The following is a 72089-nucleotide window of genomic DNA, read 5'->3' as shown; positions in this document are numbered from 1 at the left end:
CAACATTGCTTTCTGTAAAACTGCTTGGCTGCTTTGCACCTGGGGGAGAGGGGACTTGGAAAGTGAACAGGGCATAACTTCTCTCTAAACCAAGTGTGACAGGATTCGGGTGTACTTACTGTTCCTGAAATGTATTGTCTCAGTAAAGCACCCTGCAGATTTGGGTAAAGGATAACTCAGGATGCGGGTGGTTGGGGGAAATTGCCCTTTCCTGGAGTGTATTGTCTCACTATAGCACCCTGCAGACTTGGGTAACTCAAAACGAGGATGGTCAAGGGAGATTACCTAAGGCTTAATGATTCCGGCTATAACCTTGCTTGTGCTGACAATCGAGGTACGTAAATGCTGATCTTTGAATCTATAGGCTAAGGAGTGAGGTACTTTTAAATGGATTGGTTAAGAAAGCATATGTTGTTACAAATCTATTGGCTATGAAATGTGTGGGCCTTGCTGTAACGGCCAGTGACGGCCTATATAAGATCCCCTTTGAAGAAGCTCGGGGCTCTCAGCCACTGCCCACTTTGGGGTATGCTGCGGAGCCCCAGCATGCTGGTCTAAATAAACCCCATTTTTACTCCTGCAGGAATTGTGTCTATCTGGTCTCTCCGCGCCTCCCAGGGCTAGGGAACTCCCGATCCCAACAGACTTTTAAGTCCATTGTGGTGCTAAGTCTCCTTTATATCATTTTATATACTGATACTGATTGTACTTGTCACCCTGATGTCAGTGGGCCCCACAGGTGACTTATGTGAAGCAGCGAGGAGAAAGACGGTCACTTTCTCCCCATCTGTCTCTACCACCCAGGACCCAGGGTTACTGGGTTCTTGTCTCGCCTCACAAAAAAGAATTTCAGGAGTAGAGGAACAGTGAAGTAAAACAGATTTTATTTGGAGGTTTTGAAGGGAAGGAGGAAGAGAAAGTGGGAGACAGTGGAGAGTAACATGCTCAAGTGAGAACCCAGGCTTCTCCGAGGGCGGAGAGAGCCCCTACACACATATCAGCATTAGACAGGAAAGCACGCATCTCAAGAGAGGAAATAAAGGCAACACATGTGCTCAGGTACCACCTCAGGTACCACATGTGCTGGGTCACATGGGCTCAACAGGACATGGACTCGGGCAGCATATGCATGCCCTTCCTTTCTTCAAGGTGGCTCTTCCAGGGTTTCTCCAACCTGCCCCTTCTACCTAGGTAAAAGTCCGTTGCTAGGGAGGTTACCAAGAGGGTTGGGAGTGGTGGTGGTCTTCTTTGAAATTCCTTTCCTGGCCTTTTGTTTCTGCTAGGGCTTCTCCCGGTCTATTGGTAGCACCAGGTGAGGGTCTTATCAGGACTTAGTTTCTGTTTTTTCCAGTTTTCTCTTGAAGATCTTATCAGGCTTTTGCAACTTCCCAGGAAATTTTCTGCCACTGCGTTGGGAGGGGGCCTTCCCTATCTGCCTGCCTGCCTATATCAATCCAGTTTATCTTCTGTCCTGATCTCCTTCAGCTGGTGACATTTTTTCATTTTTTTTCCTGAGTTTTTACGTTAAAGCATTTTAATTTTGCTTGTCAAACTTCAAAGTACTTTCCCACATAAAGCAAAAATAAACAGTACCAAATAAACAGAATCCGCTGACTAAATGCTCCACTATATTACTCTAAATGGTCACATAGCAGCCAGGAAGTGAATAAGTTCCAAAGCTAACTGTTTGATAGAGAAAATTGAGCTTTTAAAACATTTTCTGTAATTGTTTTCTTAAAAGAGAGCATATATGTGTATATTTTAAAATAGAGTCATCACATTTTACGAATTTGTTAATAATGGGGATTCAGGCATATAATGTTCCAAAACCAATCCCACCACCAGAGTGACCTTCCTTCCACCAAAGTACCCAGCTTCCCTCTCACACCTCAGCCTGACTAAGTGGAAAGCACATTTATAAATTTAGTTATTGTTATTTGGGTCTCCTGAATACAGTGTTTTTGACTGTACTATATATATATATATATATATCTGTACTATATATATATATATATCTCCTTTGGGTAGAGGTATATGTAAATAGAAATATACACACAATCACAGAGACAGCTTCATTTTTTAATAGGGAGAGTTCCTTCATTCTGAGAGACAGTTCCATAGAGGCCTTGAGAGGAGATAAGTTCAGCTTAAGTCCTCATCCCCCTTTGTTTTCCTGGTCTTATAGCAAGTTTAGTCAGGAATTACAACATGACATTTGGGTCCTTAAGTCAACCTGTGCCACAGAAGTGCCTACCTCTAGCCTAGGAACGCAGCAGACTTTTCCATCTGGGTTTGTGTGAGTGCATTGTATTCACACTAAGACAACACAGCACTGTCAAGCGTGTTTCAGAACGCATCCCTGTTGCTAAGCAATCATGGCTTAGATGGGCTCTGGATTTCCTGGGCAAGGTCCACAAGAGCAGTATCTTTGTTTCATTTGTATGGCACACCCTGACCTGAGATTGGCATCAGGTATATATTCAGTATATATTCAACTATTTGCTGTCGAGTGGATGAATAAACAAATGTTAAAAAAAAAAAAAAAAGAAAGGATTGTTCCGATTTTACTGAATCTACTTGGTGTTTGTGTTGGTTTGGTGTTTCTTTTTCCCAGTGTTTGGTATCTATTTAATGGGTATGTTGGCTGTTCTGTATGTACACTGGCTTTATATTTCCCTCCTGATATCTTACATCAATATGCTTGATTGCAGGGGCTCAGGGTTCCACTTTAGCCAGGAGTTTTCAGCACCTGTTCTTTTCAAAACAACTTTATGTAAGTTCCCTCTTTCTGGGCCTAAGACTAGAATGCACTAGGAAACAAAGGAAAACATGTCCTGTGCCCCCACGGTAGTTTGATGGAATAAATCTGAGGATAATAGGACAGATGGACCAAGTCTAACTTTTCTTGGGGTCTACAAATACAGGCTGGTCCAGGGAACCTTCAGCAATAAGTGCAGAAAGTAAAAACAGTGTGGGCTGGAGACAGTAAAGAGGTTAGAGTCCCTGCCTTGCCTTCAGCCTTCTCCAGTTTAATCTCTGGCAACACATATGGTACCTGAAGTCCTATTAGGAGTGAGCACAGAGCCAGGAGTAAGCCCTAAGCACAGCAGGGTGTGACTTCCCCAACTACCACAAAAACTGAAAGTAAAAAAGCATTTAGAAGCCTTCCAATGTATTTGACATTGCCACCGTATGCAAACACCTGGTTGAGATTTTCATCAAAGCAAGAAAAATACATGCAGGAAATAAAAGGCATTGACCCATACCTCTCCCCTGCTCTCACCCCCCAAATTGCTGGAGAAGCCTCCCTTGAGCTTTCAGCTGAATCAAAGGCAGAGGTTCAGTTTGGCTACCAAACAGGCTGAGTGTGCAGACTGTCCATGTCATGTGACTTTCTAGAAAAACCATAAACCTGAGGTAATGATTCCTGATGGGTGGAAGTCACAAGCCCATGTAGGTGTTTAAATAGAAACAAATGCTGTTTGTAGAATAATAGGCATTACCCTGAAGTTATCCAGCACGGTGCACTTTCAAAACCAATTTATCTTTCGTCTTTGCAGAACACGAATGTACTGCACTATGAGGAAAACCTCATTCACATATGTATATTTATATATATGTATATAAAACCAGCTGTACCCAAGGAAGGAAGGATGAGGCAGCTTGTACCCCGTCAGGACACACCTCATTGACACTAAAGCTGATTGATGAGCCAGGGGCCTTCCGAGTCCAGAGAAGAGCAAAATGGAAATGAGAGAGACAAATGGGATGGACGGGAAACTGAGGGTGTGACACAGGTGTGTGTTTCCTACGCCAGAGAAGATTAGGGTCTTTCAAGGCTGACAGTTGTTGTCAGAGCAGTTGACATAAATTTTGCTAATGTTAATGGAAATGTACCAGCGCGATTTACCAAAGCCATTTACAGCTGTTAAGTCAGAATGAAATAGAAAGCAATTGTAGGAAGAAGAACCCAAGAGGTTTCATAGTGGGGTGTGTGGAAGAATGTGTATTTTAAAACAGCCATCTATATACTGTTACCCTCCCTGGTGTGGCAATTTTTGTTTTCTTTAAAATTGTTTTTTCTTATATTAAAAAAAAAGTAAATTCTGTGGCTCCAGAAAACTTTCCTCCTACTTTCTCTGTTTTGAGACTGTGCTGTTTGTGTTAATAGGATTTTGTTTCCTACAGATCCATTTGCTATTTTAGAAACTCAATGTTCTTTCCTTCTTCCTCACGGTGCTGAAATTGGACGTTCTGTTGTATGGGGAGTCACTGGAATCACAAAATAGCCTGGAACGCCAGATATCACTCTATCATAAAGTAGTGGTTTCTAGGACAAGTTTCCATAGGCCCAGTGAAGAGAAATTCCAAGCCAACCTTTTGGACACAGGCTTTGGACACCTGTGTTGCTGCAGCCAATGTTTGTCAGGCAAGTCACGGGGTGTGATGGCAAAGAAGATGTCCAAGCTGAACTATTTCCTGATGTGGGAGAAGCAACTAAGAGTCTTTCACCTCGAACACCCCCCCACCCCAAATACACACATACACACACACACACACACACACACACACACACACACACACACACATAGTTCCCACTGCCAAGCAGAGCAACACAGGAAACCGTTGGAGTTCGCATGTGGCAGGAGGGACAAACTAAAATTAAAGTCTGGAACACTCAAAAAGATGCTGAAAAAGGAAAAGCAGGGAGGGATTTGGGGCAAGGATAGAACTTGAGCAAAGAATTCTAAGGACCACTTCGAAGGATATCAGCAAGTTGAATTTTATATAAAAAGAAGTATAAAATCCTCAGCTGGCATCTTGCACCCTTGACTTTTTGGGGGGATTTCAAAATAATAATAATAATAGTAGCACTGTAGCACTGTCCTCCTGTTGTTCATCGAGTTGCTTGAGCAGGCCTAGTAACATCTCCATTGGAGACTTTGTTGTTACTGTGTTTGGCATATCGAATACATCATAGGTAGCTTGCCAGGCTTTTCCTTGTGGGCAAGATACTCTCAGTAGCTTGCCGGGCTCTCGGAGGGGGGCGGAAGAATCGAACCCAGCTAGGCTGGGCCGGCTGCATGCAAGGCAAATACCCTACCGCTGTGCTATCGCTCCAGCCAATAGAACCTCCAAACAATAATAATAATAATAATAATAATAATAATAATAAATAACTACAGAAAGATGGCCTGGAAATAAGTCTCCTACCTGGAGTATTCATAGTTGCTTCTCCTGGGGAGGAGTCAGGAGCTGGGTGACTGAGATGCTTTGGAACAAGATCTCCCAGAATACAGGCCACTTTGGATATTGCAGTTTCCACACTTTAACTTAACACCGAGCATTGACTTTCTCTTGGCTTTTCAACACCATTGCCAATACTGGGCATGGGAGAACTGGGCCGGGACAGGGTGCTATGGAGTAAAGTCTTGTATGAAGCCGAGCTTCCATGCCTGCGAAGACGTTTCCTGACCACTCACAGTTCCCCAAACATCAAGTTTGTTTGATAGTCAAACTTGACACAAGTCCTATGTAGATCAGCTACTGGGGTTCTTTGTCCCACCAGAGCCCTCTTTTCTTTCTGGGCCCCAGCCAGTCTATTCAGTTAAGGGAATAAAAATCTCTAAAGTCCTCTGCCAACTTTCTTTGCCAAGTCCTCTGCCAACTTTCTTTGAACATCAGCAGCCTATTTGGAGGTCATTGTAGCAAGCCTGCCTTCCTCATTCTTCCTCTGAAACACTATATGTCATTCCATGTTAGAGGTCAGCCTAGGATCTGATATTTATTCTCTTATATAAAAATCAACTAATACACATCATTCACAGTAGGTAGGGCATTTGCCTTGCATGCAGCTGACCCGGGTTCAATTCCTCTGTCCCTCTCGGAGAGCCCGGCAAGTTACAGAGAGTATCTTGCCTGCATGACAGAGCCTGACAAACTCCATGTGGTGTATTCAATATGCCAAAAACAGTAACAACAAGTCTCACAATGGAGAGGTTACTGGTGTCCGCTCAAGCAAATCCATAACCAAGGGAGGACACAGTGCTACAGCGCTACACATCATTCAAAGAGCTCTCTGGACAGCTTTCCTACTCTACCTTCTATCCCTGCCCTAATTCCCCACTTTCTTTTCCCAGTTGGACACCCTAAATGTCTCTATTCTTTGGTGAAAGCATGAGATTGCTTCCTGAGAAGCTCAAGTCATCCCTTACTAAAAAGCATTCCTACTCACTTCTTCTCCAAGTTAGTTCACAAACATTTTCTATGTACAGAATTCTGCCTCCGCTTCTTCCTCCTTTTTCTTTTCCCCATTAGGCCTTTGAGGGGCCTTGATAACAGAGTCAGATCCTTCAGAGCTCCTGACCCTTTTTTTAACAGACAGTGAGAAAATGTCTTTCCACATGCACCTACTTCCAAGGAGAACCAGCAAGACAGTTTACAGCCTGGAGCTGGGTCGCCCCATTCAACAATCTGCTCCTGAAAGTGGAGCAGGAGCACTGGGCATTCTCTCAGAAGAAAGTAGAATTCTTTTTTATCTTGCAGCAGAGTCCAATTTTATCAGCAGAATGAAAACTAAATGGAAGCAGGTCAAACCTTGGTCAATAACCAAATCTCCCTTCCCAGGGTTACATGCTCAGAGTGAATGATATATTTTTTTTATAATCAAAGATCCACTCTGATATCCTTGCTGCTCAAGTTTATGTTTTATGGAGCCTGAGATTCCTCATGGTTTTGTTTTGTGTTGTTTAGCTTTGAGGTTACATCCAGCTGTGTTTAGCACTTACACCAGTCTCTGTTCTCAGGGATTACTTCTGGTGATGTTTGGGGGGACTGTGGATGGTGCCGGAGATTGAAATCTAGTTGGCATGAGCAAGGCAAGCCCTACCTACTGTACTATCTTTCTGGCCCCTGAAATTCCTTGTCAAAATTGGGTCTCTGCGTTCGGATTCCCAAACACTTTCTATTTATGAATACTGTTATGATGGGGTGAAATAAATACCTCCGCCAGTGAAAGCCAACATCTCAGTTTCTATCCCAGTTTGACTATCCAATTGTTCCTTCCAATGCAAATACCTCCTGGGTGCTCAGTGTGTGCAGATTTCAGATCTAAGTCATACCTAGTTCACTTGCTCATGCCTTCCTCCTCTGCTCTTCTGCTCTTCTTCTGGTTGCCTCTTCTACTTCTTCACTCCTGAGTAGGTCCTTCCAGCTCCCTCCAAGAATGCATTTCCTGCCTACTGTTTACCAATTATTCCTACATCATGGCAACCCTGGTGTAGTGATCACCTTAGTCTTGGAAACACATATCCTTAGACAAAATTTTTCCAGCCAGTCTTTCCCAATCTTGGTTTAGTTTCTGTGTTAGGGCAAAACAGGAAAGATGTAGAATGAACCAACAGTGATGATTCAGTCACTCTCAAAAAAATAACCATGAGGAAGAGGAGTGAAAACAATGTTTATAGCTTCCAAGCTCACTGGCCAAGTTCTCAGAGTTTGAGTAGCTAAGTGACATCCTAAGAAAAATAGAGGGAGCAAGAGCTCATAGAATTAAACTACCAACTGAGAGTTGGTAGTTCATGGGATTAAAAGTCTATGGACACATCTAGTTTAAATGGATGTATCTAAGAGCTCAACTAGTGTCAGGGAAATAGAAGTGAACTCTCTTGGTCTTGTTTTACTTCTGTGTTGTTTTCATTCACTGTATTTTTGTTCTGATTTTAATATTTTTTACTTAAATGTTTTTTAATATTAGGCATCATGATTTATAATAATATTCATGATAAGATCGTATGTATACAACATTCAAGCACCACACCCCCAATCAGAGTAATCACTTCCCGCTCCATGCTAACAAGTGTTTTAGGTCCTTAAGGTAGATGCCCAGAGGTAGAATTACTGGATCAATTCTTAGTTTTTTGAATGGCCTTCATATTGTTTTCCAGAAAGGTTGAACCAGTTGACATTCCAAAAGCAGTGGATGAGGGTTCCTTTTTCTCCACATTCATACTAACACCGGTTGTTTTTTGTGATGTGTGCCAGTCTCACTAGTACTAACTGATGCATCATTTGAGTTTGATTTGCATCTGCTCTTCAATTTTAGTTATCCCAGTATTAAGAATTCCTGTTTCTCAGATGGTCACGGCTCTCCTGTTATTCATCGATTTGCTTGAGCGGGCCCAGTAAAGTCTCCATCATGAGACTTGTTGTTAGTGTGTTTGGCATATTGACTACATCACAGTTACTTTGCCAGGCTTTGCCGGTCCGGCGAGATACTCTCGGTAGCTTGCCGGGCTCTACGAGAGGGGCTGAGGAATTGAACCCGACTCGGCCGGGCCGGCTGCACGCAAGGCAAATGCCCTACCCGTGTTATTCCAGAAAAAAATTGTGGGCTCTCTTTCTTATAGTTCAGGATGGTACATATGCCCAAACCAGTCACTACACAAAGCCAGGGTTTGAACAACTTCCGTTGATTCCCATGAAACTGAAGTTGGGAAGAAAAGTTCCCTACAGGAATAGTGAAGTGCTACTGAAAGACCAAGGTCAGTGAGCCCATGTAGCCTAGAACCACAGGTGTCTCCAACATGATTCACAAGCATGTGAAGGAAAAGGACGTGATTCTGAGCACATGTGCAGAGCACTCTGCTAGAGAGAAGAGCTATTATTCACGTGTGCCTATGGTCTGCCCACTCTCAGCAGTGAAGAACTTCCCAGACACGCGCCAAAGGACAACAAATGCAAGGTTTCCTTGTCTCTTTGCGCTAATAATTCCATTTTCGAAAAGGTAGTGAAAGTTGTGTCTCTTAGAATTGCATCTCAGCAAAGTGTAAGCCCTACCTGACATTTATTGTCAAAGAGATAAAAACCTTGAAAAAAAGTGGCCAGATCATCAAAGTTTTAAATTTATTGAAAGACCTGCATGCCAAAAGTGCACTTCTAAGAATGCAGATGCGGCATTTCAAAATTTCCTGTGGACAGATAAGATTTATCTGGAAAGCTATGAATAACAAAGGGCAGTAAATGAAGAACCAGATACCAGGTATTAAAACATTCAACAGCACAAACAACTAAACAATCTGATACTGCCTCAGAATTGTTAGAGAAATCAATGGAATGAAACAGACTCTCTAAAAATAAACTCAAAAACCACTATCCCAGATAAATAAGAAGACAGCAAATAATTTGATCGATGTTGTTGCATCAACACAGAAGCTGTTTTTAAAAATTAAAGTAGGTACCATATCTCATATCTTTTTATCTGAATAAATTCCAAATTTAAAAAAAGTCATAAAGGAATTATCTAGTAACTTTAAATTGGGAGACATCAACTATTAAATAAAATTCAGAAACCATAAAAAGCTAATGAAATTCTAACTATGGAAAAATAAAATTAAAAATCTCCGTGCAATAAATCACTTATCACTTAAGTCACTTAACTTCCCGTTAGTCGTCGATTTGCTCGAGTGGGCGCCAGTAACGTCTCCATTTGTCCCTGTCGCGTGCTAGTGTAGCCCAATGGCATCTCTTCGCTCCGGGAACATGGAGGGCCTCAAACCGATCGTTCATGACCTTGACAAAGAAGTCTGACCATCTGGTAGGTGGGCGGCCACGCGGTCTCTTGACATCCCGTGGAATCCAATCAGTAACAGCTCTAGTCCAACGGTCGTCTTTAAATCTCATTACGTGACCAGCCCATCTGATTTTCGACACCTTGGCAAATGAGACAGCGTCCCTGATCCTTGATCGTCGACGGATGTCAGAACTCCGGATTCGTTCTCTCATTTGAGTGAAACGTGATATTCCAAGCATAGCTCTTTCTATTCTTCTTTGGGAGACCTGAATGGCGTTCTCATCTTGTTTGCGTAGGGCCCAGGTCTCTGAGGCATATGTTAATGCAGGAAGAACAGTGGAATCAAAGAGATGTGCCCGGAGCCGGAGGTTCTTCGTCCTCTTAGCTATTTCTTCGACGTTCTTGAAGGCGTTCCAAGCCGCTCTCTTCCTCCTGCGCAGCTCGGGTGCCAGGTCATTTGTCATGTTGGCCTCTCGACCTAGGTACACATAGCTGTTGCATTCGGAGATGGTCGTTCCATTGAGAGCGAATGGGGCGTCAGGAACAAGGCTGTTTCTCATAAACATTGTCTTCGTAAGATTCAGCTGTAGTCCTACCTTTCCACACTCACGGTCAAAGTCGGCCAGCATTTGTGCCGCTTGGCTGATGTTTGGTGTTATTAAAACAATGTCATCAGCAAAGCGGAGGTGGTGTAGTTGCCGACCATCTATCTTCACTCCCATTCCTTCCCATTCCAGTCGTCGCATGATGTTCTCGAGGGTGGCACTGAAGAGTTTTGGTGAAATGGTATCACCCTGCCGCACCCCTCTCTTGACATCAACGATCACTTCTTTGTAGAATGGTGAGATCCTGGTAGTTACCATTCATGGTAACTCACAGTTCCAGAAGGCAGAATCTAAACGATGGACATGGGAGTCTCCCGGTGGACGATTCCACAACGAAATAGACCACATCATATTCAATCGACGGTTTTGCCTGACTGATGTCGCTGTTGTCCCAAAATTTCGAACGGGATCGGACCACCGTCTCCTTCGTGCAAAATTCTACTTCACAGAGCGGGGAGAAAGGGCTGCAAAGTTCAAAAAGAGAACTCCCAGAACGACCACCAACTGGGAACTCTTTGGTACTATTGCGGCAACATGGGAAGATGCCATTGTTGACAACATTGACGAGGAATACGATCGACTGGTTCAGCACCTCCATGAATGTGCGAGGAACGCCAAGAGAGAGATAGCCACAAAAAGTCGCCTATCTTCGAAAACTCTTGAGCTAATTCGCCAGCGTGGTTTGGCGCATGCCTCAGGCAACCGCAAGCTAACGTCCGAGCTTGCAAAGCAGTGCAGAGATGCGATCAAGGAAGACCTCAAAGAGAGAAGAGCAGAAGTACTGGTAGATGCGGCAGAAGCCGGGAAAAGTATTCGTAACGCCCGCCTGTCCTTCGCCAACTATAAGACCAAGATGACTGCCCTCCGACGTCCTGATGGATCCATCACATCCTCCAGAACGGCAATGGAGAAGATTATCCATGACTTCTACTCAAATCTCTTCGATAGCCATGTCCACTTGCTGACATACCAAATTCCACAGGATGGGTATGTCGTTCCCAACGTTCTCCCTTCCGAAATCCGACACGCCATTTCGTCAGTAAAGAAGCAAACAGCACCCGGCCCAGACAAGGTCAGACCTGAACACCTGAAGAACCTGCCGTCAGTGCAATAAATATTTCAGGTAAAGTCAAAGATATAAACAACAAATTGGGTTGCAGGGGGAGGGGCGTGAGGGAAGATAGATTTACTTTTTCTCTAAAGCTACTTTCCCTAATAGTTATGCTATTACTAATTTTTTAAAATTCTAATTTGAATTACGAACTAAAAATTAGAGGTACTTAGTTCCTGTGATGCCAAAGGGCTGTGGGTTTACACCTAGCAATGCTGGAGGCAAGTATATGGTGTCAGGGATCAAAAAAGGGTCTTGTTCATGCGAAGTTTAGGTCCCTGACTTTTTTACTATCTCCCCAGTCTCTGGGCTTTTATCATTTTGGGAGGAAGGGGGCCCTCCTGGTAGTTATCGACCACACAGGCCAGTGTGGTTCAATGCAAGGAGAAGAGAGTGAAGTGGAGCTCCAACCCTGCTGTGTGGGGGTCCCCTGAGCAAGCCCTGGGTTGTCCTGATAATTCTGGGGGCCACTGAATGACACTAGGAATGCTCAAAGGTTGATGTGCAGTCGGCTGAACCAGGTCAACAGCATGCAAGGCATGTTCCTCATTCCTGGACTATCTCTCCAGCCCCAAGACTCTTGATGTGATAGATCTTTTGATGTGAACAATGGAAAAGGATTTGAAGATAGCTTTCAAATCCATAGCAAGTTGTCCTTTTCCTAGATTTTTAATCTATGGGCATCTACCACTTACTCAAATATTAAGATAATCTTTCTTTAAAAGGGAATAAATGACACAGCAACAAAGAAGAAAACCAGCTGGAGGGCCCCACAGCTCCCGGAGAATGCTCCAGGCCCCAAACAGAGCCAATATCACCGGGAGATCCCAGATGGGGTAGGTGCTGCCGTCCCACCTTCTCCACATGGAATCCCAGTGACCATGAGCTTCTACATGCATGGCTCTGGCATGCGGGTACCAGGACATTTCCTTATATGCAAAGTGATCAATGGAAAGTAAATGACCCTGCCACAGAGACAGGGAGGGACAGGGAGATGGGAGTGGGAGGGATACTGGGACCCGTGGTGGTGGAAAATGGGCACTGGTGGTGGGATGGGTGTTTTATCATTGTACAATTGAAACACAAGCACAAAAATTTGTAAATATACAACTGTACCTCATGGTGTTTCACGAACAAAAAATTTAAAAAAAATGTAAATGCTGGAGAATAGGCACTGGTGGAGGGATGGGTATTGGATCATTGTATAACTGAAACCCAAGCACAAAAATTTGTAAGTCTACAACTGTACCTCACGCTGTTTCACTAATAAAAATTAAAAAATAAATAAATAAAAATAAATAAAAGCTAAATCCTACCTCTTCAAAAAAAAGGGAATAAATATCTCATATTTTTTCTAGGTTATTGCAGTCGGCTTTGTTAAAAGAAAGGGGGAACACAAAACGGCAAGGTAGTTCAGGGGTCTAGAGCATGCTTGAGACCCTATGTTCTATACCTTGTATTTGTGGAACCACACCCCCCCACACATCTCCCCAGGACTTCTGAAGAGTTACTCAAACATCTCAGACCTAAACACCTTATCATCTGGCCTTCAATGCTAGGGTGGTCCTGGGTCCCTAAGCACCACTGAGGAGTCACCTGTTCCCTCAAAAAAAGAAAAGGAGAAGCAGGAGAGATAGTGGAAAGGGTTGAGAAAATGTGGCACATGTGAAGGGTTCCGGTTCAAACCCCAGCACTGCATGGTCCCCTGAGCAAGCCCTGAGCACAGAGCTAAGAGTAATTCTAAGTTACTAAGTCCTCCTCTAACCTCCCTCACAAATGAATTATTCAACTGTCTTCAGAAATTTTTCATAAGTTGGGCTTGATTCTAGTCAAAGATTCTGGAGATTCTATGAGAGGTCTTCTTGGTTTCTGCTAGGAATTCTGGTCAAACCAGAAAGAGATAAAAAGAGAGACAGATTGAAACAAAAAAAAAAAACACCATGCGAAGAATATTCACAATAGCTAGAATCTGGAAATAACCCGAGTGCTCAAGAACAGAGGACTGGTTAAAGAAACTATGGTATATCTACACAATGGAATACTATGTAGCTGCCAGGAAAAAAATGAAGCCATAAAGTTCGCTTAGAAGAAACGTCCTTTCCATAGAGGAAGGCTGGGGGTGGGGCATGGAGGGTGATGAGAGGGAAACGGGGGACACTGGTGCTGGGAAATGTACACTGGTGGAGGGATGGGACTGTATGACTAAAACCTAATCATGAACAGCTTTGTAAGAGTCTATCTGATAGTGATTCAGTAAAAAAAATAATAATAATTCTTAAAAAAAATGGATGGACATGGAGGTATCACCTTGAGTTAAATGAGTCAGAAGGAGAAGGACAGACATAGAATGATTGCACACATTTGTGGTATATTAAAAAATATATGAGGCTAATACCCAAGGACAGTAGAAACAAGGGTCAGTAGAAACATCGGTCCATGGTTGGTTTGAAGTCTGCCTCAAGTGTTGGAGGAGAAGGTAGTTGGGATGGGGAAGGGACCACCATCACAAAGGTAGTTGGAAATGATCACTCTGGATAAGAACTGCACACTGAAAGCAGGTAAAGGAACAAACATGATAATCTCTCAGTATCTGTACTGCAAACTATAAAGCCCTAAAGGAGAGAGAGTGAGGGGAAAAAGGTGCCTGCCATGGAGGCAGGGTGCTAGCGGTGATGGTGGAAGGGAAACTGGGACATTGGTTGTGGGACATGTACTCTGGTAGAGAAAGGGAACATTGTATGACTGAAACCCAATCATGAACAGCTTCGTAACTGTATCTCATGGTGATTCAATTTAAAAAGTTTTTTTAAAAAAAACATGCTTAGTGTGTGATAGGGTGCGGTAATTCTCATGACGCTATATTCCTTTGTAACATTGAATATTTAATAAGAATGAAGAAATTATTTTTGCACCCCAAGCATATTATTTTAAGGTGTCTATCTTTAGAATAAGAGAGAGAGAGAGAGAGAGAGAGAGAGAGAGAGAGAATACAGGGTTTAAGGCGCATGTCATGCATGCAACAGATCCCAGACCACATATAGCGTCCTGAGCACTGCCAGGGGACACTTCTATGTACAAAATCAGGAGTAGCCCCTACAAATCACTGGATATGATAAAAAAGACAAAAAAACAAAAGTCTATCTATGATTATTTTGTAGGAGGCACAGCCATCTTTATCCCGAAATGGGATCAAACCAGATATTAACTCCAACCCTCTGAACTATCTCCCTGGCTAATATCCTTATTCTTTAGAAAATTCTAACATTACTTAAGATTGCATATGATTTCGGATTCACCCTGTCTTTGGTGAATATGTATCTTTAGAAAGTGTTGAATTTTCTGACATAGGCAGAATTTTTTTTTGATTATATAATGAACACTAGGATGGGTGAGTAGAATTCTGAGAGGAGGCCCAGGCAAAATGACATAATTGGAGAGGTGACAGGTAAGTATCCCTGGGTCACAAAAGAATCATGTCAGATTCATAACTATTACTTTCTAGAGTCTCCTCATATTTGACCATGAGATGAGTGATTCTTCTTAATTATTTTTATGAAAGCATCAGTCATTTTGCATGTAGATGCAAGGTTTTGGTTTTGCTTCGTTTTGTTTTTTCGGACCTTTAAGAGGAACAGAGGACCCTACAAATTGCTGCTAATTAGAGAAGAGCATCCTCAGCAGAGTCTTGGGTCAGGAAACCAGATTAGCTGAAACAGATGTATGAGAAGTTCAGACCGCTGGAGCAGGAAGTAACAGGCAGGGAGAAGCCAGAGAAGGTGTAAGAGTTCCCTCTTACCCTTCCGGTAAGCAGGTGACATCAGGGACAGGTAGATGATGCCTGTTAGGACCTGTGGGCTTTTGATCCACAGCTGTGAGGACAGTATTTTGAGCTGGAGTATTTTTGATTTGTTGCTTAGACTAATCATGAGACAGAAAGGGAGTGGCCAAGATTGGAAACAGAAAGACAGATTTAGAGTTTTATTTTGCAACAAACTTCCTCTAGGTGATGGATGAGGATGGCAGAATAAGGACTGTAGTGATAGAGCAAAAGAAATATGCAGGCACAGGAAGAGTTGAGGACCAGAGCAATAAGCGTAGGGACTGACTTAATCGGGCCTGGTGAGAGAAGGATGTCAGATAGGCTTCTCAGGATGGATACTGTTGACAAAAAAACAAAGACAACACCATTTAAAAAGAAATCGTACGCCTTGCTTTGACTTGGTTATCTGGTTTCTCTTTTGTTGTAAGAAAGCTATAGTGTTTTCCTGTGAACTTGTTCCATTTGCAATATTTATAGACCCACCGAGTAGAGATGTTCAGGTTGTTGAATACCCAGGCCTATGTTTTCGGAAGCACTGTGTGCTAGCAGCATAGAAGTTGTCAGTTATGAGCAAGTAAGTGAGAGAGAAGGGCTGGGTTCACTCCGTAGTGAAGCATGTGAGGTCAAACACGAAGCCCTCAGAGAGTGCAGGTCTAAAGAGAGGGGTTCAACCTAGGCTATCTGGCTTGCGACTTGGTGGAAGATGAACTAATGGTTTAAACCAGACATTCTTAGTGTCAGAAGAGAATAGACACTCAGTTTATCTCAAAAGAAGTAGGGTTGTGGGGGCCGCAGTGATAGTATAGCATTTAGGGCATTTGCTTTGCACGTGGCCAACCCAGGTTCAATCCCCAGCATCCCATATGGTCCCCAAGCACCACCAGTAGTAATTCCTGAGTGCAGAACCAGGAGTAACCCCTGTGTATTGCCGGATGTGACACAAAAAGCAAAAAAAAGAAAAAGAAAGGAAGGAGGGAGGGAGGAAAGGAGGGAGGGAGGAAGGGAGGAAGGAAAGGAGGGAGGGGAGGGAGGGAAGGAAGGAAGGAAGGAAGGAAGGAAGGAAGGAAGGAAGGAAGGAAGGAAGGAAGGAAGAATCAGGGTCTCCATCTCTCTCAAACTGTGGTTCACTCTGCACATCCTCTTGATTGTCTCTTGGTACAGATTTATTACCTCTTTTCTAAGATGAACTAGGTGGAGATTTCAAAAGTCCATAAACACCCTGAATTCAGAGCACACATCTCTGGAATTCATTGCTCCCTCGAGAGTCGCTGAGTGATCTAAATGCAAAGGAAGCTCTCGAACAGCACCTCATGTCTCCCGTCAGAGACAGGCAGCCCTCAGCCCCAACCCCACCTCAAGATATTCCTTCTCCAACAAATTCTTTCCTTTTCCTTAGTTCAGATTTTAAAATTAGAGAAAATGGTTGGGGGTGTCTTTTTGGCATCAGGTAAAAATTGACCAGATTCTACTCCTGAGTCAGGATGACATAGCAAGGGGGAGGAAAACAGGATATACTGCAAACTAAGCAACAAGTTGGCCTAAGTAGGAGCACAGGTAAAGGATTTTCTCTTAGAAGGAATATGTGGTAGATAAGATGGAATATATAACTTTGGCCAGGCAGCACAATGATTGTCATTAAGGAGGAAAATGTTCTGCATTGGGCTTAGTGGTTTAGATTATAGCTGACTGGGACTAAGAATATCTCCCCAAAATGAAATGATCCATCCCCACGGGATAGTACAGGGGTTATGTTTTTGCTTTGCATGCAGCTGTTTCTGGTTTAATCACTAACCAAAGCCCCAAACATTCTCAGGAGTAAAACTCCTGAACCCTGCCAGATGTAATTCCCCCACAGACCAAAAAGTGGATTGGTAGATTGATGTTACGCTGAAAACAGATCTCCAGTAGAATCCTGCAGAAATGATTTTTGTTTCTTATCCTTTTAATACTTTTGTGAAGAAGTGCATAGTGAACATGGATATCAAACTTGCAGCAAACAGAAAACTGAAGATAACTTACCACGTACTGAAAGCCAGACCCCCAGTTACAAAAAATTCTTGGAAAATTAGCATAAGACCCAATTCAACAAAGACTAAATTTGAGAATGGAGATGGAGGAAAACAAAACAACACTGTATTTAGAACTATTAACATCGATCACACAACCTCAACACCAGAAAAAAAAAAAAAGTGGTCTTGCTTCATTCATGTATAGGAGATTATCTGAAGCTCAAATTCTTTGGTGATACCAAGAATAAGAGTACTACTAAAAGGAATAAGAAAAAAAATAAAAAGAAAAACCTAATATTCCAAAAACTAGAAATTCTTGAGTCCCTGCAGTGACCTGTTCTCCAAGAACCAGGAAGTATCTATGCCAGATGCTCACTAGCTAGGGGCACCTTTGTTTTCTTTTAAGACATTGATTATTTATTTCTTAATTTATTATTTGGGGGTGGGAGGGTCATACCTAGCTGTGCTCAGGGGGTGTTCCAGGGACCATTTGCAGTTCCCTTGAATCACAACACCTGCTGCAAGGCAAGTGCTGTCCCACTAAACTATATCTCTGGCCCTGGACCTTGCATTTTTAGAAATTTTCATCTCTCAGAAAAACTACAAAGAAGTTACAGATATCTTTCCAGAAACTGCTACCCCTACACATTCAGAGTTCCCCATTAGTCACAGTTACCCCGGGTCCATCTGTTATGACTGACAGAGACATCAGAACCCCTAGGGTGAAGTGCACAGCTAAGGGTCGGGTCACTGTGTGCCACACATTCTGTGAGTTTCTGGGGCCACATGTTGGAAAGTTAGTACAGACAGCAGCCCATGTTCCGAGTACCTGCTGACTCCGATTCCTCCTATGCAGGGGGGAATCTTTGACTTCCTTTTCCTCCTGTGCAGTCCCCGCTCTGGCTCACCACACAGTCACTATTCATCTTGGCCCCTGGGCAATGACCCCTGGCCCTGGCTGGGTTTAGCATTGGGTCTCTACTTTCCTCAGAGAGCTGGTGAATCCCAGACATAGCTCTCAGCCTCGGGGCCCTACAGTTACTGTCCTCTTGACTCTGGAACCAGTCCACTGCATGTGAAGGGACTATTCAGGACAGAGAGAAACCCCTTCTTCACAGTGGCCCTGCAGGAAAATCTAAGGTCCAAAGTCAGTTGCTGAGTAAGTGACCAGCGACCAAGATCTCTATTTGACCTTCAAGTCATGCATTGGGCCAGTCTCTCCATTCTTCTCTGAGCTACACCAGCACAAAGTTGCAGAGATCAGGGCTTGGATGGCCTCGCCTGGTGCCTTGGATGCTCCCTAGTATCACTCAAGTTTCAGCTTCTATCTCCTCTGCCCCCAAGACTGCACTGTATGATCCTCCCACTCCTTCGTCTTCCCTCACACAGACTTCACTTGATACTAAAGTTTTCCTTAGAAAGGCTGTAGTGATAGCACAGTGGGTAGCGCATTTGCCTTGCATGTGGCCAACCCGGGTTCAATTCCCAGCATTCCATATGGTTCCCTGAGTACCTCCAGGAGTAATTTCTGAGTGCAAAGCCAGGAGTAACCCCTGTGCATCACTGGGTGTGACCCCAAAAGCCAAAAAGCAATAATAATAATAATAATAATAATAATAATAATAATAATAAAGAGGGTAAAGTTTTCCCTTGCTTTTTGGCCTGGATCTCATCTGAGTCTGCAGCCTTCGTTCCAAGAATATTCTGTAAACAGCTGAGTTTTGCATAGAGTTTGTAAAGGATGTTGTTTGGGTACCTGATATTGGGGCTTACCCCACAAGCTTGTCACTTAACCCACACATCATCTGTGGCATCATGGGCCTCCAAGTGCAGCCAAGTGCCTCCAAGTGGCCAGAAAGGGCACTTCTCCTCCTGGGAGGGAAAAGTCTGCCCTGTACCCCCTGTCAACTATATAAACCTCCTGTTTGGGCAGGGAGTGTCAGGCCGGACAGAACCTAAAGAAATACTAGGCTTCCAGGCTGGTGAACTCCTTCAGGGGGAGCAGAGGGGTAACAGTGTTTCAGGGTGGGGAGAGACATTTATTTAGGGGGAGCTGGTAAAGCCATAGGAAGCAGCAAGATTGGAAAGGCCTGGGCTGAGAGCTAGCACAGCTGGGAAGGGGCCAACCTTGGTTCGACCTCAGGCACTGCCAGGAGTGATCCTTGAGCGTAGTGAAGAATAAGTCCTAAGTACTGGCAGGTGTGTTCCCCAAATAAATAAATAAAAATAAACAAAAATATTGGAAAGACCACCTTTATTATCCTGCAGAGCTCTGTCAGGGAGAGACTGGCCAACCTACCCACCCCCCATCCCCCAGATCAAGGCCAAGGGACCAAAATGCCAGCTCTGAGCACAGCTCCAGTCTTGGGGTCCCAGGAAGGAGGCCCCTGGGCAGAGGACAAGACTCTGCATAATTAAGATCCCCACACCACAAAGTTGCCTGGAGGCTAGGGGTCCATTTTCAGATTAATTGGCCTATTACAATGCCAAAGTCAACTTCATTTTTTGATTTGAAAGTGTTTTCCATTACTGGTCCAAACAAAAGATTTCACTCAGGTATTTTTTTTTTTATCCAGGACAGAATCTATGAACCCAGAGCCTGAGCCTGTCTGAGGGTGTGAACCCCACAAAAGGGGTTGAGGAGTCCCCAGGCAGGTTTCAATCAGGCAAGAGAGCTCCAACTCTCTTCCTTTCCAAAAGAATCAGGGTTCTGAGCTCTGGTCCACGTTTGGCAGGGAAACGCTCCCGGTCTGCTGCCAGCGGTGACCACACGTAACTCCCAGAGCAGCAATGCCGGGCGAGCCCCCACGCCCAACAGCAGTTACATACATCGAGTCGTAATGCATTGCAGACATCTGCGGCTTGCGTGCACTTAAATTAAAATTACAGCCCCCTCTTGGAAAGCTCCATCTGTCTTAAGGGCCCTCAACTATTTTAATTGGCCCAATAACATCTGTCCCTGAGTCTAAGAGCGTTGGCAGCCAAGTCGCAGAGGGGACCCAGGTAATCTGCTTCCTCCTGCGGCCAGAGGTTGATGCCATTCATAGCTCGCCAAGTAGCTATTTCCCCAGATCTCCAACACGAAGCCCTGCTTGCCTCTTTCTCAGACCCTCTCCGCCAACACACCATCCTCATCAGTCAGTTAATTAAAAAGGTTATTAAAATGGGAAACAAAAAAAAAAAGAAAGAAAGAATTTGGGCATATGACCAACCTTCTATTTTGACCTTAAAATGAATGTACATTAATTTCCCATTTTTTTCCTGAGCCAAGTACGCCTGATTTTCCCCTGACCCCAGTCAACTGAGAAAGAAAAAGAAGTCTTTCCCGAGCTTTCCCCCAGATGTAAGATGTGTGATTAATCACAGATGGTCCTGGGCTGGGAGGTCATCTGAGGATTCATTCATTCCACTCCTTTAATGGAATTGAAAATGATGTCAAGTTGTTATCATTGTACAAATGAAAAAAAAACGACATTATCATGCCCGGGGAAGGGAGACTCTCAGGGGTACCCAGAGAAAGAATTTTGGTGATGAAACAGCTCTATCGCTGGGGCCCCTACAGACCCAGAAATTGGAGGCCCAAAAGTGTGTGTGTCGGGTGGGGGAGGCGAGATTTGGCAACTGGTGGATTGACTGGCAGTCACCCCCAAGGCACAGAGCACCCCTTGATGCTCTACTACCTCATCCAACCAGGCCCAGGGATACCCCAGGAGAGGTGGCGGCCCCTACAGGAATGAGATAGACATGACCAGTCCTAGGATGGAATACATTGAAATGAAGGTGACCAGGGTCAGGCATTCCACTGACCTCAGGACACCTCTGTCCACACACTGAATACAACTGCTTAGCTCCAGGAAGGCCTGTGGCCAGCAGGAACCTGGGACAGGCCATGTAGAAGGACGGAACCAAGGTCCTTGAGTCAGGGGCTTCAAGTGGCCAAGTGGGAGGGCACCGTGCAGGGTTGGGGAGCAGCACATTAGGGCACTGGGGCTTCACCTGCTCCCACTAAAAGAGGCCCAAAGGATGGTGAAAATAGACAGCAGCACCTCCGTGTTTCCACCAGATCCCCCCAGATGGCTCACTGTGAGCAGAGATTAAGGGGGCAGAAGGGGGGAAATGGCATTGGGTGGTCACTAAAGGTCTTCATACAATATACGTGGAACGAGAGGATCCCAATGCTGAGGGGAGTAGGTCACAAGGACGGGGATAGATGCAGAATGATCTCTCACATGTGGAGCTTAAAGACATCAGCAAAGCAGCACGGAAGGACCAAAGGCAACACAATAGGAGCACTGATCCACACATTGGAGTTGGGGAGGGTTTGGGAGGCAAGGGTATTGGGGTTGGTCGGAGAGGGAGGGGCTTTGGAATGGTATGCATGAGAAAACAATTTTTTGTTTGTTTGGGGACTACATCTGGCAGAGCTAAGGGTTTACTCCTGGCTCTGTATTTAGGAACTACTCCTGGCAGTGCTTAGGGGACCATACAAGGTGCCTGAAATCAAACTGCCTGTGCCCTGCCTGCTGTACTATGACTCTAGCCCCTCAATTAAAAAAATCTAAAAAAAATAAATAGAAATGGAGCCTAGCAGTGAAATGCTTTCCTTGCACATTGCCTATGGGAGTTCAATCCCTGGCACCCCAACTGTTTTCTGAGCCCACCATGAGTGATCCTTGAGCACTGAGCCAGGAGCAAGCTTTAAACACAGCGAGGTATACCCCCAAACCAAAATCCTTTTTGAAAATTAAAAAAATAAACATAAGTTTTTTTTAAACTAGCAAAATTACATAAATAAGTGCCATACCAGGTGCTCATGGAATCTGTGGCAAAAGAAATCTGCAGATATATTGAATGCTATCATTCAGTTTTCTTCTACTATTATTTCCATATTTTCTCCTTGTGCTTTTATTTACTTGAGGCAGTGGCATGGACTTGAACTTTCTTTTCTTTTTGGGTCACACCCGGCGATGCACAGGGGTTACTCCTGCCTCATACACTCAGGAATTACTCCTGGCAGTGCTTGGGGGACTGTATGGAATGCTGGGAATTGAACCCGAGTCGGCCGTGTGCAAGGCAAACGCTGTACCCACTGTACTATTGCTCCAGCCCCCTGACTTGAAATATTTTTAAAACCTGTATCACATCAGAACATGTCTCAGCCTGCACTGGAGGGAATAGTTAGGTCACCCCAAGCTCTGCAGCAGCCCTGGGGAAGAGTTTGGGGTGTCAACCTCGTGGGCATCATTCAAACCCAGTCTGGGAGAGAGAGCTCAAAGCGCCTTCCCTACTTCCACAGGGCCCTGGGTTTCACCCCATTTCCACGGGGCCCCCTGCCTACTGCTGGGGAGGCTTCCCAAACAACAAGCCAGAGAGAGAGAGAGAGAGAGAGAGAGAGAGAGAGAGAGAGAGACTTCAAGTCTTCCTGGAACTAAGATTTACAAAGACGGGAGAGAAAGGGACCAACATTGCTTCCACTATGACAGATAAAATGTGCTGAAGTGACCGTAACCCTTGACATCTGTGAAAGGAAGTAAGGCTGGCTTTATCCACTGGACTCAGGAGAGAGGTTGAACTCCATTCTAACTCTGACGTGGACAAAGCAGGACTTGGACCCATGGCGCAGTGGAAGGACAATTCCCCGGAAGAGACAGAGTGGAGGGGGAAGGTCCGCATGCTTCTCTTCCTGCCCAGAGAAAGCTGGCGAGATGCAGCTTTCTGTCAAGGGAGGTTAGATCCAAGGGCTGGGACATTTTCACTGACTATTTGCACTCTGATTGGATTCTTCACGGATAAAAAGGGAAACCGACTGGGTTCTGGTCCAGCAGAGAGCTAGGAAGTGCTTGGTCAAAGTTTGGTGAACCGAGAGAATCCTAGGACTGGAGAGAGTACCGCAGGTAGGGTGCTCACCTTGCATGCAGCACCGTTATGGTTGCCTGAACCTGCCAGGAATAAGCCCTGAGCACTGTGGGTGTGTTCCAAAAACGGAGAGAGAGAGAGAGAGAGAGAGAGAGAGAGAGAGAGAGAGAGAGAGAGAGAGAGAGAGAGAGAGAGAGAGAGAGAGAGAGAGAGAGAGAGAGATTCCTAGACAAGTAGTATCTGGATCTGCTGAAGGTTTTGGCTAATTAGAGGGGAACAAGACAGCACAGTGAAGTCAGCACAGTGGTAGTAGAAAGAGCCTGGCTTCCGGGAACTGAAAGAAATTTCAAGGTCAGCTGTAGGAGGCTTTAATTGTCAAAAGAGGACTTTCAAACTCTTATGCTCTCAGCCGCTAAAGCAGCAACTAACTGCTCATCTCTGTGACGGAAGCGGCAAGAACGCAGGGTGCAATTTCAGGGCCCATCCACCAGGTGGCAGAGTGTAGCATGATTGGGGGGCAGGGAGGGGGGGTAGGCAGGAGGCTGGAGGGCGGGGTGGAGAGGGTGTTGCTCCTCCTGAACTGTGAGTGACCCAGGATGGGAGCTAGTCCCATCTCTGAGAGCCCAGTCCTGCGAAACTCCATGTGAACGGGTTTTTGTGAGTTTTTTTTTGTTGTTGTTGTTGTTGTTTTTCTGCAGATGTTATTCATTGTATTGATTGTGTTGTGTTAGAAAATCAGTATTTGAGAGGGAAGGAAGGAAGGAAGGAAGGAAGGAAGGAAGGAAGGAAGGAAGGAAGGAAGGAAGGAAGGAAGGAAGGGAGGGAGGGAGGGAGGGAGGGAGGGAGGGAGGGAGGGAGGGAGGGAGGAAAGAAGGAAGGAAGGGAGAGAGGGAAGGAAAGAAGGAAGGGAGGGAGGAAGGAAGGAAGGAAGGGAGGGAGGGAGGGAGGGAGGGAGGGAGGAAAGAAGGAAGGAAGGGAGAGAGGGAAGGAAAGAAGGAAGGGAGGGAGGGAGGGAGGGAGGGAGGGAGGGAGGAAAGAAGGAAGGAAGGGAGAGAGGGAAGGAAAGAAGGAAGGGAGGGAGGAAGGAAGGAAGGAAGGAAGGAAGGAAGGAAGGAAGGAAGGAAGGGGGAGGAAGGGAGGGAGAGAGGGAGGGAGGGAGGAAAGAAGAAAGGAAGGGAGAGAGGGAAGGAAGGAAGGAAGGAAGGAAGGAAGGAAGGAAGAGAGAAGGAGGGAGGGAAAGAAGGAGGAAGGAAGGAGGGAGGAAGAAAGGGAAAAGAGAAAGAAAGAAAGAAAGAAAGAAAGAAAGAAAGAAAGGAAAGGAAAGGAAAGGAAAAAATGCTCAATAACTGAAAGTGTTCAACTGCAATGCAGCATGTTTGACCAGCAAGACTGGTACCATTGACACGTGTAATGCCCAGGGAGGGTGGGGATATCACTGTCACCAGCAGAGCCGTGCATCTCTCTGTCCACTGGCCATCATCCCCACCTCATCTCTCCCATCTCCCTACAGTGACAGCCGGTGTTTGTAAACCAAGGAGCTCTTTGCGGGTCCTGCATTCGGAGGCTTCTAAGTTAGATGACTGTTTCCAATTCCTAGAACTGCTGTAATGAAGTTCTACAAACTGGAAGACTTATGGCAACACACATGTGTCCTCTCACAGTCCCTGGGGTCAGAGTCCAAACTCCACGTGTTAGCAAAGGCTTGTGCTCCCTTCAAAGGCTCTGGAAGTGGCTTCTTTCTTTCTATTTTATTTTATTTTTTATTGAATCACTATGAGAAAGTTACAAGCTTTCATGTTTGGGTTACAATCACACAATGACCAAACACCCATCTCTCCACCAATGCACATTCCCCACCACCAATCTCCCCCGTATACCCCCCTTCCTCACCCTTCTCTTCCCTCCATGGCAAACAATATTCCCCATACTCACTCTCTACTTTGGGCATTATGGTTTGCAATACAGACACTGAGAGGTCATCATGTTTGGTCCATTATCTACTTTCGGCACACATCTCCCATCCCGACTGATTCCACTAGCCATCATTTTCTTAATGATCCCTTCTCTATTCCATTTGCCCTCTCCCTTCCTCTCAGGGCAGGCTTCCAGCTATGGGGCAATCCTCCTAGCCCTTGTATCTACTGTCCTTGGTGTCAGAGTGGCTCCTCTCTTACTCCTCCTCTGCTGTGGGGCTACCAGCCACACTTCACCAGTTGACACCTCACTATTGGCCTTCACACCCCTGCCTGGCCTGTGTTCCTGGTCTTATCCAGGGCTCCGTATCCAGTTCTCCCTTTGCCAGTGGACACAGTGAGATTTCGTGTCCACCTGTGTGGACAGAGTGATCACTCATTCAAGACATCCACAAAGACTCTGAACAAGGTAACATGATGGGCCCTGCAAGTGAAGAAAACAGCATATTTGGAAAGCCATGGTTCCACCTACCTACAACTACTTTTTCCAGATATCTGGGGCATTCTGTGGAGAATCTACACCTCGCGACGCTTCTCTGCGCTGCCGTTTTGTTTTGTTTTGTTTTGGGGGGTCACAACTAGCAATGCACAGGGGTTACTCCTGGCTCTGCACTCAGGAATTACTCCTGCCGGTACTCGGCGGACCATATGGGATTCTGGGAATCGAACCTGGGTCAGCCGCGTGCAAGGCAAACACCCTTCCCGCTGTGCTATTGCTCCAGCCCCTGTGCTGCCGTCTTGACTGGATCTTTTGTCCGAGGTAGCACCTCTGAGAAGACCCATTTGCCACTGTCTCACTAAGCACTGTTCCGGGAAGTGGGTGATAAATACTGTCCTCCAGTTGTGCTGGAATGATGTGGCTGGGGAGGGGGAGATGGCAGCCTCAGGTGTAATGGGAGGGAAGCTTTCTCTTCACTAGAAGAAGGTAGATTTCCCAGGGAGTGTTGAGTAAGTTTTTCCAAAGTGGGGGTGGGATGAGATGGTCAGCTGGGGGGGCCCTGTGCTAAAAGAGCTGGGATATCATGATGGCCATCAGCACATGGTAATCAATTTGTGGGTGCATTAGTGCAGCCTCCTTCAAAATCACTACAGATGGCCACCGCTGACTATGCAAAAGGGAGTCCCGTTGGGTAGTCAACGTGCCCGAATCCCGATGCAGAGGGGATAACTCCCGCATTCTTTTTTTTTTTTTAACCTTTTTGGGTCATACCCGGTGATGCACAGGGGTTACTCCTGGCTCATGCACTCAGGAATTAATCGGTGCTCTGGGGACCATATGGGATGCTGGGGATGGAACCCCAGTGGGTCGCGTGCAAGGCAAACACACGCCCTACCCGCTGCGCTATTGGTCCAGCTGCGTTTTCTGGGACCACAGTTCACAGGCTCGATGCTGGACCTGAGTTTCCCCCCTTTCTGTCCACAAACACGTTTCTCCTCCTTCCGGGCCCTGCAAATTGGAAATAGTGATACACAGCCCTCTCCCAGCATTGTGGGGGCCATTTAATTAATGTTTTTAAAGCACGCTGAGGTCTTTGGACGAAAACTGCTGTGTAAGTGCAAAATTATTATTAGTTCTCAGCCTCCCGGCCCCTGACTCCTGACACGGGCTTTTGTGTTTCTGAATAGGAGCCATTTCTGGGCTGTCCAACTGGCTCTTTCCGGAACATAATGCGAGTACATACACATTTGCAGATTTTTTTTTCCCTTTGAAAAAAGCCTTGCAACTCTGTGGGATGTCTTGAAGCTTTTTCAAGGTCTGAATTTCCCCTCTACTTGTCTCTGCTAAGTACTATAATCTACAAGAGTCGATTGTAAACAGGCTACTTTGGGGAAAAAAAAAAAGAGGAGGGAAAAATGGTCAATTTGAAGAAATAGCCCCTATTATAATGAAGAATAAAACAATATCGCCTTCTCATGCAGAATCTAAATGAGCCGCTAAGTGAGGTCTGGCTCCCTCGCCCAGAGGGATGCAGTATGTGGTTCTGCATTGAAAGGGAGAAGAATAAATTTGCTTTCCGTGCCCAAGTTCTGCCTCCTTCCTGTGCCGGAACTTCTCAGGAGCCATGGAAACAAATCCACCCCACCTTGAAGAGGTCTTCCTGAGATTGCTTTGTTACCTCACCGCTTGGCTGGGCCCCCACTGGGAGCATGAAATGAAGAAGTGGAAAAGAAAAAAAAAGTCTGCGAGATCAATGCCTGGTCTCTGAAGGACAGAGAGGGACCCATGTGGACTTTATCAAGCACTAAGGCAAAGGGAAGTTTCTGTGGCACCGTTTCCCATGTTAGACCCATCCCCGGGTACCTACCCTCAGCCTCTGAAATTCCCTGTGATTGTGTGTGATTGTGTGATTGGTTTATCAGACGACTTAGTGAGCTGGATCTGTTAGTCAGGCAGCACCTCAAAGATGTTGTTATTTAAAACTCTCAAGGAGCTCTTATGTAACCTGAAAGCACTTGGATAGAAGTACAAAGGCACAGAATTCATGAGAGGACCAAAATGGCAGCTCTGGGCCAGGCCAGCCGTGAAGGCCAAGGAGGAGACAAATGTTTTCTTCCTTCCCTGCTCACAGCAAATTCACATCAAGTCTTGGATCAATTCCCTTAGAAACTGACCTGAAAATCCAATGAGCAGAAATCTCACCACAAGGAATTGAAAGATAGAAGCTGGATGGATTAGAGAGAGAGAGAGAGAGAGAGAGAGAGAGAGAGAGAGAGACAGAGAGACAGAGAGACAGAGAGACAGAGAGAAAGACAGAGAGAAAGACAGAGAGAGAGACAAAAAGAGACAGAGACAGAGAGACAGAGACAGAAATAGACACAGAGAGAGAGAGAGAGAGAGAGCCTCAGTGAGAAAAAAAATCCCATTGAGGGGCGACAAGCTGAGTTAGGGAGAGATTTCCAAAATGTGATGGGTTGCCCCAAACAGTTCGGGGTGGAGACAGTGGGCCCCCGCGGCTGGCTTATGTGAGGTGGGGACGAGAGAGACAATCACTTTCTCTAGATCCACCTCTGCCACTCCAGGACAGGCTGGGAAGCCTAGGACTGATAAAGTCTGCCATGAGCTCCTACACAGTCAGACCTAAGCCTTACCCAGGGTTTAAGGATCCTTGTCTTATCTCACAGAAAGGAATATCAGGAGTAGACCAGCGGTGAGGTAAAAACAGATTAAATTTGGAGGTTTAAGAAGGGGAAGGAGGGAGAGGCAGTGGGAGAGAATAAAACTCTGAGAGAGAATGTGGGCTTCTCCAAAGGCAGAGAGCCCCTCCACACTCCCCAGTATTAGATATGACAGCATGAAAGTACACATCTCAAGAGCAGCAGGCAACACATGTGCTCGGGCACCACATGTACTTGGCCACATGGCACAAGCAGCACATGGGCTTGGGCAGTATATGTGCACCGTTCCTCTGCTCGTGGTAGTTTTATAGGGTTTTTCCCAAGGAGTCCCATGGGGAGCTTTCTAGGTAGGTAAAAGTCTATTGCAAAGGGGGTAGGGAGTGGTTCACAGTCTTCTTTGAAATTCATTTCCTGACCTTTTGTTCCTGCTGGAGTTTCTCGTGGAGAAGGTTCCAGCCTGCTCGGGGTCTGTTACTGGTGCCAGGAAGATCTTATCAGACCTAGGCTTTAATTCTTGCACCTTCAGGGCTATTGGCTTTATTACTTCTCATAGGCCCTCTCCTCTCTATCTGCCTGCCTCAGAGGAATCCCAAACTCACCAAAAGGAGGCCAGAAACTATTATTATATTATATATAATTATATATAATATATAATGTAATTATATATTATATATAAAATATGTATAATTATATTATACATATTATATATATAAACTATTATTATATTATGCATATAGTCTTCCATGCTATCTGGTGAGTTCTGACAGCTTTGCCTAGATGCCATATATTTGATCTCATCATCCACAGTCTGTCTGTCCTCCCATTGTTCATGGATTTGCTCGAGCAGGTCCAGTAACGTCTCCCTCGTGAGACTTGTTACTGTGTTTGGCATATTGAATACGTCACGGGTAGCTTGCCAGGCTTTGCCGTGCGGGTGAAATACTCTAGTAGGTTACTGGGCTCTCTGAGAGGGGTGGAGGAATCGAACCTGGCTCGGCGGGGCCAGCTGCACGCAAGGCAAATGCCCTACCGCTGTGCTATTGCTCCAGCCAGAGTGACAGGTCCCAAATGGTAAATTCCTGGATTGAAGGAGTTGAGTTGGCAAGAAGTTGAGAAACCAGTCTCCAAGAGGGCTTTCTTTTATCAGCCTATATATGACAGTTAGCAAACCAGTCACACCCTTAACACACATGGACCTCCCTGAGTTTAGCCAGAAACAGTGGGTGGGGGTGCCATTACCTGTAATGCCCCCTTACTGGCCTATGCCCCTCCCTATCCCCAACTCTCGGTAGCTTGCCGGGCTCTCCAAGAGGGGCGGAGGAATCAAACTCGGTAATCTCTTTATTCTTCCTGTAACCATACAGACTAATGACCTAGAAGAGCTAGTATTCCGACTGGAGGTCTTTTTCATTCAGCATTTGTGGACATTATGCCACTAACCTCTGGTCTGTAGAGTTTCTTTGCAGAAATCTGCTAACCATCTTATAAGAGTATGCTTCTCTGTGAATTTTTGCTTTTCTTTGGTTGGTTTTAGGTTTTGTTTCTGTTTCTTTGTCTTTTGCTATTTTTATTTATGTTGTGTTTTGGTACAAAGAATATCTTTGATATAAAGGTCTAATTCAGAATTCTCAGGATTGGTTTGAATTCAGGACCCTAAAGTGTGTATCTTTTTGGCATTCTGGTATTAAATTGTGGAGTCAGAAAGATACTATAGGAAGTAAGGCAGTTGCCTATGACCTATTCAGGTTTGAATCCCCAGTACCATACATGGCCCTCTGAGCACAGAGCCAGGAGTACATGAGAAGTGTGTCCTGAGTATGGCCTCATGTGTGTTCCTTCCACTAAGAAAAAAATATTAAATTGTTTTATAAGAATCAAAAAAAAAAACCAGTGTGAGGAAGTTAAGAGAATGAATTCATTCAAGACGGTCATGGTGCTGCTGGAACTAGATTTAGGGGGAATTCATACATTAAGAATGGAAGAATGGTTCTTAAAAGTACTTACTTGTCACCACTAAAATAAAATTGTCCATGTGTTTTATAAGGGCCTCACAGTGCTGCTGCCAACTGTGCAGACTGGGAAATCTTTTCTGTTGTTATCACCCAGTGACTGCCATCCCTACTTCCCTTTTCCATGTGGCCGTCTGTTTTCCTTACAAAATTCTAAGAGATGTTTTATAAGGTATTCATATGAGACTATGAATTGGCAGTTCCTAAATTTCTATAAACCCAAAAGTTATTTTCAAAAGTTCATATAGAGTTTGTAAAAGAATATTACTCACTGTTTTGTGATAAACTCCCTGGGTTAGTATAAATTCATTTAGTGAAAATTTATGTATTCTCTTAGATTAGACGTTTTCTTGAGAAAATGTGAATTATGGGATTATCACCATCTTAACAAATGCTATGAGGTATTTTTAAAGTGATCTATTTATCATTGACTCCACTTGTCAAGAAAATAACAATTGTCTTAATGGTTTGGGGAAAAAGTAATAAGTGAGATGTTACAAAGAGCTCAGATGACACGCTCCTAATCAAACCAATGCTGATCAGGAGGAATAGGTCCATCCTACAGGATAGGAAAGCTGAGGCAGCAGTGACAGAAGAGACAAGATGGAGAGAGAGACAGCAACCCACGTGGGGCGCCATCACTCTTAGTAGTTGGGCCACAAGGACACATTCTCCCCTCATCCAGAGGCCCAGTGGGTGTGGTGTCCAAAGTCTTGGCTGCCAACTAATCTCACCCTCCATATGCCATAGAAGGTAAAGGTAAGGTAAAGGCCCTCCCGTTGATCGTCGATTTGCTCGAGCGGGCCCAGTAACGTCTCCATTGGAGACTTGGTTGTTACTGTGTCTGGCATATCGAATACTCTCGGTAGCTTGCCGGGCTCTCCGAGAGGGGCGGAGGAATCGAACTCAGGTCGGCCATGTTGGCCACTTGTAAGGCGAACGCCCTACCCGCTGTGCTATCGCTCCATATGCCATAAGAACCATAAATTAGTCTCTTATATGGAAACTTCACTAGGGCAGCCTGATCACCAAAATCACATTAGGTCAATAATTCATTAGCCCTTACCTCAATCAGTACTACACCAAAACCAAATAATAATGGTGAGAGTGAATGCCCCAACCGCACAGATCACAATGGTAAAGCAACAGTGAAACCCACCAGGCTTAGTGATTAAAGACGCTAGCCCAGATGATCCAACCAGTAAGAGAGAGCTATATAAACTCTCTGATAAGGAATTTAGAAGAAAACTATTAAAGATGCACAGGGAGCTAAAAGAAACAATGGAACACACTGCCAATAAAATACAAGAAGATTGGAGAGTAGAAATGAAGAAAATGCAAACAAAATAACAAACAGAAATGATAGATCTGAAAAATCTGGTAGGTGACAGGGAAAATGCAGTGGAAGGCTTCAGCAGCAGAGTAACAGCTGCTGAGGACAGAATCAGTGAGCTACAAGATGAGGTGCAGAGAAATCTCCAGACAACAGCAGAAAATGGAAAAGAGTCTCAAAATAAACCAACAAATGTCAAGAGAAAATCGGAATGAAACCCAGAAGAATAGCATAAGAATCACTGGAGTCCCAGAAGGATGGAAAGAAAACCCTGATGAAGAAGAAACTGTCAAAGACATCATTGCTGAGACATTCCCAAAGCTGAAGAGCACATAAAAGCAGACTCAGGAGGCCCAAAGGGTACAATACACCAAAATAAAAATACTTCAAGACACATCCTTAGCAGAATGACAAAAACCACAGACAGAGATAGAATTCTGAAAGCAGCAAGATCAAAGGAAAAAAATGCTTTTAAAGGAGCATCCTTGCGATTTACAGCAGACTTATCTGAAAGCTTCAGGACCCAAAGACAGTGGTGGGATATCATGAAAAAACTCAATGAAATAAACACCTCACCAAAAATACTTTTCCCAGCTAGATTCTCATTTATATTGGGAGAAACAACACACAGCTTCACAGACAAACAACTCAGGGACTTCATAGAATCAAAACCATGTTTACAAACAAAAACTAAATGGGCTACTTTCAGATGACAAGCCCCTCAAATACACCAAACTTTGGCAGAAATATGGGACAAAACCCTATAGCAATAATCTCTCTCAATGTCAATGGACTAAGTGTACCAATCAAAAGATCCAGAGTGGCAGGATGAATTAGAAAATTGAACCCAACATTCTGTTGCCTGCAAAAAAAAAAAAAAAACATATCGGAACAGTCAGAGCAAACACAGACTCAGAGTCAAAGACTGGAAAACAATTATACAGGCAAACAACTCCCTCAAAAGAGCTCGGGTGGCCATTCTGGTATCAGGCCACATTGATTTCAGAGTAAAGAAGGTCACAAGAGACAGTGAAGGTCATTGATCTTCCATATGACCCCACAATACCATTTCTGAGAATATATCCCAAAGGTGCAAAAAAGCACAGTAGAAATGACATCTGCATCATTGCAGCACTGTTCACAATAGCCAGAATCTGGAAATAACCTGAGTACCCAAGAACAGATGATTGGTTAAAGAAACTTTGGTACATCTACACAGTGGAATACTATGCAGCCGTTAGGAAAGATGAAGTCGTGAAATTTGCTTGTAAGTGGATGGACATGGAAAGTATCATGTTAAGTGAAATGACTCAGAAAGAGAGAGACAGACATAGAAGGACTGCACTCATTTGTGGAATAGAAAATAACATAATATGAGACTAACACCCAAAGATAGTAGAGACAAGGGACAGGAAGACTGCTCCACTTTTGGAAGCCTGAATTATGAGCTGGAGGAGAAGGCAGCTGGGATAGAAAAGGAATAACTAAGTCAATGATGTTTAGGGGGATCTCTCGAGATGGGAGATGTATGCTGAAAGTAGATAAAGGACCAAATATGATAGCCCCTCAGTAGCTGTATTGCAAATCATAATGCCCCAAAGTAGAGAGAGAGAAAGAGGGAAATTGTCTGACATATAGGCAGGGGGTGGGATGGGATAGGGGGAGGTAGGACGTACACTTATGGAGGGATGGGTGTTAGATCATTGTATGCTTGAAACTCAAACATGAAAATTTTGTAACTGTATCTCACCGTTAAATTAAATTAGATTCAGTTAAAAATAAATAAAGTACTACTTGATTAGTCGATTTTGGAGAAAACAAAACAAAACAAACAAAAAAAAAGAGACAAAATGGATAAACTAGCTTCACTCTGTAACTTCATTGTCTGTGGACCTGTCCCTCAGCCATGGTGGCAACTGTGCTGGTTCCTGAAGTCTAAGCCTTTTACTTCAAGGCCAGAACAAAAACAATCACTTCTTTCCGTTTATATATTTGAGAAGCGTTGGACACTTGCCTTGCACACATCTGACCCTCTGACCCAGAGTTGATCCCTGGCACCCCAGATGGTCTCCCTAGTGCCACCAGGAGTTATTCCTGAGATCAGAGCCAGGAGTAACCCTGGGAACCACTGGATAGGGGCCCAAAACAAACAAACAAAAACACTCAAATGACTAGTTGAGGTGCCTCAGTTTCTCCAGGGACTCTGAAAACAAACCAGCGTTAAGAGGACAGAATGAAGTGGATAGAAAGTGATGAAGGTTCCCTCTGCACACAGTTTAAGTCCTGGCCCTTTCCCTTCATGTCTGGCTGTGTTCGAGGCAAGCACTTTAGCTACTGTACTATCTTTCTGCTCCCTACATAATTTTTTAACTTTGTGTTTTCATCTTGACAAGTACATGAAAAGGAGCGATAACTAGTTGACCAGCCCAAAACTGCCATGTCCACCAGCAGGTTTATATTTCTGACAACAGAAAAATGAATGCTGTCTCCGGAGAAATACGAACAGAACGGACTTCAGCATAAATGGTACAGTCATTCAAGTGAGATTCAAGGGGTTCCCTCTGCATAGACACATGGGGGCTGGGATATTTATCACAGCGCCTGCTTAGAGAAGAATTTTTATTGGTTTTGAGATGTGGTCTTTTGTTTTTAATACCTTATAAACCTGCAACAGTTTATCTGAATATTCATATGCCATTTTTATTTAAATGTAAACCTTTGTTTTGATTTTAAGATGATGCTTAGTGCTACTTATTTAAGTCAACTGTGATAAAAATGGTTTTAAAGAAATTCTCTGTTCAAATGCGCTCTCCACTTTGTGGTTGTCGGTGCTGGTTTTCCTATCCCCTTACCTTCTCCCTTCGTTACCCAGAGCAATAGCACAGTGGGTTGGGCATTTGCCTTGCACACAGCCAACCCAGGTTCAATCCTCAGCATCCCTCATGGTCACCCAAGCACTGCCAAAAGGAATTCCTGAGTGCAGAGCCAGGAGTAACCCCTGAGCATCGCTGGGCATGACCCAGGAAAAAACAACTCCCCTCCCAAACAACAAAATGCTGCTCTTCATTCTAGTCCAAGTTCAAGGTGAATTTGTCCTTACAAACCTTCTCAATTGAATCTAGATCTTCTGCTGTAGGCAGTGTCTGTGTTCCTCCTCCAATATACTCCTGAGGTTAAGGAAAAGAAGTTGTGACTTCAGGGGCTAAAGCAATAGCACAGTGGGTAGGGCGTTTGCTTGCATGTGGATGACCTGGGTTCAATTCCCAGCATCCTATATGGTCCCCCAAGCACCGCCAGGAGTAATTACTGAGTGCATGATCCAGGAGTAACCCCTGTGCAATGCCAGGTGTGACCCAAAAAACAAAAAAAAAATGTTGACTTCAGCTCTGAACTCATTTCTCCCTCCACTAGATTACACACTCCTTAAAAGGGAAGTTTCTGTCTTGCCTTTTTTGGTATATGACTTAGAGTACCTATAACAGTCCTGTGTCCACAGTAAATGCTCAGAAAAAGACATCTACGTTTAATTTCACCCACAGAGCATACACAGAGTGACACTGCAAGTGGCAGGAGGTGTAAGTCTAATTGTACATGATTAAAAGCTGAAAATTAGAGAATAAACAAATTAAATCTCAAGAAGAAAATAAATAGCAATAATAGACTCTGATCAACGAACTAATTGATTGTATCTTATCAACCAATTAGATCAAATTTGTGCCTGCAAACAATTCGTCGGAAAACCATGGGAGACAGTTGGCATGGAATTAAGCAAACAGCTTCATCCTAAGATTTTTTTTGGCCCGTGGCTATATTTTAAAAAGGAAAGATAGAGTATTAAGCAATTATCTAATTAATGCCACTGAATAAAGTTGCCAATGAAGAAGGCACTGGGGAACCAGACTAAATTATTCTGAGATGCCCAGCTCTGACCGCACCATGGGGTCAAACATATGTGCTTCACACACTCTCTCCATGTCCACAGCCTGCGGTGGGCTCTAGTTCCTGCAACCCCAGCAAATAAGCAGGCTTTGCTGGGCTCTGGCTGTGCAGCTCAGTATTTTGTATGGTGAAACCCGCTAAGAGTTATTATAAAAACAAAACCCACAGGCCTTCTTTTGAGTGGATGTGCAGCTGATACTCTCGTCTGTTTTGTGTCTTGGGACATCCACAGGTAAAATTATTATAGCTGTAGATCTAATTCCACAGACAAAGAGGGCCTGAAAACACGGCTTTCCCTGGCAGTGGAGACGACGAATAAAAATGGTCTGTGATCATCTACCTTCCTCTGAAATGCTTGATAGGTCTCAGTGGAGATATTGGAAAACTATTTTCCTGGATAAATTCTCTTCTCTCTCGTGTTCTCTCTCTCTCGCTCTCTCTCTCTCTCTCTCTCTCTCTCTCTCTCTCACACACACACACACACATATCACACACACACACACACACACATATAATGTCTGTCTGTCTACATCTGTTGTCTCTATCTCACAGACTAGGTGTGAAATGCTGAGTTTGCTGATCTCAAATTTCCATCATGGTTTCAGCTTGAGTCCATCTAAGACTAAGAGGATGAAGGGCAACTCCCCCACCCCGTGTTCCCTCATGCACTGTGATTTTGAGAGCCAGGAAGCATTCCCTTGCTTATGTATTAATCCTCAACAACCCACATGACTTCTCCACCAAGTCAATTTCTTCCATTATATTAAACCATTTTGTTTAAAAAAATTTATGGTTATTCTCTCTTCTACCATTTTCTTCTCTCTTATTCTAATGCTGTTGGTGGGGGTAAAGGGGGCTTACTATTGGCCAGACACTGAACTAAGTTCTTAGATGTAGCGTATCAACTACTTTTTACCACAAACGTATTTCTGGTTCTATTCTAAAGATCTGCCAACTCAAGATTTAGAAAAGTCAAGTCCTTGTATCCCGTTAGAGGCAAATATTTCTGTGTTGAAGTAGGGCTTCACAAACTACTCAGAAGAGCAGCTAATTCCTATGCTGAATGGGCTTCCAGCACTTTTGATAAAGCATCTGAAGGTGGACTTAACTTCTATGAAAGGGAACTATGGCTTCTACAGAAATTCGATGGACATTCATCTGTACAAACTGCCGTTTCCTAAATGAACCTAAGGATGTTCTATAAGTATTGCAATCACGTGCTCTTACCATTTGGGATACTAACATTTTTGAAACCCTGAGTGATCCTCCCTGGATCCAGGTACAGAGTTCCTGACTTGATGCTTTCTCCCTCTTACAGTCTTGCCCACTCTGCCTGTGCATGAGGCCACTTAATCATGTACCTGGTGGAAATGCGAACTTGAAGCATCCTGAGAAGGAGGGTATAGTTTCACATCTGCCATGTGTGTTCTCTGTGTGAGATGACAGCACCAGCCAACTTTTCATCTCCTGAAATTCATCTTGGCTTCTGACTCTTCAACTCCTCAGCCCAAAGTTAGTTTTTTTTCCAGTGTGTATGTGTGTGTGTGTGTGAGAGAGAGAGAGAGAGAGAGAGAGAGAGAGAAAGAGAGAGAGAGAGAGAGAGAGAGACTCCCTAACTCTTTAATTCACATGCCTACATTTACTCACTTGGAAACTAAGACAAAAGGCTAACAAAATCCACTTGGCATCATTTTACTCTAATTTTTAAATTATTTTTTAAATTATTTTTTCTTTGTTTTGTTTGAGTGCCAATGTCAGTGGTGCTCAGGGCTTACTCCTGGTTGTATGCTCAGAGATCACTCCTCTAGGGGCTCAGAGGACCATATGTGGTACTGGGGATTGAACCCAAGTCGGCCTCATGCAAGGCAAACACCCTACCTCCTGTATTATTGCTCTGGCCCTACTCTAATTTTAGTGTGGGCAGTGCAACACTACCAAACAGTAAAATTGCTTTGGTAAACGGGTAGGGAAAGGGTAAAGTTTTAAAAGAGGAAGAGAATAATTGCCAAGACACCATTGCACTCTCACGTGAACTTCTTAGTCCCTGTCAATGGCTCCGGTGTGTCCGTAGTGTGGAATATGATTGACAAGAGTATTATTGCCTCAAATTCACACCACTGCTGGCTTGTCCTAAGGAATTCAAACAGAAGAATGTGGGAAAGTCTACTTTATAGACTATATTGCTTGGAATATAGCAATATAGTCTATTGCTTTGTAAATGATGGCAGCTATATTGTAGGCATGAGGTCAAGCACCACCCTAATTCATCAGTGCAACCCAGGGACCTCCAGGACAAGTGTGTAACTGTGATGCTCTCTAACCAGGTGTAGCAAGGCTAGTGAACACCACAGCCAAATGTGCAAGCACAGCAACCAAGTGTGTGACCTCTGGATATCACCAGTAATGACAACAAGAGAAAGGGGAAGGGGGAAAATTAATTGAAAGCAAATATTTTTCAAGACTGAGAAGTGGATGGCATTTTTTTTTCATGCTCAGAACAGCACTGTGAAAATAAGGCTAATTACTCGATGGAATTTCAAATAGTGCTTTTATACTTTTTTGAAATATTTTCATATAACATCTTTTCAACCCATGTTTGGCATGTACAGTTCAGAAAACAGAACCATAAAGAACTTGGTTTATAGCTCATAAAACAGAACTATGAAGGACCAAGCTCAGAACCTCTAGGTAGTGAAACAAATCAGAATGAAAACTCAGAACGCATGATAAGTCCAGCATTCTCATTAAGTCAAAACTGTTCTTGATCCTGTTGTTACCCTCTACAGTATCTCTTCTCCACAGCCAGGGTGCTTGTCAGTTAGATTTCTCTCCAGAGGTGTCAGTTTCCAAAGGAGAAAAAGCATGCATACTTCTTTGTCGAGTATATCTGATAGAAAAATAAGTGTGGCACTTTTCTTGATGGATGCCTTTCCCCCCAAGAAAAGGCCCTGCTGGGGAGCAATTCATTGACCTGTTATTTCTGCAAACACATAATACTCCTTAGTCATCACAGAGCCTTCACACCAGGAAATTATTTGCTAAATATTTCCCACTGTCTCACAGCTTGTCCTGTTAGCTTCTCCCAGACATAAAACATCTGGGCTAGTCCAAGTAAACACAGCGAATTCAAAGAGATGGTTCCCAGATGTGGAAAAGGAGAAGCGTCCTCATGAATCTGTCCCAGGGCCAACTCTGGAGGGGAGGTGTCATATTTCCCACCAAGACCCTTTCCCTATTCCAAGCCTTTTTAAAGGGCTGAAGAAAGTTCCAAGAGGTTGACCAGAAGACTGACTGAAGGCCATGCAGGTAAATTGAAGAAGTAGTTCTTCAGTAATCCCTGCAGGTAGCCCCAGTGGATGTGGTCTGGGAAATGACTTCCAAGGCCCCACCCACAAAGGGTGGGCTGAGCAGATGTTCATGTAAAGGACATCAATGGAGGTCTTCCATTTTCAATGTGGCATTCAGTCCTCTACGTCCACTGTGGTACTTAAGGTGCCTAAGGAGCCGTCAGCTCCAGGATTCCACTCTGCAGAAATCCTTCTCAGACAGGTTCTACCTTGAAGGCCATCACTGGTTCCAGATGCTTATTTGTGGAGGTGACAGGGAGAAAACCCTGTTCCATGGCAGGTTTAGAAAAATCTGGAAAAATACTCTGATGGCGTGCAAACTTCTGGAAAAATAAAAGAGATAAGAGAGAAGTGAATAATTTCAGGGAAAGTACCATTTGACACCTGGACTTAAACTCCATTCGCTAGAAGCTGGCTGGAAGCCTTCTTCACCCAGGCATCCATTCACCACAGACTTGACCATTTCATTGGTATCTCCAAACTCTGACCATGAAAGTCCCTAGTAATAACAGACTACAATCATGTAATCATGTTGAGCTTCCGATAGTGAGTTACCTATATGGTCAACCAGTGCCTCAGGAAATAAACATTTGCTAGCAAAAAAAAACTAAAATTTTTCACTGGAAAACATATATTGCCCAGTAATTCTGATTATTTCTTTTATGCAAATAAGTCTTATGATTAGGCAGATACATCTTACACCTTCTGATATTCCCTACAATGCCTAGCATTGGGGTATAAAACTGGAGTGTTTTCATTGACTGATGTCTACCCAAGGATTATCCATTATCCTCATACCACCCACCCCCACCCCTGCCAAGGACACAGGACACAACCCCGTCTAACTTCTTAGGGTTGATTCTTAAGGACTAGGTGAAAGTACTAAATAACTTATTAGGGGAGTTTCTAAAGGAACTCAAGAACGGGTGAAAGAAATCTGTCTGGCTCAGTGACTACAGAAATAAATGGAGCTCCTGGCAGGCAGGCTGGTGGGGAGACCTCCCGGTCATCCCACTGTCCACCCCTACAACGACAATACCCTGGAACTTCCCTAGGAGGCTTCTCATGCTCCGTTTAATTCCCTCACTGGGTCTGTGTTTCGCTGGTTCTGGTCTTTACAGTTTGCAGGTCCTTATTGAATCTGGTTCTACAGAGCCTCTAGAGTAATGTTTCCCCAAAGGGGCTGATACCACCAGAGGCTGGGGTTGGAATGACCCAGTAGGGGGCCTTTTCCATTTGTTCCTTTAAACAAGGTAGCTTTGGGCGGGGCACTAAGCTCCTATGGTAGATGTTTCTAAAAGGTGCTAGGGTCAGACTAAATAGGAGCTTAGTGCCCCGCCCAAAGCTAGCTGAGCACTTGCCTTGCAACTGTGAGACCCTGGATTTGATCCTTGGCATCTCAACGAAAGCATCGAGAAATAGAAGACACTTACACATGTGAAAATGATGAGCGTTAGGTAGAAAATGACCAGCACCACCAACAGGATTATATCAGCTCTGTACTTGTTAAAATTATCTTCTCTGTGTTCCTTGGGGCATCCTGAGAAAAAGAAGGAAGTTATGAAGTCACATCGCACCCCCTTTCTACCACGATCAAATGCTAAAGTGCTCTTCATTCCTGCTGCTTTCTTTGCACTTCCATACCCGTCTTTACTTTGGGTTGAACCTTTGATTTTCACTAGCGGATGGATGGTCTGAGCCATGTTCAGCGTTTCCCTCCCTCTCTCCTCTACATGGGTAGCAAGTGACAGCTTTGCTGGCTCCAAGCTTGGCTCTTGCTCGACACAAAGAGGACCCTGGTAAGGTTGAATATTCCAGGCAAGTCTGACTGCCCTTCTGCATTTCTCAGGTGGGGATATCAGGACTCCAGAGGTCCAAGGGACAAAGGTCGGTGGCCAAACTGACAGTGCTACTTCTGTGCCACTTCACTTCGGGGCAGGGACCTGGTCTCTGAGTGGGTTGAATCAATCACTGTGACTTGACTGCTCCACAGCAGGGTAGGTGTCCTCACCCCAGGAGACTCTGAAGATTCTGCTGTCTCTGTTGAGTCACCAGTGTGGCCGACTCTTATAGCAACTCTTGCTCCAGCAAAGTTACAGCCAAGGGAGAGTGCTCTGGGGAAAGTGCTCTGCAGGGCCAGGCAGAGGAAGGGGGCTGCAGATGGAGATGGGGCATGCTTAGCACATTCTCCCCATTTCAGGACAAACTTGCAACATGCTTGGGTGGGATAGCGAGATAGTACCCTGAGGGTTTCAAGCAGAAGCAGATGTGCCTATGCACAAACAACCCCTCCCCCTCCCAGGAACTTCAACTCCTGAGAGAGCTTCAGTTCCCAGAAATTGGACTCAAAATTTTATACAAGGCTCTAGAGGTGGGTTCTCAAAAGGATCTGGGACTTGGGGGACAGAGAGGCCAAGGGCCACTACCCACGTGAATCCTAATGTGTATTGGACGTGACACTGGTGTTCAGTCTACCACCGGCGCTGCACTCTGTCTTTTGTGCAATGTTTTATTTCACCCCCTGTGGGACAAGCCCTGTGGTAGACACCCCCCTTCTCCCCATTCCAGAGATGAGCAAGCTGAGGTTTCAGGTCAACCCACGCTCTGCCTTAGGCCACAAACAGCAGAGCACAGATCTGAGCAAGAGACCTCAGGCGCTCTGGAAAGCGAACCCTCAGAGCCCGTGGGCAGGCAAGGAAGTGGACAGGCTGGTTGCTGTTCACTTCCTTTCCCACTGGCCCACTCTTGGCTCTCGCCTGCAGTCTGTGCTCAGGCCTCATTCAGGGGAATAAACATCAGGCACGTACTGGGTTCCCAGAGAATCAAGGTCAGAGGGGGAAACCCAGCAGTTGGACCAGGCTAGGGCTCAGTCTAACTAGGTACACAAACAGCAGGAAGACTCCAGAAGCTTTGGGGCTGGAGCGATAGTACAAGAGGTGGGGCATTTGCCTTGCACGCAGCCGACCTGGGTTCGATTCCCAGCATCCCATATGGTCCGTTGAGCACCACCAGGAGTAATTCCTGAGTGCAAAGCCAGGAGTAAGCCCTGTACATCACTGGGTGTGACCCAAAACAACAACAACAATGAAAGACTCTAGAAGCTTCTTCCTCCTGAGAGCGAAGGCGTGTGTCTCTGGGTAACAGGGAGCTATGCTCAGTGACTACATTCTTCTAAGTTTACAAAACTGGAGTCAGAGTCCTTTCAGATCCCCGACAGGGGAGAAAGGAGCTAGTGTCCAGTCAAGGACTCGAGGACACCATGTTTGTCATTTCAAGCCTCAGGCACAACCAAGATCTAGGCAACAATGGGGCAAACCCCAGGTATATCTGCACATACATGAAGAAAGTTTCTGAGGAAATCTCAGTTGAGAACTCCTTTTTGGTCACTAGCTGGTTGACAGTACTGAACAGAGCAAAAATATGGCTGCAGCCTGGAAACATTTTTTTCTGGTGATAGGTGTTCTTTGTTTATTTTTAAATTTAATTTCATTTAATTTTGTTTCTGGGGCTGGAGCGATAGCACAGCGGTAGGGTGTTTGCCTTGCACACAGCCAACATGGCCGACCCAAGTTCGATTCCTCCGCCCCTCTCAGAGAGCCCCGCAAGCTACCGAGAGTATCTCGTCCGCACAGCAGAGCCTGACAAGCTCCCCGTGATGTATTCAATATGCCAAACACAATAACAAGTGTCACAATGGAGACGTTACTGGGCCCGCTTGTGCAAATCAATGAACAACAGGAGGACCGTGACCGTGAATTTTGTTTCTAGTGAGGGACCTGAATTCCTGAATTGAGATACTGGGAAACCAGTCACTGTGAAGAGGGAGAGAAAATGCCATCCTACTGTTGTAAAGGTGGTGGAAGCATGAGGTCTCACAGCCTGAGCAGTTTAGAAAGCCCCGGGAAAGGCCAGAGAATAGTACAGGGGTTAAGGCGTCTGCTGAGCCAGAGTTGATCCCCAGCACTGCATATGGTCCCTCAAATCCTTCCAGGAATGACCCCTGAGCACAGAGTCAGGAGTAAGCCCTGAGGACTGCTAGGTAAGGCCTCAACCCCCCTCCCCCCACGCAAAAAAAAAAAAATCAGAAAGTCCCAATAAGCCAAATACTCTACAGCTCCCTGTGTATTCAGCATCACAGCTTCTCTCGTCCCCCCAAAGTCAAACCTGGGTGCTTCTAATTTGCCTCCATGGGCTCCTCCATGAAAAAATAGTCTAATTTGTGACTTGGCTAGCTTCGGTATCTACCTCAGCCAGATTGGGCAACTCTGTCCTTCAAGGAAAATAATGAACTAAAGAGTCAAGAGTGATGTTCCAGCCAAGGGTTGGGCCTTCAGCTTCCCTGGGATCCAAAGCTGCTAAGGGAGACTTTCTGAGTTCTCCAGGGCTGGATGGACACACATCCTGCAGGAAGACACCAGGGCAAAGACCTCCCTCACCTGTCACTCTCAGGGTCACCGTGCCACTCCGGTTCCTCAGCCCGTCGCGTTCCTCCAGGGTGCATCGGTAGGTGCCCGAGTCACAGCCTGTAGCATTTTGGATCTTTAGGAAATACAGACTTTTCCTCGGAGCCTCCACAGACTTCTGCTGGTGCTGAGCGTGGGCCGGTACTCCCTTCCGGTGCTCCATCCTCTCCTCACCATCTTCCCCCAGCTGTGGAAGAAGAAGCACACATGTATTATCAATCCCCAGAGACCCTCCAGCTAGCATCGTCCCTGTCTTCTGCCTCCTGGCTTCCAACTCCAGCCTCAATCCAATATCCCAATATGATGGCCTTTCAATATCTATATTGCAAACCATAATGCCCAAAAGTGGGGGGGGGGGGGGGAAGAGAGGGAGACAGAGAGAGAGAGAGAGAGAGAGAGAGAGAGAGAGAGAGAAGTAAAGTGCCTGTCACAGAATTAAGCCAGTGGTGGGATGGGACATTGGTGCGGGAAAATGGACACTGGTGAAGGGATGGGTATTAGGACACTAGATGACTGAAACCTGATCATGAAAGCTTTGTAACTGTGTATCTCACCATGATTCAACTTAAAAAAAATAAATAAAAGTAAACAATTAAATAAAGCAAGCTACTGTGTGCCTATGTGTCTAATGAGTGAAGAGGGGAAAAATCTAAGAAATTTCTTTTGGTTATATCGTTTGGGGAATAAGATCAAGATGGTGCATGTGAGTCTGTGCACGCAAACTTCTACCCTGAGTAAAGACTCATTTCCACTACTGTTGGGGATGAGCATGAGGGGACCGTGGACCATGGGCCATGATGAAGTGATGCTGGGGATGAGCATGAGGGACTCTGGACCATGGGCCATGATGAAGTGATGCTGGGGATGAGCATGAGGGACTCTGGACCATGGACCATGATGAAGTGATACTGGGGATGAGCATGAGGGACCATGGACCATGGACCATGGTGAAGTGATGCAGGGGATGAGCATGAGGAACCATGGACCATGGGCCATGATGAAGTGATGCTGGGGATGAGCATGAGGGACCATGGACCATGGACCATAATGAAGTGATTCGAGGCATGAATTCTTCTGGCTCACAGTTCAGGTACCAACGCATCTACTGTTTCTTCTTCTAATAGTTTTTGGTGAAGTGGGATCATTTTCATTGAAACTTACTTTGAAGTGACTGGAGAGAGAGGAAGGAAGCATTCAAGAGAGCACACAAGCTTTACCACAGTGGGAAAAAGCAAAGAGAGAAAGAGACAAGCAAGTGAAACACACGTTCAAGCGAGAACATGGGCACGAGCAGCAAGCCTACGGATCCATTCTTATTTCTGCTGCACGTCTTTTTCATCTGCCAATGTTATTAGGTCTGTTCAGTTCCTTGCCAGGCAGCTCAAGAGAAACCATATGAAAATACAGCGAAGTTAGCCAATCTTGTTTTGGGGGATTGGGGTGGGGAAGGCGCTGGGAGCAGAGGGTCACTGCCCACTCTCCACAGAGCCAGGTGGCAGCTGGCAATTCGGAGATGCCATGTGCACATGACAGAGTCCCAGAATCAGACATATGAAAGGAGGGTGACCACCGGAAGCCTGGGTCTGGTCAGATCAGCCTGAAGGCACCCCTGTGGGTCACTCAGCAGCTGTTGATCTTTCCTTGCACTGTCTTTGGGTGCAAACAGCGTGGAGTTTTCATTACTTCCGAGTTCAGAGATCAGGTACATTATGCACTTGGGTCTCTTCCTGACATACTGTTAGCTTCTTCATCTTCTTAGTTTGGGGCCACATAGCTCAGTGGTTGAGGGTTACCCTCACTTTCAAGCTCAGGGTTGATCCTGACTGTGCTTGGGAGATTCGAAGGTACCAGGCATTAAGCCTAGACCCTCCTGCAAATGCCAAGTAGCCACGCCCTGGGCATATGGTTCTCATTATTATTATTGTCATTATTATAATTATTTGGCAGGAGCAATAGCACAGCGGGTAGGGTGTTTGCCTTGCACACGGCCGACCTGGTCAACCCGAGTTCGATTCCTCCGCCCCTTTTGGAGAGCCTAGCAAGCTACCAAGAGTATCTCGCCCGCATGGCAAAGCCTGGCAAGCTACCCATGACGTATTCGATATGCCAAACACAGTAACAAGTCTCACAATGCTACTGGGCCCGTTCAAGCAAATTAATGAACAACAGGAGGACAGTGCAACAGAGCTATTATAATTATTATACCATTTTTATCAAGATTTCTGGGTTGATATAACTGTTAATCTTACTTTTCAGGCACATATCTCTGGACCTTTTTTTCCTACATCACTGGGTATAACCGCAATGATGCTCAGGGGCTACTCCTGGCTCTTTGGTCAGGAATCACTCATGGCGGTGCTTTGAGGGACCCTATGTAGTGCTGGGGATCAAAACCAGGTCTGGCACATACAAGACAAACAACCTCATTGTACAATTTCTCCAGCCTGGGCATATTTTAAACTGCCTTCTTAACCTGCTTGTGGATCTTCCACTGAAATGTTTCAAAGCGTGTGAAACAGCCTTCCACAAACCATCTTTTCGACACTCACAAGCAACGCTGACATCCCAGGTTCCTCTTGAAGGACAGCCAGGGTCCTGCCGGAAGCCCAGCATTTGAGCCCAGAGCAAGCAGTAACAGCACCAGAGACCTTTTCAGCAAAGACAAGGATTACCAGGCTTCACTGCCTCTCTGCGCCAGCTCAGGTTTAAACTGAGGACCCTGTAATCCCTTTTCTGGTTTTTTTAAAAAGGGATCAGTGGAGCGCAAAAGAACACAATGGAAACACACACACACACACACACACACACACACACACACACACACACACACACACACACCGGTTTCTACAGAATTTTCGCAGGTCAAAAGCCCAGCTGCGGAGCCCAGGGCTGCACTAGTGCTCCTTATTCGCATGGAGCAGGCTGCAGCGACCTCTGGTGGCCAATTTGTGGCTCCTACAAGTCTCCGGGTCCATCCACTGCCCTCCACCCTCTGCTCAGAGGGGCGGGGCCGAGTCCATGCACATAAATTCCGTTTCTTGACGTTTATACGGAAAGACTCCTAACTAACAGGGATCTACCGACGGGGGCCTTTAGGTATTGAGAAATAAAGAAGAAAAAACGGGCAGCCAAGGAATCATAGAGGAAACTCAAGACCTTGATCAGTTCCCAGGACACATCTAATTCAGCCCACTTTATCCAGCCTCTCACTGCAGCCTCCCCCTGAAGGATCATCTTCCCTCCTCCAGTCTGGCTGGGGGCTCCCTTCTGCCAGGGCCTGGGGTGGGTCAAGGCCAAATGGCTTACAGACCTCTCCCCCTCCCCCAAGGCCAGTTTGAACTCATTAACTCAGCACTCTCATCCTGCCTGGCTTTTCTAAATTAACCTCCAAATGCTTTCGACTCAGATTTCTTTCTAATAGATTTCACCGGAACTCGGGCTAGAAATCCCTGCCTCCCCAAAGATGGGAACTTGGCAGCAACAACCATTTCAAGATTATCTACTTCTGCTTTTCTCCTGGCGGGCCTCCTCTCCCATCTTAGTGACCCTCTCTCCACTCAGAAAAAAAGACCTTCTGAAAGTCAAGAGCTAAATGGCAGAGCCCTCGGAGCTGGGGGGAATAATAACCACTGCCCTTATTTACATAAATATCACCCCATTATCAAGCCGCTGGAAACGGTACAGCGATCAGAACTGGCTTGCAGTCCCTTTCTGCCTGTCTGCAGAAGGAACTTCATTTCAAAATCACCAGTAACAACAAAAAGGTCAGGTTTGAGGGTTTTTTTTTTGTTTGCTTTTTGGGTCATACATGCACAGGGCTCATGCATTACTCCTGGCGATGCTCAGAGGACCATATGGGATGCTGGGAATCAAACCCGGGTCAGCCGTGTGCAAGGCAAACGCCCTACCTGCTGTGCTATAGCTCCAGGCTTGAGTTGTTTTTTTTGTTTTGTTTTGTTTTGTTTTGTTTTATTTTCTTATGGTCAGATTTCCATGGGCCTCTGACTCCCCCACTTCCAGAGGTCTCAAGTCATTGTCAAAGGGCAAAACAAAGGCAAGTGGGGAGGGATCAAGGGAGAGGAAGGAACCTGGACAGGCTAAACCACCCCAAAGCCACCTGAAGAATTTTGATTTAAGGTGCAGTCACAGCCAGCAAGAGGACGGCCCAAAGGCTCCACTCTCCTGGGGCCCTCTTCCAACTGCCCCTTCCTAGGCATGAAATAAAGCAGGAAAGAAAAGTGGGTTCCGGGGAAAGTAGCTACAGAAAGTAGCTACAGAAGGACCCTGAAGCTCTTTTTTTTTTTTTTTTTTTTTGCTTTTTGGGTCACACCCGGCAATGCACAGGGCTTACTCCTGGCTCTGCACTCCAGAATCACTCCTGGCGGTGCTTGGGGGACCATATGGGATGCTGGGAATCAAACCCAGGTCAGCCGCGTGCAAGGCAAACGCCCTACCCGCTGTGCTATTGCTCCAACCCAGACCCCGAAGCTCTTGTCCATTGGCATGCACTGCTTCTTCTCCACATCTCCTGTACATAAAGAGTTCTGCCCACCTCCAGCAAAAGTACCTCAGATTGGGTTTTGCCTTATTTACGTTTCTTCACACCTTATCAGCATCAGCTCCAGAGACCATCATGTCCTGGGCTCAAGGATGCAAATCTTGTTCTGCCCCATGGTCAGAAAATGCAAAGCTTTGTTCCTTGACAGGATTACTTGAATGTACAAATCTCTACTGGGAATAACTGGTTCATTGCAACTGTATGTAAGTGGGAAATGCTCTTCCCACCCTAGATCGGTGGATAACTAATCAAAACGCTGAGTGCTGCTTCCTCCAGGCAGCCCTCAAGCCTTCGGCCTAAGAAATAAAGTTCATTCTTCCTCCAAACAAGGGGTGATTACTTTTTAAAGTCAGCGTGGACCTTCCTTTTACTTGGAAAACTGAGAGAAGTCCTGGACTCACCTGGGAACACTCACCATTATAGTTGACCAAGCCCCTGAGTCTGATAACAATAGCATCAAGAACCTTCTGGAAATTCACACCACTAGAAAGGTTGCGAAACACTCCCTCTGGCTTCAAGTTGAAGTTCAACACAATGTCTTTTCTTAATCCTGTCACCATCTTAAAATACACTAATACACCTTCTCATGGGGGAGTTGCCCGCAGTTGCAAAAGTAGTTGTAGTTTTGAAGTTCTGTTAATGCTCAAAACTGGAGACGTGAAAGGGAGGGGGGCAACACTAGGGGGCCCAAGAGAATTTTTCTGCACAAGTTGAAGTCATTATCCTGGTCTTGGCCACACTCCTGTCACTGCAGTGTCAGGTGAGTTCCCATGGCTGAAGCTGGTTCCTAAGCCATTGCAGAACTTCAGGGGGAGGAAAATGGAGTCAGAGCAAATGGTCACCCTCGAATTTGCTTCCTCTGATGAGTTCTTATTAGAGCTGGCTCAAAACCAACCACTGGCAAGAACAGCTCTTTAAGCATCGCAAATCTGAAAGTGCTCCGTGGCCTCTCGACACATGCATTTCAGGAAATAGTAATTTATAACAAAAGAAACCCTCGGATCCATTCCCAGCCAAACCTAATTGAAGGAACTCTTTAATGCACCCTTTACAATGCTAATATCGTAGTGCGCCGTGCTACAATGCGATTTGAGCAAATTGATTCCTCAAAACAGTCATTCCAATTATGTTTGTAAAATCTACACGGCACGCATTAACTCATACACTAAGTCATATGCTAAGTCTATCTTCCGAATGAATCAGAAAAGGGCAAAGTAGAGAACATCTCGTTTTCAGCAAGCCTACAGAGTTTTGACTTGTCTCAAGGCCTCCAATTTGACTAAATAATTTAAATACCAGATTCTTTCTCTAAAACGGCGATTTCACTTTAACTCAACTGCAAGCCCTAAATTAAATTCTCTTTAATTTGCTGAATAGTAAATCAAGCAAATCTGAGCACTAATTTTAAGGGCATGCGAACTAGGTAAGTTTTTTGTAAAGCACAAATTTAAACCAGAGTGAAACAAACCAAATCAACATGGCTGGGCCTGAACCAATAGTTGAATCAATATCCCTATTTAAAAAAAAAAAACAACTAAAAAAAAAAAACTCTTGTGAAACTGTATTATAGTTTTATCACAATAAGTGCTAACCTCCTGTATAGTCAAATTTGAATAGACAAGGACGTTGTTATAGCAAAGAAAATTTCAATCAGGTATTTCAAGTCCAAATTTATCAAACAAGAGATCTGTTAAGAATGTGATATAAAACTAAGACAAAGGAACGTTTTGGAGAGGCATCATGTCTGTTCTTATATATGCATGCAAATATTTCACCTGACATTCAAAATATTTTTGACAATATAGACTTCAAACATCTAAAGATGATACTCGACAAATCTAATATATTCCAATCACATTGTGCAATTTTTTCGTTGTATTTCCCATGCACTAACATTCATGTACCTTGCTTTCTAACTCAATTAAAGTGCCAATATAATCCCCATTCATCATAAAAAGAGCTCTTTATTACATCCAAAATAGTTTGGCTCGAAGGTTGATGGCATAATGTGGGTAATACGTTTGAGTAGTAACATCGTATTTTCCTGAGCATAGTTTTATTAGAAAAATGATGATCCACTTTCAAATGGACTGGGTCTCACTGACAGAGCTAAATTTATGGAGTTCTGAGGATAGCAGAGAAAGTGGAATGAAGAGCACAGGCTTCAGAGATGACTAGCCAGAAAATACACTCCAGCACTGCCACTCACAACTCTGTTCTTGGCCAAGTGATGAGTAGTTCTCAGGCTTCCTTTGCTCTGCTGAGACTTGCGGGGGGGTGGGGGGGCACCTCACAAAGTCATTGTAAAGGTACCTGTGACAATAGGTGACCATTGAAGGCACTACACAGAAAGCACCAAAAAATATTACTACTTGTTTTGATTTTCATAGCTGAGGTTTCAGTCAGCATTCGAAATAGGATTAGTTTCTTGTACACTGGAGAGAGTCAAAAGTATTTACTGAATGAATGAGCCAACTATAGAAAGGGGACGTTGGTGGTGTGAAATGTACAGTGGTAAAGAGATGGGTGTTGGAACATTATAAGACTGAAACCCAATCATGGACAACTTTGTAACTGTGAATCTCATGGTGATTCTATTAAAAAATAAATTAATTTCAAAAATAAGCTACAAAAAAAATACAACTCAGTAAATAGACACCTTGAGTCTTATTTATTTTTTAGCTATGGATGATGCCATAGCTTCTTGTCAGTAGAATAAATGAACTCAATATGGGCACACACACACACACACACACACAAAACTATAGAAAGAATGAACAGGTGAGAAAAGCATTGGCTGGAAACAACTGAATTAAAGTCGCATTCCAATTTCTCCATCAGGTACATGGGCCAGCTTCGGCATATCACTTCATCCCTGACTCTTGTTTATTCATCAGTGATGCCTTGACTAACCTTGCCACAACAAGCCACAAAACACTTGCTAACTGCAGTCATTAACAAACACTCCCATCTATCCAGTAATCATTCCTTTTGGCTGGTACCCTGGCAGAGTTGCTCTAGAAATCCCCAGGGTAGAGCTCTTTTTGTACCCATAGTGTCTCCAAAGTAGCTGCAAGATGCTGAGTTTTCTAAAGCAGGAATATTGCTATCCCCCACCTGTCCTCCTCCATTGTTGGTTCCCACTCATCTAGCAGGGACTCTGAGTCTAGTTCCAGAGGAGGCTGACTTAAATCGAGCCTGGAATCTATGGTAGACAGGTTATGTGATAGGCATGTGATCCAGTAGAGTCACTTGGGGACATTTCCACAGACATGGGCTGCCATGTTAGAAGAGAGCTATGCACTTTGCACTTGACGCTGGGATAGCTCTAAGTGTGCAGAAACTGGTTACATCCCATTGCCAGGAGGAGACCGAACAGGAAACAACAGCAAAAGTATTCAGAGACACAAAGCACACCCCATCGTAGGGAAAAGTCACAAGCGTCCAAATTTAAGCTGCACTCGTCTAGAGCTACCATTGCAACAATCACAAAACCAGCAGCTCAAAGCAACAGCCACTGGTTCTCTTGATGTTCTGGAATCCTGAAACCTTAACTCAGGTGTCTGCAGGGCCGTCTCTGAAGGTCAGCAGGACCATTTGTTCAACACTTCCTACTCAGCTCTTGATGTTGCTGATGGCCTCAGTATTATTCCTTCTCCTGTAGAACATTACACGATGCAGACTCACATCCATACCCCCAAGTGTCTGTCTCTGTTCTTTTTTAATTTGGACACTAGTCACTGGAAAAGTGACCAGACCCATCAAATAGAATCCCTCCTTAATTTGATGACATCTGCAATGACTCTCCCTCCACACGTCACATTCATGCACCTCCGGGGATCAGGACTGAGACATATTTTTGGGGAAGGGCAAAATGAACACACACCCCTCTCCCACAGCCATAACAGAAGTGGGTGGGAACCATATTTTAAAACTTTTTACATTTCATTGATGTATGCCAACTGCATTTGATTGCACTTGATATAAGCCAACTATAGTCCTTCAACACAAAAGGATGGGGGCACACCACACCACTCCATAAGTCAATGCAATGACTATGAGTCTATTTCCGTTTGATTCTAGAGCAAACCAATTCTGCTCTGCCCCTCAGATTCACATCCCTCATGCTCTCAAAGAATGAGACAGCAGGGATGGGTTTGACTCAGAATCTTTGATCTCCACTGCTCACCTAGTGAGCCTCTTCTAAGGTGACAATGACAATCATTGCAGGATGTTGGCCCCATTGGATGGGGAAGAACCACGTGCTCAAGCACAAAACTTTAGAAACAGATTTTTTTTTTTTGCACCAGGCTGACTCAGTAGTGCTCATGCTCTTACAGACTGAGTCAAGAACTAAGGCAAGAGTTCAGTTTTACAGAATATCTGATGGGAGATGAGGTATTCATAGACAGTAGATTGGAGAGATAGTTCACTGTCACTGTCACTGTCCCCCCGTTGTTCATCCATTTGGCTCAAGTGGGCCCAGTAACATTGTGAGACTTGTTACTGTGTTTGGCATATCGAATATGTCACGGGTAGCTTGCCAGGTTTTTGCCGTGTGGGCGAGATACTCCTGGTAGCTTGCTGGGCTCTCCAAGAGGGGCAGAGGAATCGAACTCAGATCAGCCATACTGGCCACATGCAAGGCAAATGCCCTACCCACTGTGCTATCATTCCAGCTGAAGCTGAAATTCCTGAGCATGTGCCTTGCAAAACAGGGTCAGCATCACTTCATGACACTTGAGCTCATTCTGTGGTGACAAGGCAGGGTATTATCTCAATGTCATCCTGCGCAAACCCCATATTAACAGTCTGTTTCTGACAACTTTCCATTTCTCCAGATGCTTGATTGTTCATGATGGAGGCAGAGAGAACAAGGGTTATCCTGGGGGGACTGGGGGGGAGACTAGCGGTCTATTTTCCACATCACAATGAGCATCCTTCTTTCCCCTAGGTTTACCTCAACTAGAACTCCTCATCCCAGATTATTTCCACTTCTCCTGGACTCCATCCTCACTTGAGGAAGTGGCAAAAGAATACGCAGCAGATGCTTGCTTTGCACGTAGCAGACTCTGGTTCAGTCCCCAGCAGCACTGCATATGGTTCCCTGTGCACTGACAGGAGTGATCTCTGAATGATCCCTGAGCCAGGAGTCAGGTGAGCACATCCAGGAGTAGCCCTGCCCTCCCCCCAACCCAAGCAAACAACCAGAAAAGAAAATAACATGTGGTAGACTAGTTGCTGTCCATGAAACCAGCAAGTGTTATTAATATGCCTTGGGTTCTCAAGTCTATCAGGTCTGTAGGACACAAAGGAATTTTACCAGTATAGATCCAAGTACAAAAACAAAAGTCAGAAAAGCACTATTGGCGCAAAAGAATTCTTAGTCAAATGCTTTATCCTGCTTTGGTTTCAGCTAACGACTGAGGGTGGAAAAAAAAAAAGCACTGCACCGTAGCACTGTCTTCCCATTGTTCATTGATTTGCTTGGGCGTGCCCAGTAATGTCTCCATTGTGAGACTTGTTGTTACTGTGTTTGGCATATCGAATACGTCAAGGGGAGCTTGCCAGGCTTTGCCATACAGGCAAGATACTCTCGGTAGCTGGCCGGGCTTTCCAAGAGGGGCGGAGGAATCGAACCCAGGTGGGCCGGGCCGGCCACATGCAAGACAAACACCCTACCACTGTGCTATCACTCCAGCAATAATAGAACATGTAATAAAATGACCATTTTAATAGCCCAAACCTGACACGTGCAGAGCCTGTAGCCACTGAGCTGCATCCCCAGCTCCCTCTTAGCCATTTTGAAGTGCATGGCACTGCAGCACTGAGGACATTCACATGTGGCACGACTTCCACCATCATCCATCTCCAGCTCATCTTTGCCTTTCTAAGTCTAAATCTTCTTTAGCTGGGGAGAGGCTCTGGAGCACGGGTTTGGAGTGCAAGAGGTTTGATCTGCAGCTTTTAGGACTCCTCCTGAGCGTTTCTGAGTGACCTCCCCCACCGTCCAAAGAGGGTGGAAAAAAAAACCTACCCTAAGTTTCTCACAAGAGTCTTTAGGAAGAGATTGTGGAAATAATTTTAGATGGAGGAACCCTTCTTTTAGAATCTCTTTTTAGTCCTGTCTACCTCAAACTTTCCCTTACATCACTGAGTCTTTCTTCTAACTTCCCCTTCTTCGCGTAATGACATAACCAGTGCAGAACTGAAAGCGCCCATCCTCATGTGACCAAGGTTCCCCCTTCTAGTCAGGGGAAACAGGTTTTTTTTTCATTCTTTCTGCTGAACTCTCAGTTATCCTCTGTCTTCTTCCTTTCTTCCAAGTAAAATGATTTTAAGAACTTTTGTCTCCTCACTGACCAGAGAAATCTGTGATCCACCACATTCATCTGGTTGAGACTTCTATAATCCCCTCCAAGACATCCTGATTCTGCCTGCTCTACCCCTCCCTGGACCACCCACAGAACACGCTGATGATCGGATGAGCAAGAGGGAAATGAAGGCAAATCCTATGAATGAGATCAAGTCTTTGTTGAGTGATCCTGGGGAGAATTTCATTGTGGTCAAAGAATAAAGCTTCCCTCTAAGATGCATCTACTAGGATAAATCATATCCTGTCCATCCCCAGGGATGATGGACTTTTTTTTTTTCAGATATGACACCTTTTTATCATGTCATTCTCTTTGCTCAAAAACTTTCAGTGGCTCCTTGCTGCTGAAAGAATAAAGTTCAAGTTATTCTAGTATGATTTCGATTTTCTTTACAGTCTATTCCCAGTTAACTCTCACATTATCTCATTTTTCTGTATTGCTAGTAGTTATGAATTCTTTCAATTTTTGTAGATTCCTATGCCCGGGCATGCCTTTACTCAAGATGTGGTCATCTGGCAAAAGTTCTACATCGAATTTGGGTTGGTTAATGCCACAAACAGGAACTAGCACATATCTGAGATGTAGAAATACTAATAATAAAGGTAGAAATATGAACAATCGCTGATAAATAATGGTAGAAAGCCATAGAAGTGATTTGATCAGACCAAGTAGTATAGATGCCTTAGAGACAGTCTGATTTTCCTTTCATAGTTACAAATGCATTATGTTCACATGTAAATGTTTCAGTGCTTCTTCATTTAATGTAGATGTGTTTCCTTTTTTATGGGGGTGGGGGGAGAGATGTTCCTAAGTCTACCTTCAAGAAAAGACATTGTAGAACCAAGGAAACGCCATGAGTAGCTTGCCTCCTACCAAAATCTATCAGTGTTTGCGACTCTACAGATGACATCTGTCCAGACCAGTCACCTCTGCCTCCTTAACAGCCCCTTGCTTCATGGCTCATTCTCCTACAAGATGGTAGAGAGAAAATACAGCTGCCAAATGGGAGTTTAACAAAGAGGAAGGCAGCTGCATAATGAACCAAGAACAAGGCAGAGCTCACTATCTTTGGACTTTGAACTTTTGAAGTAGCTTCCTGAAAGCTTATCCAGCTCCCTTAATTCACGTGATAGTAATCTGGCACGGTTGGGACTCTGCTAAATAATACAAGCTTCAAGTCGGATTCTCTGAATTCATAATCAGTTCCCCTTTGTTCCCTTCCTTTGAAACCCTTCTGTAAAGAGCACTTGTCTTGTGACACATCTCAGTCCTCAACCCCACAGTGTCACCCAAAGATGACACCCTACGTCCTCTTTCATTATGCATCAGTGTAGAATACCAAGGCTCCTAGCATGCTACGCGATGAACTGCATCTCGCTGATCATCACTCACAGTTATAAGTGCAAACATCAAGCATGCCCACTCTGCCCAGCTCACCGTCTCCATCCAAGCAGAGGGCAACTTTTTAAAGAGTTACGGAGCCCGAGGACTCAACTCAGCAGGAAGCGGAAGTGTGCTCCAGCCTGTCTGTGGATGTCACCCCTGGTACTAGGGTACTATGCCCTCAAATGCTAGCATCTAACCTAACTAAGGTCACAGCCAAAGAGCACGAAACCAAATTCTAATCTGCATATTTTCTCCAAATCCTTACCCAATCACAATTTATGGATAAGTTTAAACCAAATTTGGCTGCTCTCCTCATGGATACACTGTATTCAGTTCTCGATCACCATTCTGCCCTACAAGATACCATCCAGAAAGGGAGGGGACTGATCCCAATTAGAAAGACAAGAGTCCACCTTCAAGTTGAGTTCACAGGGATTGGAGTATCTCTGCCCAGCTTGGGCTCCACCTTTGACACCCTGTGCTGGTCTTTATTGAGCCCCCTCGGCCACTTTCTCACCATAGTACTGTAGCACTGTCTCCCCATTTGCCTCCCGATTTGCTCGAGCGGGCACCAGTAACGTCTCCATTGTGAGACTTGTTACTGTTTTTTGGCATATCGAATACGCCACGGGTAACTTGTCAGACTCTGCCATGCAGGCAGGATACTCTCGGTAGCTTACCCGGCTCTCCAAGAGGAACAGAGGAATTGAACCCGGGTCAGCCACGTGCAAGGCAAACGCCCTACACGCTGTGCTATTGCTCCACCATAAGTTTAGAAATAAAGAGAAAGAACCAGGCACTGTTCCTCCACACCTCCTTCTAATGTTGCAAACACTAGCACAGTGCTTGTCGTCTGCTTTGAATTTTTGGGTAAACAGCACATGATAAGAAACACATGGCTTTCGAGGGTCCTCTTGTTAATCACAAATAATCCATGTCAATTGGACAGTGGCAGAATGCTCTGTGGTGCCAGAGAGCTGAGTGGGAAGTGAAATTTTAAATTGTGAGTGGTTATAAGCATAATTGTGAGAAACAGCGGGCCTCGCAAGCATGGATTCAATCTGGCAGCCAGTAAAATCCACACTCCGGGGGGCAGGCGGACACTGTTTTACTTGCCCAGCTATGCAAAAAGAAAGCACATTTGTGATGAGAAGAAAGACGATATGGCCTTGGCTGGCCGTGGGCACCAGGTTCCAATTGTTGACCCTCTGCTTCATGGAAACACTTCATCAGATAGTCGGGGTAGGAAAAGGTTTGGCAATGAAAAGAAGCTGCATCCTCTATTAAGTTTTTCTTCATCACTGGCTTTCTTTCTTTTTTTTTTTTTTAAGTGAAGCAAATAGTTTGCATTGAAAGAAATTTACTTAGAAAGGGACTAGAGCCATAGTACAGTGGGTTCGATCCCTGCACCACCAAGAGCAATTCCTGAGTGCAGAGCCAGGACTAACCCCTGAGTATTGCTGAGTGTGACTCAAAGGGTAGAAAGGAAGAAAGAAAGAAAGAAAGAAAGAAAGAAAGAAAGAAAGAAAGAAAGAAATTACCTAGAAAGATGTGAGAGGAGAGAAAGAGAGGAATTCCAGACAGAAAACGAGATTCTATCCAGAGAAAAGTACATTTTGTTTTTGATTTTGGGGAATATACAGCTGTGCTCAAGACTTACTCCTGGCTCTGTGCTCTGTGCTTAGAAATCACTCCTGGTGGGCTCTGGGGGACCATATGCAAGGCAAGGCAAGTGCCCTACCTGTTGTACTGTTGCTCCAGCCCCAAACCACTGGCATTATTTCCAGAACATTCTACTATTTGTTATACAAATACAACTCTGGAGTGATAGCACAGTGGGTAGGGCATTTGCCTTGCATGCAGCCGACCCGGGTTCAATTCCTCCTCTCAGAGAGGCCGGCAAGCTACCGAGAGTATCCCGCCCACACGGCAGAGCCTGGAAAGCTACCGATGGCGTATTCAATATGCCAAGAACAGTAACAAGTCTCACAATGGAGATGTTACTGGTGCCCACTCGAGCAAATCGATGAACAATGGAAAGACAGTGCTACAGTGCTACAAATACAACTTATAAAAACCTAAAATACTGGGCTGGAATATCATATGATTTCAGAATATGCTGAGACCTGTTAAAAAATACTTGAAGGAATAGTATGTATCAGTTTCAGGGTGTCATACTGGTGCTGGCATAATGGAACTCTCCTATGCACCAGTACTTATTTATAGTTTTTTGTTATTTTTTAAAATAGGCATACTTTTTCAGTGCCTCTGAAACTGCCAAGAGATTGGTGTCTTGAGGTTATTCTAACAGTTCTGAGCAGATAAATCATGCAAGAACCATGTAAATATGCATAGGCATTAGAGAGTGCCAGCATCAGCTGACGTCCACCAAGAAGTCAAAGATTAATAATTGCCATGGTTTACTGAGCCCGGCAAGCTACTGAGAGTATCTCGCCCACACAGCAAAGCCTGGCAAGCTACCCATGACGTATTCGATATGCCAAACACAGTAACAAGTCTCACAATGGAGACATTACTGGACCCGCTGGAGCAAATCGATGAACAACGGGAGGACAGTGCTACAGTGCTACTGCATCACTCCAGATGACCTTACACAGGAAGATTTAACTTGACATCGGTTTGAACGTTACAGTATGAAATTCCATCTGTTTGTTTCACCAGTCCTTTTTAATTACTCCCCTGGGGATATTAATACTGTTTTCTTTTTTAAAAATGACTCTTTGGAAGGGAAAGAATGTCACGCTTTCCCTCTTCTTTGAGATAAGTAAGTCCCTGGCTGGCTCACCCAGGGACGCTCGTTTGCTTTACCTTAAGCATTTAAGAGTGAAAATGGAGAGATCAAGACAGACGCCGAAACATGCAGTCTGTGGACAGAGACTGTTTGGTGCAAGCCCAGCTCCACTGTTTTGACATCAGTGAAGCAAGCTAACATTCTTAAGGCTGGGCTATTGCCCTCAGCCTCAGTTTCCTCATCTGTAAAGCAGGACCAGGAAGGGTACTCATCACATCACTTAAGTCCGTGAGAAACACAGAAACAGATAGATATGTAAATATCTCCGAGTTTGGCATATAATGAACCTTCAAGCCTTAGAGCTTTGAGGATGAATAGATAGTATAGCAGATAAGAAGCTTGACTTGCATTTAGTTAATCCCAGTTGAGTACCTGGAACTGCACTTGGTCTCCTAAATCCCCCCAGGAGTGATCCCTGAGCACAGAACCAGAAGTAAACCCTGAGTACCTCTGAGTGTGCCCCCCCCCCAAAAAAAACCCAAATCCTGCTACTTTTATAACTTTAAAAGAATATTAAGATTCAATTACAGTGAAAACAACCATGAAACCGTTGTATTTTCTGATCCCGCTGTAAGGTGCAAGTGAAGTAAGAAGAAGCCTAAATCTACTTCCACATAAGAAGCCCCTTTGTATTTAACTGGGCAAATGGCAGAAGCAAGCAGACTACACACACACAAACACACACACACACACACACACACACACACACACGGACCTCTCCTAACCGCCAGAGGGCAGAGCAGCACAGGGCAGAGAGCAAGGGTCCCCCAGACAAGGATACCCCCAGAGAGCTCATCCTGAACAAGGGTACCCCCAGAGAGCTTCATCCTGAACCAGTAACCACCTCCTATGAAACAAACCCTAGTCGCCTCTCAGCAACTTCGCGCCAATTCTGGTTTCTTTGCAGCCTGCAACACCCACAGGTGTGGAGGCCGGCACGAAGGCCAGCAACTGGGGCTTCCAAGCCACAGGTCTGGACTTTGGGGCCAGGTGAGGCTGGAGATGCCTGAGGCTCAACGTCTAAATCCGCTCTGTGCTAAGATGCGCTGTGCTAAGGGGTGTCGGGGGGCGTATCGCTGGACTAGGAATTTAGAATCCAGGCTGCGGGATGTCCCCGCCACCCCCATCCCCATCCCCCGAAGCATCATCCCCGGCCCCAAAGGGTGACCGGTCTCTTTCTTGGAGGTGGCCCCAGTCCTAGTCCGCGGGCACCGCCGCGCCTACCTTGGCCCAGGAGACGGAGTAGGACCCCTGCGGGTCCCGGGGGGCGGTGCAGGGCAAGGCCACGTCCGCGGCGCAGGCCACGGTCACCTCCAGCACGGCGGGCGCCGGGCTGCCTGCTGCAAGGGGCAGCCAGAGCGCGGCCAGGGCCAGCGGGAGCAGCGGGGACCTCCGGCGGGAAGCGGGGGACACGCACCGAGGGGCGCAGGCCATGGCTGGGCGCTATCGAGTGGGGAGCGCGGCGCTCGGCGCGGCCCGCTTTGTAGCCGCTGGCCCCGGGACTTCCCCCACGCCCACCCGGGGGAATCCCCAGCGGCCGCGCCGAGCGGGGCTCCCCCCCCACCCAACCTCACCCCGTCCCGCCCCCCGCCGCGCCGCGCTCCGCCCCGGGGCGCCCGCCCCCGCCGCGCCCGGGCCCCCGCCGCCCCGCGGGACGCCCCGCGCGCTGCCAAGCGCTCCGGCTCGCCGCCTCGCACGCGTGACCCCAACCCGCTGACCCGCAAACAAAGCCCGCGGCGCCGCCAGCGGGGCTCAGGCCCTTTGATGGACCCGGAGAGGGGAGCAGATCTAGAGAGGCCCGAGCAACTTCCCCAAACGCCCAGCCGCGTCCGCGGCGACGTCACGGGCCAACCCTGGGGTGCCACGCTGCGGGGGTCCCTGGTCTGATGCTCAAAGCTCGGTCAGCTGACAAAGGCGACTAGACCGCCGCTGCCGCTGCCGGGGCACCTGGTGGCCTTCTCGGTCATCCGGCCTGTTTAAGTGGCATCTGCATATCTGCATGCTTAAAGAAAGCTTTTTTTTTTCTTTTTGGGGTCACACACCCAGCGGTGCTCAGGGATTACTCCTGGCTTTGCACTCAGGAATTACTCCTGGCGGTGCTCAGAGGACCATGTGGGATGCTGGGATTAGAACTGGGCTGGCTGCGTGCAAGGCAAATGCCCTACCCGCTGTGCTATCACTCCAGCCCCAAAGAAAGCAATGCTGCTATAAATATTTCTATCTAATACCCCAATTGTTAAAGTTCTCATTGTTTAAAATGTCACCTGTTGACGGGGGCAACTGCACCTCATGGGATGGGGTGCGGAACTGGCTAGTCCTTCACACTCTACCGAAGCAACCAGTTGCCCCCCACTAACGGCTCTCCAGAATGGCCATGGCACCAGACACACAGAAACCAATCTCGTAATTATCCAACTCTTGGCAGAAATCCCTCCAGACTTAATTAGTAAAATATCAGAAATCCAAAATCGCGCGGCCGCAATAGTGACATCATATGGTTTTCATAACCAGCAATAGAAAACAAATTACTTCACAATGCCTTTTCAGTAGTTGATTGTTGGGGGAAAATTCCAAATAATAATGGTCCATCTTTTGTCGAAATAATCAAAGTAGAGAGAGAGTTAAGTAGAAATCATATGCTTCACAGGCATCAGGAGGGGTGGGAGGGATGGTATATTGGGGTTCTTGGTGGTGAAAAATAACTACTGGTGAAGGGAAGGGTGTTTGATCATTGTATGACCGAGACTTAAACCTGAAAGCTTTGTAACTTTTCTCAAGGTAATTCAATAAATAAATTTAACAAATAAATAAAATGTCACCTGTAAGTGGACATTATTTATGGATTTTTTTATTCCTGATAATTATATGTATTATATAAAGGAATTCTGTACATTGGGTTATAACACTAGTATATTTAAACTTACATGCTTAATTTGTCATGTAAACCACCAATGTGTATTGTAATTAACATAGATATAATATGTATAATCCCCACCTTCCTACCACACAGCTTTTTTGTGTGTGCCATAAACCAATTTGGGTTTGCAATAAAACCTTGAAAAATTAAAATTAAAAATAAATAAATGGTATTTGCAAAAGAGACCCTCGCCTATTAAATAAAACTGAATTAAAATTACATATGATTTCTGAAAAAGGCAAAAACTAATTTATTTTCCTAGAAAAAAGCAGAAATCTGTTCATTCCATCCAGCAGTAAACTCCCTTCGTGTTTTAACATCTTCACATCAGTCTATAGGTTGGTGGTTTGCTGAAATCCTCTCTACATACTATCTTGCAACTTCTTTTACTTTAGCTGAATACTTTATAAGCATTTTCACATTGTTTCATCAGCATCATTTTAGTGGCTACATAATACTCCATCAGTTGTGCTCTCAATTAGAAACAGTTGATTACCTTAGCCGTCACTGATTGGTGCCCTCAGCCTAAAAAGTGCCACACCTATTTATTGGTATTTCTTTCTAATCTAATATTAGAATATTATTAGAATATTATTAGAATATTATTAGAATATTAGAATAAAGGTAAAAGGGGAAACACGCTAGATCTAAGGGAATGTAATGTTTTGTTAAACATTGCCAAACTGAGACCAGGGATGTGTCATTTATTTTTCCTTCTGCAGTGCATGAGGATGAAGTGTAGAATTCCCAGCTTTCCTACAACTCTGACTCTTTGGGATACAAGGGGAAACTCCCAAGCAATGCCCAAGATGCTCAGTGGCCACTCCCAGGGATGCTTGACCACCTCAGGGGAAGGTTCAAAGCCAAAGCCTATGCTGCTCAGACTGAGTGGTGCAAAGACTACAAGGTCCACAGCAGCAGGGCTACACCAGGCAGTGTTCAGTGACCACACAGTGACCACACAGTGACCCTGAACCTGTCCTGTCTCTTCTTCCAAGGCCTTTCAACCTTGGCCCGTTGGAGCCTTAACCATCACATCCTAATTAGACCTTGGAAATGTTCCAATCACCAGATACATCAGCTCTGTGTAATTATACTTCCTTCGAATGAACGAATTAAGTAGGAAATTTGCATAAAAAAAAGCAAAAATAAGTCATAGAAAATGACAGGATTGAACACATGAATGTGTAATTTACTGCTTTGTAGGGGCCAGGTTTGGGCCAAATTCTGTTGGCTCTGTGCTCAGGGGTCACTAGTGTTAGTGCTCAGGGGACCACATATCTCTCAGTTCTTCTGTGTTAACTATTCTAAAGACAGCGTCTTCCAAGAACCCACACTAGAGGTTTTAAGTTTTCTTCCTAATCCTCAGCTGCAGCACAACTGGAGGTTAGGGAGATTCCAATACTCTGATCCAGTAGTTGCCATCTTGTCTCCTCAAATTCATCGGCTCATTTATACTCCGACCAGCAGGGCTTGGCATTGGCAACTTTCTAATTCTTGCCAACATGACAGATGTGAAGTAGGAATTCCTTTCTTTCTTTCTTTCTTTCTTTCTTTCTTTCTTTCTTTCTTTCTTTCTTTCTTTCTTGTTTTTTGGGTCACACCCAGCGATGCACAGGGGTTACTCCTGACTCTGCACTCAGGAATTACTCCTAGAGGTGCTGAAGGGACTATATGGGATGCTGGTAATTGAACCCTGGTCTGCCGCATGCAAAGCAAACGCCCTACCTATTGCTCCAGCCCTGGAAATTCCTTTCTGCTTCATTCCCAAGCTGCTGGTCACTAGGAGGAACAGTTTATGCCTCAAGGTGGTTGTGAGGATTACTCCTTGTCATTTGGTGTATTTTTTTTTTTTTTGCATTTGGAGATGTTTAGAAACTCTGGATCAAATTACCCCCCACCCCACCCTTTCTTTATGATTGTGCCAAATATCTTTCTTAGGCCTAGATTTTATATTTTTCCCTTTGTTTATGATATCTTTAATGAACAAATGGGGCTTTTCATACTTGAATATACCCACACTTGTGCCTGATTAAGGAAATCCTTTCTTTCCTTGAGATCATGAAACCCTTCTTCATTTTGCTCCAGAAGTTTTGAAGGCCTGCTTTTCCATCTAGACTCGCATGCCATGTAACTTGGCTTGATGCCAGCCTATAATTTATTTTCCCCATATATATAATGCATTGTTTTTTTAGCCAAGGTCTTTGGCTAAAAGTCTATATTGTTCACCGATCAGAAATGGTATCTCTACAACCAGAGGGATAATACAGTGTGTAAGGCACTTGCCTCACACCCAGCTCACCCAGGTTCTATCCCTCAGTGCTATATATAGTTTCTAAAGCCTCACTAGGAGTGATCCCTGAGAGCAGACCCAGGTTTAAGTCTAGAGCATAGCCAGCTGTGCCCACCCTCCCTCTCCACCCCCCAAAAAGACAGAAACAAAATGAAAGGAATGATGTTTCTGTTATATGCAAATCTCCAGCTCTGTGGGTAGGAGATAGTATAGTGATTAGGATGTTTTCCTAGCATGTACCCCACTTGGCTTCAATTACGGGCCCCAGGTGACCCCAAAGCATTGCTGGGTACAGCCCTGGAGGGCCCCAGCATTACCTGGTGTGCTCAAGTATACCCAGTGTTGTAGGGCCTGAGACGCATCAAATCCTCAGGCCTTTGCTTTGAAAGGACTGTTCAGTTGGCAGAGAATCACAGGGGAGACCCCCAGGCCACACTGAACATTACTTGGGAGGTTCATCACCAAACCCACATATTTTCAGAAATGTATAGGCCTGTTTCTAGATTACTCTGTCTCATTCTGGGGTAGAATTTCACTTTCTCACCACTTAATTATACTTAGCTAAGTCTTACAGTGTGGTGATTAAATGACCCTGCATCTATTGATCAGCTCTTTAAAATTGTCTTGGTGTTCCTAGCTTTACCTTACACATGTTAGAACCAACATGTGATCCTTCAAACCGACCTTATCTGAATTTTGATCAATACATATTCAACTTATAAATTGCAGAAAATCAGCAACATCTTTAGAAGTGGCTTCTGCAAATCCATCAACACTAGGTATCTTTCCAAACATTTGAATTTACTAGAATTTAAAAATATTTACACATAATTTTTTTAAGCTTTTGATAGACTTATTTCCAGGTACCTTTATATTTTGAGCTGTGATGTTCACACATATATTTTATAAACTATGTATTTCTGATTGTTCATTTCCAATGAATGTAAATTTATTTTTAGATAGCCACAATCTTGCTGAACTTTTTAAATTAATGCTAACATTTTTCTTGGAGACTCTTATTAACACATTTCTGTAACCATGAATTCTAAAGGGGTCTTAAAGTAGGGCCATGCCCTTAGTTCTTGGGGGTGGGGGGAGCGAAGCTTGCATTCTCCTCCGTGGTACTTGGCCCAGTCTTGTGTGCCTGGCATTGAGCTCAGTGCTGGGAATGACCAAGTTTTACCAAGTGCTGTCAGACATTGTACTTGGGGTCTTACACATGATAGGTATGTGCTTCACCCCTTTGAGTCATAACCTTGATTCTGAGGTTTTTGGATTATTTATGTAGCACAGCGGGTAGGGCGTTCGCCTTACAAGCGACCAACATGGCCGACCCGAGTTCGATTCCTCCGCCCCTCTCGGAGAGCCCGGCAAGCTACCGAGAGTATTCGATATGCCAGACACAGTAACAACAAAGTCTCCAATGGAGACGTTACTGGGCCCGCTCGAGCAAATCCACGATCAACGGGAGGGCCTTATGTGCCACAGAGTGAGTGAACACACCCAGCTTTGTCCAGGGCTTACTGTTCAGGCTTTGTGCTCAAGATTCTTGGAGGTGTTTGGGGAATCATGGGATTCCAGGGATTGCTCCAGGGGCTACTGTGTGCGAGGCAAGTGCCTTTTTTTTTTAATGTAGGAGTATTGCTATTAATTCAGCCATTGTGATAGCACAGCAGTAGGGCACTTGCCTTGCACTCGGTCGACCGGGCCAACCCGGGTTCGATTCCTCCGCCCCTCTCGGAGAGCCCAGCAAGCTACCGATAGTATCTTGCCTGCACGGCAAAGCCTGGAAAGCTACCCGTGACATATTCAATATGCCAAACACAGTAACAACAGGTCTCACAATGGAGATGTTACTGGGCCTGCTCGAGCAAATCAATGAACAACAGGAAGACAGTGCTACAGTGCTACAGATTAAACTGACTGAATTGGGCATGAGCTCCACATTACTTTTTTTTACTATTATTTCTTGAATCACCACGAGACACAGTTACAAAGCTTGTATGTCCGAGATTCAGCCATACAATGATCGAACACCCATCCCTCCGCCAGTGCATATGTTCTACCAACTGTGTCCCCAGTATATTCCTCTCCCCATCCCAGTCTCACCCTGCCTCCATGGAAAGCAATTTCCCCAATACTCTCTTCTCATATTCTCTCTCTCCTTTTGGGCGTTATGTTTTGCTCGAATTTTCCCACCACCATTCAAGTCTGCCTTGTCAGGGGCAAGCGCTAGATCATTTATTGTCCATTGCTCATTCTGAATATCTTGGGTGCCATGGCCACGCCCTTCTGGAATCCTAGATTATAAATGATTGGCTTCCAGAGACATTTCTGTAGGTCACTAATCCATTTTGGAATTCAGTTGGGAGTCTCTGAATCTGGGCTGTTGGTGCACTAAGACAGCGCCTGGAGGCACATTGTGGGTGAGACAGCCAGGCCTTGTGGTGGGGAGCGGGGGTAGGGGAGCTGGGGAGGGACAGCCCCGCACCTCTGCTGCCATGAGTCATGGAGATTTAGTCCTGGAATCCGCATACCTGGGCCTTGCTTGTGGAAGCTCTTGGCCGCTGGGATTCGAGTGCACCTGCTCCACCTGGGGTGGCAAGGCAAGTGCCTTAACCCCTTTACTATCTCTCCAGTTGTAGATTGTTTGGGTTTTTTTCAAAGGCAAATATATGGTCTGGTTTCAGTTACTTTTATTGCTGTCTCATAATATCAAGAGTTCAAAGCAGGACTTTGCTTGCAAGTTATAATGACCCCTTCCCAGCAAATTGATCCATTTTATCTTTGTTTTAGTGACTCCCCAAGCACTTGTTTACTCTTATTGGAACGACACGACTTTCTTTGGATTAAAATTTTACAGTTCTTTTTCCCCCTATTTTTAGACTCATTTCTTTTTTTCTTAGAGACTATCTTTTTTTTTAAGCATCTAATTAAATTTTTCTAATCCTGTACAATTGCAATCTGTCCTTCTCTCTGGGGGTTCAATTGTACTTTTTGTTTCTCTGAATTCAGCTATATTTTATTTCAGTCATCTTTGTCCTTGTCGAATTTTCTCCTGTGCCCACTCCCTCACACCTCATCTCTTATTTTATCGACTTTTTTATTCATCGCATCTCTCTTCTAGTTTGACGGTTACACAATTTCTCTCTTTTTCGGGGTTTTTTTTTTGGGGTCATGTCCAGCGATGCACAGGGGTTACTCCTGGCTCATACACTCAGGAATTACTCCTGGTGGTGCTCAGGGGACCATATGGGATGCTGGGAATGGAACCCTACTCGCTGTACTATCGCTCCAGCCCCACAATTTCTCATCTTAAGTGATTATCTTTAACAAAAGTGGGGCTGCTCCATACCTGGTTCTGCTCAGAGCTTACTCCAAACTCTGTGATCAGGGTTCACCCCTAGTGTGGCTTAGGGAACAGCATGCAATGCTAGGAATCAAACCATGGCTGTCCATGTGCAAGACAAGCACCTTAACCCCTACTCTATCTTTATGGCTTTAAATTTAATTTTAATAAGCATTGTTGGTTTACTAAAGTCAAAGGTTGATTTGAGATTGCCAACTGCCCCCAGTGCCTGGATGCCTTCCCTCTGTACTTCCCCTGCTCATCTGGCATCTGACTAGTACTTTCATTACATATGATTGGTACCATTCTGACCTAGTACTCTCAGGCCATTTTGCTATTATTCCAATTAGTTTTTTATACATTAAATATGTATAAAAATATGTATGTATATGCTCAGTTCTTGAGTAAAGATCTTTTTTTGTCCATCATCTGAAATGAAAATTGAGTTATAAGTGGTGGATTGTTTATTTATTTACTTTTTATTTTAGTTTTTGGACCACACCAGGCAGTGTGAGGGCTGAGTCCTGTCTATGCACTCAGGGGTCAATCCTCGTGGTACTCAGGGGACCAGCGATCAAACCCAAGTCAGTATCCCGGTATCCTATCTGCTGTACTGTATTCTCTCTCTCTCTCTCTCTCTTTTCTCTCTCTCTCTCTCTCTCCTTTCCTCTCTCTCTCCCTCCTTCTGTCTGTCTGTCTCTCTCTCCTCTTTCCTCTCTCTCTTCCTCCTTCTCTCTCTCTCTCTCTCTCTCTCTCTCTCTCGTTGTTCTTAGCACTCTGAACATATTGAACACATTGTTTCATTGTATTCTAACTTCTGTCATCACAAAGTTCTGGACAGTCTGACACTCAATCTTTTATAGACCACTGGCCCTTTCCCCACAAGTTCTCTTTAGGTCTTGCCTTTCTCCTTGGTGCTGTTTTCAGACATTTAGTTGTAACCAGTAGATAATTATGCATTTGCAATCTTCTTTCATTTGTTCCGGGGGGGGGGGGGAATCCTCATTTATACTCTTGAAATGTTGCCTAACATTCACTCTCTGCCTCTTCTGTTGGGCACACCTGCTCGATGCTTGGTGTGTACCGCACCCTCCCTCTCCACAGCCTGTCAGGAAGTCCCTATTTGTCACATGGTTTTTGCCTTGTCTCTGTGCAAGCTTCTGAATTTCCCCAGCTCTCTCCCTTTCTATTCACTAGTAATTATTCAGTGGCATGAAACCTTCAGATTAGCATATCAAGTTTCTGCTTTTTGCCAGAGATGTGGCTCAGGGGTATAGCACTTGCCCTGCAGATATGAGGCCTTTCAATGAAAAAATATCAAAAAGGTACTCATATATTTAAATTTTAAATGGTTTGTAGAGCCACACCAGCAGTCCTGGGGATTGGGTTGGGGACCACTTTCAGCAATGCAGACCAGATAGTGGAACCCCAATATTTCAGTGCTTGGGCCAGCAATGTTTAGGGGCCACTAGGTATGTGACACCAGGCATCAAACAACAACCCTCATACATGACAGGCATGTACACAACTGCTTGGGCGATATTTCCAGTTCATTAAATGTTAACTCAAATATTATGCTTGGTTTCTGTCTGTTCCGCTTTGATGGTCTCATGTTTTTATTGCATCCTTTGTCACTTTATTTCCAATGTTTCTAGTTGTCAGTGTGTTTATTTTATGATTTACCTAAAAATTATATCACCTGAAGTTTTTTTTCAAGATTGTTTTGATGTATTTTGACAATTTGTTCACTGTAAATTAATCTTTTGTTGGGACTTCATCTAAGGGAATGCTGGAGGGTCTCAGCAAAGGCCTCTCAGAGACTTGTTTTGTTTGAGTCAACCAAGTACCACAAAGGTATTACCAGCTTGAGAGAGCATTTTATAAAGCAATTACTTGGTGGGTTATAACTCGGAGCACTCCGGTAATCTAAATTTAATATAATACCCTGGTGAGGACACAGTCCTAATAAGTGCAATGAACACTTTTTTATATGTCTACTGTCCATATTTAAGTTCTTTTTATAAAAGTGTTCATGTGCTCTCCTGATTTTTTATGGGATTATTGATATTTTTATTTTTGTGAGTGCTTTATATACTGATACATTGTATATGAATATTTCCTCCAATTCAGTAGGATATCTTTAATTTTAGCTAGTTTCTTCTTATTTTTGGCACATTTATTTTTCTGTGCAGAAAAATTTTTGTTTGATGTAGTCCATTTGCTAGTTTTTTTCTTTGCCAATAAAATAGAATCATTGAAGACCGCTCTGAGATCCTTATCCTGGAAAGTTCGGACTATGTTTCCCTCATTGATGTTTTTTATGGACTCTGGTCTCTAATCTTGAAGTCTTTTTTGTGGTGGAGGTCACACTAGTCTGTACTCAGGGTTTACTGTGACTTTGAACCCAGAGGTCCTTATGTGGTTTCAGTTGATCAAACCTGGGTCAACTGCATGCAGTGCAAGTGCCTTATTCCTTCTATTTATTCCTTCCTGGCCCCAGTCTCCAGGTTTTAAATTCACTTCGAGATAATTTTTATGTGTCTTGTAAGACAAATTCTCTCTATTTCTTTCTCTCTCTCTCTCTCTCTCTCTCTCTCTCTCTCTCTCTCTCTCCTTCCTTTCCTTTTTTCTTTCTTTATTTCATGGCTACCTAGTATTCCTAGAACCATTTGTTGATGACTATGATATTTTAAAGGATCCTTTAAAAAAAAACCTCTTTTATTCTCATTTTTCTATGTGAGTAATCAATGACCTTGGTTCAGCTCTACACCGGTAGGAGGGGGTGTTCAGATCCAACTTTCTACTCTCCCCTGGCCGGCCTTTTTTTTTTTTGCAGATTATCGAAACCTGACTTCATTGATTCCCAGTTGACCTCTACCTTGGCCAGCAAGGACCAGTTTCTGCTGCTCCTTAGCTCTTTTGTCATTAATCACCTTGACCACTTACTTTCTGGTGAGGACAGCTAGGCTACACTTCACTATTGCTGGAAACTTTTGCAAAGGCTTTCTCGTTGTTTCACACAGAAAAGAAAACTTATTGCAAAAGTACAATCAATATTGAGTAGCCTAAAAATATGACCTTCACAGCATCTCCCCCATAATCCAGGAAAACCCCCCAGTTATAGACATGTGTATATAGTGCCACAGTAGGAAACCCATGACCTCACATTTGCAATGCAAGTGCTCTACTACTGACCTATATCCTTGACCTCTTGAGTATATTTTCATCCTAACAGTATTCTTCCTCATCTTTTTTTTTAGCTCTTTTTTGGGTCACACCCAGAAAAGCATAAGGGTGACTCTTGACTCAATCACTCAGGACTTACTCCTCGCAGTGCTCAGGGGACCATATGGAATGCTGGGAATCGAACCCAGGTTGGCCGCATTCCAGACAAACGACCTACCTGCTGTGCTATTGCTCCAGTCCTCTTCCTCATCTTTGAACTTGTCTTTCATACTGAGGAATGGCCATATTTCTGAAAAGACAGTCCCCTATGAAATTTCTGTGAGTTAATCAGAGACCGAGTGTATCTTAAGTGGCAGTAAAAACTCCTTGGGCTGGAGCAATAGTCCAGCAGGTAGGATTCTTGCCTTGCATGGGGCTGACCCAGGTTCAATCCCCAGTATCCCATATGGTCCCTGTGCATCACAAGGAGAAATTCCTGATTCAGAACCAGGAATAATCCCTGAGCATCACCAGGTGCAGTCAAAAGAGGGGGGGAGGGTGTAAGCAGATAAAGATAAAAATAAAGTGACAGCTATAGCTCCAAGCTTTAACCTTAGATCTCCTTGAAGACAAGTATACAGATGGGTGGATGAATAGGAGGAAGAGTGTTAATGGTCCTTGGAAAAAGAAAAATGAATATGTAAGAATGCTTCTTGTTTTTCTGAAACAAGTAGCTATACCCTTCACTGTCTTTCCATTCTGTTGTTTGAAGAAGAAAAGAACCCTGACGAATTAGAAAGCGTGGGCTTACATGCTCTCACTGCCCATCATGGGCACTCATTGACCTTAGGGAAAGAAGCAGAAGTAGCCAGTGCCCTTGCCCTAAACACGAGCCAGAACTGTGACTTTGTTTTCTCATTTTCCTCTAAGGCCAGGTCATAGAATAAGTCTTTACCTGGGAAATTCAGGCACTGAGCCCTTGTTAAGAATTTGGCTGCACAAGATCTGAGGGTTAAAAGTAGGTAAGGGATATGGTGGATAATCTTTCAGTATCAATATGCAAACTACATATTGATGCAAACTACATATTGAACTACAAAAGTGCCCAAAAGCAGAGAAAGAGAGAGAGAGAGAGAGAGAGAGAGAGAGAGAGAGAGAGAGAGAGAAGCAAAGCACCTGCCAAAGAGTCAGGCAAGGGGGTGGGGGGTGGGGGGTGATGGGAGGGAACCTGGGGATACTGGTGCTGGGAAATGTACGCTGGTGGAGGAATGGGTGTTGGAATACTGTATGATTGAAAAAAAATCGATCATGAATAGCTTTGTAATACTCTGAAAAAAAAACCTAATAAAGAATAATAATTATAAAAAATAAATTGGCTGTCAGAGGCAGAGAGGACTTTAGAACTTTACATTAGTTCTCTTCATCTCCCCTTCCCAGGACAGGGGCCTAGGGGAGATGGGTGTGGAGAGAGGAAGTTAGAGTTAATGGGTAAAACATTCAATAAGCCTCAGATAAGCTCTACACATCTACACAGATGTTCTTTATGTTTACACAGTAGAAACGTTCTTCATGTGGACCTTAGTCTGCTGTTCTGCACAGCTTTTTGTCTAGGGCTTCGATCGGCCTGAAAGGGACGGCCTCCAGATTTGTAGGGCAGGAATTATTGATGAATGTAGTCAGGGATGCTGGAGTGTGAATCAAGAGTGAAAGGAAAGGAGAGCAAGACCTGTTCTTTAAGGAAAGGTCCCACCACAGGGTCCAGTGAGCCCATCTTTGGTAAATGCTCAGCATGTCACGCATATGCAAATAAGGCAACAATGAGGCACAGCTCAGGGAGTGGTCATTGTCACTGTCCTCCCGTCCTCCCGTTGTTCATCATCGATTTGCTCGCTCGAGCGGGCCCAGTAACATCTCTATTGTGGGACTTGTTGTTACTGTGTTTGGCATATCGAATATGTCATGGGTAGCTTGCCAGGCTTTGCCGTGTAGGCGAAATACTCTCGGTAGCTTGCCGGCTCTCCAAGAGGGGCAGAGGAATCGAACCTGGGTCAGTTGGGTCGGCCGCTTGCAAGGCAAATGCCC

The 72089-nt window shown here is 44.8% G+C and overlaps 1 protein-coding gene across 2 annotated transcripts; it reads right to left on the bottom strand.

Moving 5' to 3' along the window:
* Window positions 1-38875: 38875 nt before the first annotated feature.
* CD83 (CD83 molecule) lies at window positions 38876-59836 on the bottom strand. Of its 2 annotated transcripts, none has more exons than XM_056132536.1 (4): window positions 59508-59836; window positions 43127-43340; window positions 40124-40230; window positions 38876-39013 (listed from the first exon to the last, which is right to left on the bottom strand). In XM_056132536.1, exons 1-4 carry the CDS (start codon window positions 59715-59717, stop codon window positions 38885-38887), a joined length of 660 nt encoding a protein of 219 aa, XP_055988511.1. In that variant the 5' UTR covers window positions 59718-59836; the 3' UTR covers window positions 38876-38884. The 2 variants fall into 2 exon arrangements, with proteins under 2 accessions (XP_055988511.1, XP_055988512.1); XM_056132537.1 differs by having other exon boundaries at window positions 38876-39010.
* Between the last annotated feature and the right edge of the window lie 12253 nt (window positions 59837-72089).

This window comes from Sorex fumeus, unplaced genomic scaffold (assembly GCF_029834395.1).
Source record: "Sorex fumeus unplaced genomic scaffold, SorFum_2.1 ptg000094l, whole genome shotgun sequence".
Classification (NCBI taxonomy): Eukaryota; Metazoa; Chordata; class Mammalia; order Eulipotyphla; family Soricidae; genus Sorex; species Sorex fumeus.
The sequence above is the reverse complement of the archived record's forward strand: the minus strand, read 5'-3'. Positions and strand labels throughout refer to the sequence as shown.

Coding starts and splice junctions, on each gene's coding strand:
- CD83 (XM_056132536.1), bottom strand. CDS start 59,717: ATGGCCTGCGCCCCTCGGTGCGTGTCCCCCGCTTCCCGCCGGAGGTCC. Junction 43,341..59,507: donor ACTCCGTCTCCTGGGCCAAG/GTAGGCGCGGCG, acceptor CTTCTTCCACAG/CTGGGGGAAGATGGTGAGGA. Junction 40,231..43,126: donor GGTGACCCTGAGAGTGACAG/GTGAGGGAGGTC, acceptor TCTTTTTCTCAG/GATGCCCCAAGGAACACAGA.